Source organism: Tasmannia lanceolata, unplaced genomic scaffold (assembly GCF_043159265.1).
Source record: "Tasmannia lanceolata isolate RefF3 unplaced genomic scaffold, GAP_Taslan_0.1 ptg000020l, whole genome shotgun sequence".
NCBI lineage: Eukaryota > Viridiplantae > Streptophyta > Magnoliopsida > Canellales > Winteraceae > Tasmannia > Tasmannia lanceolata.
The window spans coordinates 17,072,501-17,143,807 of NW_027518697.1; the positions used below are offsets into that span (position 1 = coordinate 17,072,501).

At 39.0% G+C, this 71,307-nt stretch overlaps 5 protein-coding genes and 1 non-coding gene across 9 annotated transcripts; 4 read left to right on the forward strand and 2 right to left on the reverse strand.

The window, feature by feature from the left end:
• Positions 1–6,215: 6,215 nt before the first annotated feature.
• LOC143854308 (pentatricopeptide repeat-containing protein At3g26782, mitochondrial-like) lies at positions 6,216–9,607 on the reverse strand. Of its 2 annotated transcripts, XM_077364192.1 has the most exons (2): positions 8,593–9,607; positions 6,216–8,457 (listed from the first exon to the last, which is right to left on the reverse strand). In XM_077364192.1, the coding sequence occupies exons 1-2, from the start codon at positions 9,434–9,436 to the stop codon at positions 7,259–7,261; spliced, it is 2,043 nt and encodes a 680-aa protein (XP_077220307.1). In that variant the 5' UTR covers positions 9,437–9,607; the 3' UTR covers positions 6,216–7,258. The 2 variants fall into 2 exon arrangements, with proteins under 2 accessions (XP_077220307.1, XP_077220306.1); XM_077364191.1 differs by having other exon boundaries at positions 6,219–9,606.
• A 156-nt stretch (positions 9,608–9,763) lies between these two features.
• TRNAP-UGG (transfer RNA proline (anticodon UGG)) lies at positions 9,764–9,835 on the forward strand. Its single transcript has one exon. It is a non-coding gene; the product is annotated as a tRNA-Pro (tRNA).
• A 2,280-nt stretch (positions 9,836–12,115) lies between these two features.
• Positions 12,116–13,474, forward strand: LOC143853827 (uncharacterized). Its single transcript, XM_077363542.1, has 4 exons — positions 12,116–12,224; positions 12,337–12,665; positions 12,744–13,039; positions 13,132–13,474. The coding sequence occupies exons 1-4, from the start codon at positions 12,116–12,118 to the stop codon at positions 13,472–13,474; spliced, it is 1,077 nt and encodes a 358-aa protein (XP_077219657.1).
• Positions 13,475–13,809: 335 nt separating this feature from the next.
• On the forward strand, positions 13,810–14,971 carry LOC143853828 (uncharacterized). Its single transcript, XM_077363544.1, has 2 exons — positions 13,810–14,178; positions 14,267–14,971. The coding sequence occupies exons 1-2, from the start codon at positions 13,810–13,812 to the stop codon at positions 14,969–14,971; spliced, it is 1,074 nt and encodes a 357-aa protein (XP_077219659.1).
• An 8,542-nt stretch (positions 14,972–23,513) lies between these two features.
• Positions 23,514–43,358, forward strand: LOC143854962 (E3 ubiquitin-protein ligase UPL3-like). Its single transcript, XM_077365112.1, has 18 exons — positions 23,514–23,729; positions 24,906–25,884; positions 26,428–26,532; positions 26,650–26,772; positions 27,221–27,388; positions 27,463–27,624; positions 33,587–33,835; positions 33,961–34,082; positions 34,375–35,782; positions 36,370–36,465; positions 36,722–38,257; positions 38,555–38,785; positions 38,882–38,986; positions 41,489–41,569; positions 41,666–41,734; positions 41,846–41,974; positions 42,489–42,608; positions 42,698–43,358. Exons 2-18 carry the CDS (start codon positions 24,979–24,981, stop codon positions 42,761–42,763), a joined length of 5,676 nt encoding a protein of 1,891 aa, XP_077221227.1. The 5' UTR covers positions 23,514–23,729; positions 24,906–24,978; the 3' UTR covers positions 42,764–43,358.
• A 3,532-nt stretch (positions 43,359–46,890) lies between these two features.
• Positions 46,891–51,653, reverse strand: LOC143854293 (uncharacterized). Of its 3 annotated transcripts, none has more exons than XM_077364170.1 (5): positions 51,518–51,653; positions 50,547–50,685; positions 50,311–50,392; positions 50,092–50,208; positions 46,891–47,231 (listed from the first exon to the last, which is right to left on the reverse strand). In XM_077364170.1, exons 2-5 carry the CDS (start codon positions 50,663–50,665, stop codon positions 47,157–47,159), a joined length of 393 nt encoding a protein of 130 aa, XP_077220285.1. In that variant the 5' UTR covers positions 50,666–50,685; positions 51,518–51,653; the 3' UTR covers positions 46,891–47,156. The 3 variants fall into 3 exon arrangements, with proteins under 3 accessions (XP_077220285.1, XP_077220284.1, XP_077220286.1); XM_077364169.1 differs by having other exon boundaries at positions 50,547–50,698; XM_077364171.1 differs by lacking the exon at positions 46,891–47,231 and adding an exon at positions 47,542–47,703 and having other exon boundaries at positions 50,547–50,698.
• Positions 51,654–71,307: the final 19,654 nt, after the last annotated feature.

The window sequence follows — 71,307 nt, forward strand, 5'->3', positions numbered from 1 at the left end:
CGCTTTCTGCCGGCGTACCCCTTTATTTCTGCTGGCGTACACCCTATTTCCGTCGATGTACCCCTTAATATTCCAGCCGCATACTCCTGAATCCGGCGGCGTTCTCAGCCAAAAGAGAGGTGAGAAATAATAAAATATTCAATAACGTCGTCATTTTAAGCCAAAAGAGGCGTATTCAATAACGTTACCGTTATAAACCAAAACAGAAGTGAGGACCAAAAGAGAAGTGAAAAGATAGAAACGAACCCAAAGCCAGAAGAGACGTATTCAATAATGTTACCGTTCCAAGCCAAAAGAGAAGTGAGAAAAGATAATGATTGACTTTGGGTTGTCAGCGTTCTAAAAAGTTTTTCAACACGTGTCAAGCATCATTCTGTCTCTAGTTATTTCCGACGGCCAAGATAGAAACGAACCCAATGTTCTTTCGATTCAAATACGCATTCAAACGAACCAAAAGAAGCCTCGTGAAGCGGGCCAATTTAATAGGCAGTAATGAAAAAGGAAGTTGAATGACGTTTCTGTCGATGTCAGAAGAGTATCAGGGTCTTTTTCCAACCAGATTTTGAAGATTAGCCCCTTTTTTGTTCTTGTTTTAAAAGGTGCCCGAAATCCGTAATTACTCCAAACATCAGCCCGCATTCCGTACTTTTCTCCTATTAAATTGGCCCGCTTCACGAGGCTTCTTTTAGTTCGCTTGAATGCGTATTTGAACCGAAAGAACATTGGGTTCGTTTCTATCTTGGCCGTCGAAAATAACTAGAGACGAATGAATGCTTGACACGTGTTGAAAAACTTTTTGAACGCTGACAACCAAAAGTCAATCATTATCTTTTCTCTCTTCTCTTTTGGCTTATAACGGTAACGTTGTTGAATACGTCTGTTTTGGATTTGGGTTCGTTTCTATCTTTTCATTTCTCTTTTGGTCCTCACTTCTGTTTTGGTTTATAACGGTAACGTTATTGAATACGTCTTTTTTGGCTTAGAACAACGACGTTATTGAATATTTTATTATTTCTCACGTCTCTTTTGGCTGAGAATGCCACCGGATTCAGGAGTATGCCGCCAGAATATTAAGGGGTATGCCGATGGAAATAGGGTGTACGCCAGCGAAAATAAAGGGGTACACCGGTTGAAAGCATAAATAATGGGGTAAGCCGGCGTAAATAATGAGGACCAAAAGAGAAAGGAAAAGATTATAAGCCAAAAGAGAAATAATGGGTACGCCGGCGTAAATAATGGGGTACGCCGGCGAAAATAATGGAGACCAATAGAGAAGGGAAAAGATTCTAAGCCAAAAGAGAAATAATAGGTATGCCGGCGGAAATAATGGAGTACGCGGGCGGAAAGCATAAATAATGGGGTAAGCCGACGTAAATAATGAGGACCAAAAGAGAAGGGAAAAGATTCTAAGCCGAAAGAGAAATAATGGGTACGCCGGCGAAAATAGGGTGTACGCCGATGAAATTCATGGGTACGCCGGCGTAAATAATGGAGAGCAACAGAGAAGGGAAAAGATTCTAAGTCAAAAGAGAAATAATGTGTACGCCGGCGGAAATAAAGGGGTACGCCGGCGGAAAGCTTAAATAATGGGGTAAGCCGGCGTAAATAATGAGGACCAAAAGAGAAGAGAAAAGATTCTAAGCCAAAAGAGAAATAATGGGTACGCAGGCGTAAATAATGGAGACCAACAGAGAAGGGAAAAGATTCTAAGCCAAAAGAGATGTATTCAATAACGTTATCGTTCTAAGCCAAAAGAGAAGTGAGAAAAGATAACGTTGCTCACTAAAGTATTCAATAACGTTAGCGTTCCAAAAAGTTTAAGTTTTCCAACACCTGTTAAGCATCCATCTATCTCTAGTTATTTCCGACGGCCAAGATAGAAACGAACCAAGGCTCTTTTGGTTCAAATACCCATTCAAAGGAACCAAAAGAATTCTTGTGAAGCGTGCCAATTTAATAGGCAGTAATGAAAAAGGAGGACTCTGTCGATGTCAGAAGGGTATTAGGCTCTTAGGGTCTTTTGACCACCCAATTGTGAAGATTAGGCTGTGTTTCGTTCTTGTTTTAAAAGGTACCCGTAATCCGTAATTTCCCCAAACATTAGCCTTCATTCCGTACTTTTCTCTTAATGGAATGTCAAGCCTAGTAGTCTATTCATGGCCCACATTGACTTTGAAATTGTATATTACTCACAAAGAAAATGATATCCGCACTCTTTTCATGAATGGCACTCCTCTTCATTTTTTACACTTTAAGCGATATGGTGGCCCACCTGTCAACCAACAAGGGCAGAGAGAGAAAAAACTCTTCCCCTTGATTTTTATCCAGGTCAAACCCAATTTTTTTTACTTTCCCCTTGATAAAAATAAGGGGTTAATATTTTCTCTCTCTCCGCCCTTTATATGTAAAGGGCGGCCACCATATAATTTCTCGCTAAACTGACAGGCACCCTTGCAGAAACTGATTACAAGAGCGCCACTATTGGATCCACGTCATGCTGGCATGTAGTGGATCCAATAGTGGCGAATTTGAGGGATGCTAAACTGATAGGTGTCCTTGTAGAATCCGGTTACAAGGGCGCCTATACGTCCAATAGGCGTCCTTGTAACCGGATTCTACAAGGGCGCCGGTTAGTTTTCTCAACAAATTTTACACACATTTTTTCACTTGAAAAAATTGTGAAAAAATCGGTGTAACATTTGTTTTACACCCATTTTTATGTTGAAAGAAACAAAGCCTAAGATCTGTTTGGTTGCCCAATATCTCCAGTTTTGTATGGGTTTTTGTGCCACATTAGCTAAAAAATGCTATTTAGTTGCGAGTATAGTTCTAACTTCTAATGTACCAAATGACTACTTCACTTCTCCTCGTCTCCTTATCTAAGTAATGTGTCATACCAGCAAACTACTACCAAAATCCAATAAAAAAAGCACTAGTTTGTAGAATCTTGGGATTGATGTTTTCTTCACTATACGGGATTGACAACCAAATACTACTTCACCACGACTCTACGAGGTAACTATGAGGAGACTACTTGACTTGTGTCCTCCATAGATGTTGTTGGCCATCATAAATCCGGCCATTGCTTTTGCTGTCACTCCTTTAAGATGTCTTTGAGACATGGATTTTTGCATGCCTAATCTTGCAAATGACATCTCCATTCAGCATTAGATGCAGACATGTCGGTTCGCCCGTGAACGCCTATGGGATCAACAATCCTTATCACCATGATCACATGACATGTGTGCCCTATTTTCATTCCTCAAGATAAAGACTGAGAGAAAGGCCGGTAATATGGTAGGGCTGCTTCGAGGGAACCCAAACCTCAGGTTATTTTCAAGGGTGTGAAAAGATATGGATCAACATGATGTTTCCTTCTTCATTCAATAGTTTAAATAGACCTTTTTTATGACCGTCCAACTTCACCTGGAATACTAAACTAACTAAGACTCCTTGACCAATAAAATAACTCCTGAGATTCCACCACCAATAAAATAGGAAACTGCAGCATCAATAGATAAGTTCTAATCAAACCGCTGGCTAGATAATCCTATTCCAATTAATTTACTCAAGAGCCCAGCACTCAAAAACTAACTTACTACAACCCTTCAACCCTTTGAGTGAAATGTGGCAAAATGAAGGAAAATCCATAGACCTACCCATCATCTCCACCCCGTAGGAACTACGAGATCACCCCAAGGACGCCATGACATGTAACATTCCTTCCCCTTAAAATTCGGTATTGTCCTCAAGACCAAAATTGAGAAATTGCTTCATCCTGGTCGATTGCCCTATCGCCAACTTCTTCTTCATAACAAGCCTCTATTAAAAACATCTTCTTACATCGATGCCCAGAACAAATTTCTCATTACACATTTTCAAAAAACAAATTTCTAATTACAATTATAGCATAGCCCCTGAGCTCGTCTCTCTTACAACTCAGCAGGTGTCATCCGTCGAACCAGAAGCGTAGGACCGTTGTTGGTTATGATGGGGTTCGTCATGTCTGACGTTGGAATAGCGCGTTGCAATAAATTGCAGGCCTCATATAGGCGGTCCAACCCAATCGTGGGTCTATTTACCTGAACATCAGTTCTAATAGAATCTTGCAACCCACTAACAAAACAACTAACCTGACGAGCTTGAAGAAGATGTCCGACCTTCGTAAGTAACTTCTCAAACTGAGTTTGGTAATCTCGTACCGATCTAGTTTGTTGTAAATTAGTGAATTCTCTGGTAAAATCGTAACATTGGTTTAAACCAAAACGTGAGTGGAGTCCATCTTTGAGTTCATCCCAAGTGATTGTAGTCATCTCTTGTTTTAGCAATTGGTACCATAATTGCGTGTCACTCTCACTGTGGAAGGATGCCAGTGATACGCGTTCTCTGCTTCTAGGGACCCATGAAATTGGAAGAATTGTTACTCTGCATAGCCAATTGGTTGGGTCTTCTCCCCTATGGAAACGTGGGAAGTTCAGCTTCACCAGCTTAGGCGTATACGAACCCGTTGAGCCGATTGGATGAGAAATGCTGTTGCCAGTGTTTCGCCCTCCATTAACTCAAGGTGGAGTATGAGAATTCTCTCCAAACTCCCTAGCAGATCGATGGCGACTTGGTCCACACGAGCATTCAATTTTTCAAACATCTCCGCCATCCGGCTCATCATCTCTTGTTGGCTAGTAGAAAGTGACTCCATAGCTTGCTCTAACCGCTCCACACGTTGGTCCATGCCTATGCCTGAGCTCTAATACCACTTTGGTACAAACTGTTGCTACTCCCTTGCACTAACTTATATTGAAGTCTGGAGAACAATGAGAGAAAGGCAGGAAATATGGTAGGGCTGCTTCGAGGGAACCCAAACCTCCAGCTTCGAGGGAACCCAAACCTCCAGTTATGTTCACTGTTGCGAAAAGATAGGGATCAACACGGTGTTTCCTTCTTCTTCTTCTTCTTTTTTTTCTTTTAAAAAAATAAAATAACATGGTGTTTCCTTCTTCATTCAATAGTTTAAATAGACTTTTACATGACCGTCCAACTCCACCTGGAATCCTACCTTGACCAATAAAATAACTCCTAAGACCTCACAACCAATAAAATAGGAAACTTCTCATTAGTAGAAAAGTTCTAATCTTACTGCTAGCTAGACAAGCCTAATCCAACTAATTTATTCAAGAGCCCAACACTCATAAACTAACTGACACAATGACATAGGTGTAGAATTTTATGGAGTATTGCTAGGAAGACATAGTAGGTTCACCCTTAGGCTCTGTTCACTTGTTTTCCTGGGAAAGGAAAAGAAAAGGTTTCCCTGGAATTTGACGTGGCATTAGGAAAAGAAATCCAGGGAAACTGTGTAGAAAAAGGTTTCCCGCACCTGTTCACGTGCGCAGGAACTGTGCAGGAAAAGGTTTCCCGAGAAACTGCTTGCTCACCTTTTTTCACTAGTTTTCTCGGGAAAGCAAATCCGACCAACATAGTGGGATTTGGTTTCCCACACTTGTGAGAAAAGAGACATTTCCACATCATTTTTGGAAATTTCCACGTCATTATTTGACATTTTCCACCTAAGCTTTTTACTTTCTCAAGAAAGCAAGTGAACACCAGAATTCTGTCTTGTCAAGGGAAAAAGAGGATGTTTTCCAGGGATTTGCTTTCCCGGGAACGCAAGTGAACAGAACCTTAGTTTATCATTGCTAGGAAAACATAGGTGTACCAATGCCGTGTTTTTCAGACTTGAAAGTTTTTTCCATAGAACATTAGTCTATCAAGTGGTGGGAGAAGGGCAAGGAGGGAGGGAGAGGGAGCGGATTGAGAGGAAATGAGTGACGAGAGGGTGACAAGTGACTGATAAAACAGGGGAAATTAAAGAAAAACTCTATCCAAAATAGAGTTATCCCTATTTTTTCAGCCACTACGCACCATCTCCTCACTCATGCCTTCTCCCACTGTCCCTACCCCTCTCCCAATACTTCGAAAAGTAATATTCCATGAAAAAAAATTCATGGTTGCTAAACATGACCTACAACCACTTTGAAAGCCACTTAAGAAGAGAGTAAGAAAACTATTTATATCTATTATTTGCATACAAATCTTATATGCAAGTAAAACTATATGCACAGAAGATTATATGAGTTTGTGAATATATAGTTTAACATGAATCCCCTTTGTATAATACTATATTGAACTACTTATATTCCTTTACACACACCACAAATTGACGCCTCCATAACTTAATCCCAATATTGCAGCTTTACAATTTAGAAAATCATAGTAATCTCATGATTGTGTGGCTACTGGCTCATAGGACAGTAGTGGTTTTATTTCTTACTTCAACATAAAAATAAGAATAACACAAAGAAAGAGCAGCCACTTACAGTCATAATCTGCATGTTCCATTGATTTGTACCAATGTGAGGGTATAAATAAAACCCATGATGTTTGTCATTGGAGATGGCAGGGAATCCAATCACTCCTAGCAAGGAAGAAGCATTAGCAGTTTATAGTCAAAACTTTGTTTTAAAGATAATTTTTTTTGTTATGACTTTTCCTACCTCTAAATAATAAGATTTAGTGGACTTCTCGTAACATCATGGGCGGCGAACCACCCACTTCACCAGACCATTCAATCAATAGGAGCGACTGGCAGTGTGTACAAAGGGCAGGGACATAGTCAACACGAGCGAATGACTAGCACTTATTAGGAATTATGATATGTGCAAGTTAATCTTGTATATGGGGTTAGTTATTATCTAGTTATTATGTAGTGGCTATGTGTTTTAGAGTTATGGGGTTAGTTATTGGTGATGTGTCTTGTAAGTGGGTAGATGGACTTGTGATGTGGCATTCTCTTTTACTTGTATTTATTTAGTTATAATTGAATGAAAGGAGAGGAAGAAAAGAATTCTATAGCAAATGAAACTTTGTAGGAGAGTCATGGTTCCTCTCAATTTGAGCCATTAGGAGGTCCGGTTGCCTCGAATCAACCTCTTCTCCCCTCATTTCTATTTTCTTTTTGTTTATTTCCGTTCCGGCCGATTAGGCCGTAACAAATTCCTTGTTGAAGACAAACAATTTGCAATGATCGATCCCATCACGATGAAATTTCAAAGATAACCTGGTCCTGTCGGCACATTAGTGTAGCACTCGCGGGGCCAAAACATCTAAGGGCATCACTGACTTCTTATCGCCTCAAACTTCCATGGCCTAAACAGTCATAGTCCCTATGGTAGTTAGAACTTAGTCCAAGACACATTTATGATCACCAATAATCTTTGCAAGAACAAGATCCATTCTTAAAATGGTGAAATCGAATTATATCTCTCACGATAATTTCACGACCAACAATTTTTGATATGCACTTTATCGCACTGTGACAATCCCCACATATTCGGAGGTTCTTGGTAACTCTGATTAGGATGCCTGGAGGAGAATTGATCAGCCCAAAAGCAACAGCAAGCCTCTCACTGTGCCCACACAATGACATCCTCTTCTCTTCTTCATCAATATCATGTAACACAAAATCAGTATTTGCCAAGTAACCAAACTCCCGCATTCGCTCTTCCAATTTCTCTAATGCCCGATAAATCAATTTCGATTGAGGATGCTCCTTATCACCTGAAACAAAAACATGTAAAACTTTGTCCATCTCAATCCAACTATAAGCAGTGTTTTTAATCACACCCTTCTCTTTCATTAGCTCTCTCACTTTCTGAACCCCTGCCCAGTTCCTTGATGATGCATATATGTTAGACATTAACACATAATACCCTGCCTTTTGAGGCTTCAACTCGAAAAGCCTTTCCGCCGCTAATTCACCCAATTCAATATTATTATGGATTCTACAAGCACCGAGCAAGGCACCCCACACATCAGCCTCGGGAGCAATAGCCATTTCCTCGATTAGCTCATAGGCTTCATCCAACCTACCAGCACGACCAAGGAGATCAACCATACAAGCATAATGTTCAGTCTTGGCTGGGATTCCATATCTTTTAGTCATTGAATCAAAGTAATAGAGACCTTCATTTATCATCCCCGAGTGACTACAAGCAGATAACAATGTAACGAAGGTCACATGGTCTGGTTTCGCATCCGAATTCTCCATTTGTTTGAAAAGAGACAGTGCTCCTAGGCCATGCCCATTCACCCCGAACCCGGCAATCATCGAGTTCCAAGAGACTACTGGTTTTCGAGGCAATCCATAGAATGCTTGATTTGCGTCCTTCAAGGCCCCACATTTACAATACATGTCAATAAGAGCACACGCAGAAAAATCATCCATTTCATACCCACACAAGATCAAAAGGCTATGGATTGCTCGCCCCATGTCAAGAGCAGACAATTGCGCACAAGCAGGAAGGATGCTAGTAAAGCTTACCTCATTGGGCCTAGGGCCTTCAATCAGCATCTTTTTGAAGAGCCCCAAAGCTTCATTATCATCTCCTCTCTGTTGGTAACCTGCAATCATAGAAGTCCAAGAAAATATATCTCTTTCAGGCATTTCCTCAAACAATTGACATGCAAGGTCCATCCGACCGCACCTTGCATAAAACCCAATGACTGAATTGTTCACTAAAAGATCCAAACCCAGACCCAATTTTCGCGCCAATTCAAGAACCAAAACCCCTCTCTCCAAATCACGCAGCTCGCCACAAGCCTTAAGCACACTCCCAAATGTAAAACAATCCAACCAAACCTCAACCTGCAACCCCTCCATTTGAGAAAACACAAACAAAGCCTCTTGCCACAACCCATTCTCTACTAACCCCGAAATCATCGAATTCCAAGACACCACATCTCTCTCAGGCATTTTATCAAAAACCTTCCTTGCATCCTCCATAAACCCACATTTCGCATACATAGAAATCAAAGCATTATCTACAAACACCATTCTCCGAAAACCTGTCTTGAAAACCAAGACATGTGTCTTTCTCCCCTCCAAAAAATCGCCCAAATCCCCACAAGCCTTCAAAACACAAGGGAAAGTGAAATCATCGGGCAGGATTTTCGACCTCCTTAACCCGTGAAAAAGACCCAATGCCTCTATAGAGAATCCGCTCTTCGAGTAGGCTCGGATCATGGCGTTCCATAGATAAATGTCTGGTTCAGGAATCTCGTCGAACACTTGGCGGGCACCGGAGATACTGCCGCAATTACTGTGCATTCGGATTATCCGAGCTGAGAGAGTGGAATTGGGAAAGGGGGTGTTTTGGAGAATGGCATGGTGGGTTTTAGTGGCTTGTTTGAGAGATTTGGTTTTTGCTGCTAAATCTAACAGGGCTGATAGAATTTGAGAAGGAACTTGGGATTTTAGGTGATTGAGATTGTTGAGTAGGGAGAGAGCTTGGTCGAGATTTTCTTGCTTGCAGAGGGTAGAGATGAGGGCGAGAACATGGCGGGAATTGTGGGGATTGTTTGAACGCGTTTTGAATTTCATGTGGGGGGGAAGGAGCTTCCAACGGATACATCTTTTGATTTGATTCTCAACGCGCGCCACACAATCTATTTATTGTGGGGAATGATTCATTGTTAATTAGTGGGCTCACCTTTGATTGATCTGAACCGTTCATCTGACATGATTGATCTAGACGGTAAATTCGCACCCTTGTAGGATGATTCGCACCCCAGTAAGTGAGTTGACGTCACAAAGCGTGCACCCATTAACGTGAATTGACGTCACAAAGCGTCAGATTCAGACTTTAACTTTAATCATCTTATTAAGATATGAATTTATTAATATACTAGTTAAACTTAAACATGTAAAGGGCGTTTGGTCTAGTGGTATGATTCTTGCTTTGGGTGCAAGAGGTCGCGAGTTCGATTCTCGCAACGCCCCTTTTATTTTTTCTGCCCATCTTCTTATGTTTTTAGCACTTTCTTTTTATGCTATTTTTTTTTTTACATTTTACTTCTTTTCTTTTTTTTTCCCAGCCATCTTCTTATGTTTTTAGCACTTTCTTTTTATTCTTTTTATTTTTAGCAATCTTCTCATTCTTTTAGCACTTTTTTGGGAAAAATACACTTAGACCCGGTGTGGTTTCTGACACATTCAACTTAACCCCTAATGTTTAAAAAGTTACAAGTAGACCCCTGTGATTTCAATTTGTGTAAGGTAGACCCCCTCAGTTGACGGTTCGTCAACAGATTGAAGGGTTAGGATGATCCTATGGAGTTGATTTTTTGGGCACACCCTATCTATGTCAGGGCCCATTAAATGAACGCTTTGGATCATCCAAACAATGTGGGCCCACTATGTTTTTGGTAGTGTTTGGATTCGGGCATGGGGTTTGGAGGGGTGTATGGGATTTCATTAGCATTGATAGTGTTTCAAAAGAGGGGGCCTACCTCATACAAATTGAAACCACAGGGGTCTAAGTGTATTTTTTCTTTATTTTTATTCTTTTTATTTTTTTCTAGCCCATCTTTTTTTTTAATTTTTTCTAGCCATCTTCTTATGTTTTTAGCACTTTCTTTTTACTCTTGTTATTTTTTTATAGCCCATCTTCTTTTTAAAATTTTCCTAGCCATCTTCTTCTGTTTTTAGCACTTTCTTTTTATTCTTTTTATTTTTTTTCTAGCCCATCTTCTTCTGTTTTTAGCACTTTCCTTTTATTCTTTTTTTTTTCTAGCCATCTTCCTCAGTTTTTAGCACTTTTTAAATGGATTTGCCATCTTCCTCTGTTATTAGCACTTTTTTATATCTAAGGCTTTGTTTGGTTGCATAGAAATGTGGCATTGGGGTGGGATTTTATTTCCAAATGAAGTTCCACGCCACCGTTTGGATGTGTGTTTTTTTTTAAAAACTCTGTTTGACCACTGGGGTTGTTGGATGCTTGTCGGTCTATGTGGCCTTCTCCACCACGCCGAATGGCAAACCCAGCAATGAGAGTTTTTTTTTAGAAAAGGGATGGGAACGGGATTTCGAATGACTCAAGATTCCTTCTTACTGCCCGAGGCATTTCCAAGAGGACGTGAGGGCAGAAAAAATAAAAATAACAGAGGAGACCATTCATGGCCACAACCACCATTCTCTCTTCCTCAAGCTCCTCTTCGTTCCCCTCTCCACTGAAGTTACGAGCAGAAAGCGGAAGGCTAGTCCGGTAAGTTCGTTTTTTCATTTTTTTTTTTTTGCCCCTTTGAATCGAAGCTTTCTAATGTTAGCTCTATTTGAGGGCTTTCTTGCATTATGAAGTGTTGGGTTCTCTATTTGGGGTTTTTTGTTGTTGTCTGGAACCCTACCTATAAAAAAAAGGACGAAACCCTTGCTGTAACTTGGTTTGCATGTGTGATATTCGACCGGTTTATTTTTTTTTGGGGGTTTTATTGTTCGATGTATCTGAAACCCTAGTGAGAAAAATCAGTTTGCTTTGTGGGGTTTTTTGGTCGAAATGGCGAAGTCGTGCCCGCTCTTCTCGGGTTTTTCCGCATATTAAACCCTACAATGGCGAAATGCATTTATTTATTTGGGGTTTTCTGCTATTTGTTAGTCTATTTTTCTGCATTTCTTCCCCTCTTCCAGTACTATTTGAATGGAGTTTTGGGGTAATCATTTCTTCTCTTTTTACATTTTTCTTCTCATCCAACTTCTCTACTAGGTGGTTGCTTCATTATTACTGTTTCAATCTCTGAACTTGTTAACTTGCCCATCAAAAATAAAAAACTTGTTAACTGATGACTATTTTTGTAGATCGTTTATGTCCATTCCTTGTATTATGTAAATAATTTTTTTTTCTCTTTATTTGATAAGACTTTTTCTTCATATCCCCTCTGTTTGGCTTGTGGTGAAATGAAATTTTTTATTTGGGCTTTAATGGTATTGTTTACTAGATTTTTTTTCGCATTTCCTCAACCGTAATAAGGAAATCAGTTTGGTTTGTGCTATTAGGGCTCTTCTGATGCGAATGTGCACATGAATTGCATTGTTAACATGTTTTTTTATATTTTTAATCAATGAATCCAACACACGGGAAGCTGTGGTTTTGTGATTTTTTGCAACTGTTACATGACACGGTTATGTCGGGTTCGAATTTTGACTCATGAAATGGTTACTAACACGGCACTAATTTTGACGGAATTATTTATGTTAGACTTGATCCAACTGCGATAAGACATCAGGATGGAGGACAATGACTGGGAAATAGATGCTGATGTCTATACCGAGGGAAGTGGAGGCAGTGACGATGAAGATGATTTGGTTGACGAAGTGGCCTCAGTTGTTTGTGTTGGTGCGTGTTTATTTTTAATGACGGTAATGGGCGAAGAAGGGCTTTTCATAGAAAGGGGTGGGTCCTTACCAGAACCACTATCTCACTGATCGCAGTTTCGTGAACTTAGTAGAGAGCGATGAGCAATGTCATAATCTCCTTAGGATGAACGTCAAATGCTTTAGACGATTCGTGAATATTTTTAAGGAGAGCGGCACCCTAAAGGACACTATCCACTGCAATGTTGACGAACAGGTTGCGATTTTCCTGCACATAGTTGCACACAACCTGAGGAACCGTTGCATGAAAGTGTATTGTGGAAGGTCTGGAGAAACCATAAGTCGTTACTTCAATAAGGTTCTCCGTGCCATTCTGTCTATGGTAGACCAATTTATAATACCACCTTCTTCGGAGACACCTACGCAGATTGCGGAAAATCCAAGATGGTACCCTTATTTTAAGGTAACCTCCTTCCGTTAAAATTATCTTTAATTTCTAGTGTAACACATAACACTAACACCGTCACTTGTAATTGTTTAGGACTGCATCGGCGCGATAGATGGGACACACATCCCTGCAAAAGTACCGGCCAAAATGAAGAAGCGATTTATTGGTCGTAAGGGCCACCCAACGCAGAATGTACTCGCCGCGTGCAACTTTGACATGAAATTCACATTTGTTGTCGCGGGATGGGAAGGGTCTGCGTCGGACTCTAGGATCTTAGGGGACGCCATCGCTGATGACTTTGGAATTACCCGTCACCTTGGGAAGTTCTACCTTGCAGAGGCAGGCTTCCCGTTACTAAGCAATTTTATCACTCCTTACCATGTTACAAGGTACCATCTAAGTGAACAGAGAGGTCGCGCACCCCGGACAAAGAAGAGCTTTTCAATTACAGGCATTCCTCAACCCGAAATGTTATTGATAGTGCTTTTGGTGTTCTGAAAAAGCGTTTCTCCATCCTAACATGCGAACAAATGTATGCCTATGGAAGGCAAGTTGACATTGTTATGGCATGTTGTGCTGCGCGCAACTTCCTACGAGGGGTGATGCCGAATGATGTGCATATTGCTGAGGTTGATAGGGAAGTAGCTGAAGAAGAAGGTAGACGTGCCCGCCGCCGCCGCCGAGAAGCTCCCGATGAAGATAATTCAGAGGCAGAATGTGAAAGTGCACCACGATTGGGCCGAACCGCCGATGCTAGGGAAGGAAATCGAATTTGGGAGCAGATCTGTAGTGACATGTGGAATGATTACCGCGCAGCCCACTGATGTCGAACTGTTTATTTTGTTTTGAAATTTGGATTGTGTAGTTAATTTGATACTCTTAAGTGAAGTATTGTTATGGTCCTGCAAACACTAAACTGTTGTGGTTGTCTAAGTTTTATCTTATTACTTATGGTACTATAAACTGTTGTGGTTCTCTAAGTTTTATCTTATTACTTATGGTACTGTAAACTGTTGTAGTTGTCTAAGTTTTATCTTATTACTTATGGTACTGTAATGGGATTTCATGCATGTTTGTTTTTATTGTTCCAGTGAAAGGTTTTATGTGTTTCTTTGAGGTAATATGAATGTTGTTATGGATTATGATATAATATTGTTACATGAGGCAGGGAATGGAAACATCGGCTGATGATGGGAAGGAAAAATATGCGGCTGATGAAGGGAAGGGAAAAAATGTGTCTTGGACATTTGAGATGGACTTGGTGTTATTACAGGCCCTTAGGCATGAGGCCATAGAGGGGGGCAAAATTCCCAATGGCTTCAAGAAGAGTGTGTATAAGTATGCACTACTTGAAGTTAATCAGGCATGCGGTACCGATTTGACGTTTGAACAAGTGAGAAACCATGTTAAGACAATGAAAGCCAACTACAGAATTGTGGCTGAGATGCTTGCCACAAGTGGCTTTGGATGGGATGAAGAGAAAAAGAAAATCGTAGTTACAAGGGAGGTTGCCATGGAGTACTTGAAGGTATTAATTATAAGCATATCCATGGTTTTTTAAGTTATATAATGCAAACCGCTAGCTTTCAACTGATCTGCTTTTGTTTTATTCCTAGTCTTATCCTAACAGGAAGAGGTACTTCAGTCAGCGTCATGATTTTTATGAGGAGATGGTTGAAATATTTGGAGATGAATATGCACATAGAACCTACAAAAAAATAAATAAGAATGTTACGCGGCCTTCTGAGGAGGAGGCCTACGTCGTCAACGTGGCCAATGAGAAGAGTGAATACATTGAACACACTTCATCTCAATTTGATTTTATTGATACTGGGTCTCAGTACGACGACATGCCGAGTTATATTCTGACCGAAGAAATGCCTGAGGTACCTTCCCCTCGTAGGACTTCACCACCTGAGGTCGGGCAGCGGTCGCAGCGCACTCTGACACATACTCCAATGGAAACAAGTGCTGCTGCAGGTGGAAGTCAATCTGTTGCTTCTTCTAAGAAGAAGAAGAGAGGTGTGTCTGACATGAAGGAGTGTGTACTGGATTTCACTCAAAGCGTGAAGGACATGGCTTCCGCCCTTCATGCTAGGAATGAGAGGGCTGATATCCAATGCCAGAAGGTGATGGAAGCATTACAGGAGATAGAGTGCCTTGACCGTGATAACATTTGTGACGTTTACGACTACTTGGTTGTAAACGGAAAAGAGGGTCGTGGGTTTCTGAACCGCTCGAAGGACATGCGTGTATTGTTTGTCAACAAGTTCCTTCATCGTCGCTCTACTGTCCGCCATTCCTCCGACTATGGTCTCTGATGCTGCTATTATCAGTAGTTGTTGTTTATCATGCTTTGTTTGTTTGGATATGTTGCGTTCCTCGCAGTCGTGGGTACTATGCCATCGAACTTATTTCTGCATTATGTGGATTTGCTTGTTATTTGATGTACGCCCCTAACCTTCTTCGTGTTTGGGGCTCGTAGGTACTATGCCATGGAACATGTTTATGTATTATGTGGATTTGCACTCGTAGGTACTATGCATGAAACTTGTTTATGTATTATGTGGATTTGCTTCTGATTTGCTGTACGCCCCATTCCATTTTGTGTTTGGGGCTCCATTTATTTGTTGTGTACCATTGAACTCGTACGTTCTTGATGCGGATTTGCTTCTCATTGCCAGGGGAACCCACTGTCATAGTTTCCATTTTCACATGAGTTGCCTTCTCAAAATTTATTCATTATAAGAAAAAGGAATTTTGTGTTATCAGTTACTCTCTTTTCTTCTTTAATGCGAATGGGATTATGTCTTATGGGTAAGAGAACATAGAGGAGTAGGAGCAACTTTTTTTATTTTTTACAGGTAGGAAATTGTACCACACAAGGTCATTTTACTAATTCTAACCATAAAAATCCTATTTTCTCATGTGAATTGCCTGTTTCTTCAACGTCTCCTTACAGAAAATATCATGAAATTCATGAAAATGCCCCTCTAATTGATCTAAATTCATTACAACTTGAACCCAAATAAGAAAATCATCAATCAGATTCATGTCTTTGTGTTATGCCTGTTTGGCACATTTGGGAACTTAACATGCCCATATTATTTTTCTAATTTCGGCCCATATCATTAATCAGATTCATGTCTAATTTTGGCCCCTGTCCTGCTTAGCCCCTGTTTTGGGAACTTAACATGCCCATATTATTTTTCTTTACATTAAGGCCTTGAGTGTGACAATAAGTAATGAAGCCCTCATCATGTAGTAACCTATCCGTTCTTTGGATTCCTTCAAGAATGGCATGTATGTGTGTTAGTTTTGGACTTTGCAGGCTGTCATTTTATTTTTCTACAGACTTAACCATGTTTTTTAGTGGTTTTTTTCGTCTTATTTTTTCACAATTTAGATTCCATTTCAAAGAGCCCAACCTGATTATCAATTTAATGGATGGTTGGCATTGGATCTGAGGGAATGTGTTTCTACCTTGACAAAATGCTTGGATCTGCTGTTTTGATACATGTGCCTTAAAGGCTTTAAATTTTGTTTGACTGAAGGTCTGGAATGTTGTAAATTGGACTGAAATTTTCAAGGTATTCGAGGCAACCGAGAGCTATCATAGAGAAATAAAAGTCCGCTCATAAACTGTTTTGAAAATTCTTAGTTTTGGCACTGTTGTCACAAGAAGATACATATATTGCATTTGTGGAGTGGAATTAGTACAGAAATCCTGTGGTTGTGAACAACCTCCCCCCATTTCGGCCTACGCTAGCATCAGAATCCTTCCTTAATTAGGTGTCATCAACCACAACCATCAGACTAGACCATCTAATTCAATAGCTAAAAAGTAGTAGTACTTCAATGTTCTGTGTGCTCTGGATGAAGAAAATGTGAGTAATGCTAGCATAGTGCCATGTAGCTCTCTGGCTTTGAAAAGGTGTTGGTTATTCCTTAGAATCATTTATACTTGGTCCAATAATTCCTTATAGACCTGAACACTATGGTGTAGTGTGAAGACATTTTGTTTCTACTTGATCCAACATTCATCTTCATGGCTGCACTTCAACTAATGTAGTAGTACTTCAATGTTCTATATGCATTTTTGCAGGTTAATGGCGAAAAACAAGTTCTATATGGTTTTTAAGGGAAGGCAGGTAGGCATTTATGACAGTTGGCAACACTGTCATGTTCAAGTTAACGGGTTTAGTGGAGCGTGCTTTCGTTCCTATAAGAGTAGAGAGGAGGCAGAAGCTGACTTTAATGCATTTTTCCATGGCATTAGTAGCCCTACCAAAGATATAAAAGAAGATACGAACATTCATGCGGATTTCCAAGCCTCAACAAGTTCTGTTGTGACCAGTTCCTCTTACACTTAGGTTGAACTGTGTTGTTTGTTACAGAAGGATCAGTTACAGTGGAGGAATATCACCTTTGAATGACAGCTTTGCTCTTGCATCAGCTAGTTGTAGTATGTTTTATTCTCTGATATTAGGTGTTGTATTGTGTTCACTTGTGTAAACTTTATGATCCTAGTTACGGATCTTATTTTGCATTGTGGGTTTTAGCTTTACTAGTTGTTATTTTTTTTTATCTTGGAATGGTAAATACTCTTGGGTTTGTATGGAAATCACTTGCAGTTGAATTTGTGTGCTTTTCTCTGTTCCATCTATTACTATATAATCTAAGTGCAGATGGTATTATTGAATTTCAGTTGCATCAGCTGGGTGATGTTTGTACTTTTTCTGATCTTGGCGTGGTTTCCTGAACATGTGGTATTATTGAATTTCAGTTGCGTTGGTGTGGTTTCTGAACATGTGAACATGTAAACTTTATTCTCTATTTCACGGATGTTATTTTCCAGGTAGACTTTCTTATGTAGTACTTGTAAATGTGGTTTAGGAATGCTAAATTTCCATGGCGTTACTCTCTCTCACTTTTTAGATGATTTTTTTGTTGATTTGTGCTATAAAGTCACTTTCTATTAGGTTGATTTGTGCTATATAAAGTTGGTCAAATATTGTATTTGGTTGAATATTGAGACCAACCAAATGAAGCTCACTGCAATATGCTTAAATAGTTTTCTGATTCTGTAAGAAGAATGAGTCATTGATATGAATCATCAATTGAAGAGATACAGGTGTATCAAATGTTATTGAGATCAACCAAAGGAAGCCCACTGCACTCCACAACTTAAGTAGTTCGTACCCCATGGGGACAACAAAATATGTTATTGAGATCAACCAAAAAAAATGCATCTACATGTAGGACAACAAACACGGGACAAGAGGCCTCATCCAAACGGTGTGAGGAATTTGATCAAAGAGGGAAAATAATAAGATTGGTTGTGGACAACAAACAGGGGCTTCCCCAGGACCCAGGAAACATCATAAAAAATTTTAGATGGGAGGGCTAGGTTCATCCTATACAAATGAATTATTGGGCAAGCCCATTTGCTGAAAATAAACATAACATTGAAAAGTTATTGTTGTCCTCTCTAAAATGTCCATTTCATGGGCCAGGATGATCGAAACCGTCCATTTGATGGGCCAAAGCGTAAATAGGTTGTCGCCAAAAATCCATTTTCATAGGATGATCCTAGCCGTCCGATACATTTTTAATACGTTTCCAACTTTCCATAATATGTTGTTCATTTATAGATGGGAGGGCTAGGATTGTCCTATACAAATGAATTATTGGGCATAACATACAACCTATTTATGGTGTGGCCCATCAACTAGACGGCCTGGATCATCCTGTAGTGTGGCCGATATTTTTTTCAAATAACCAAGCCCAAGCACTGAAAATAAACATAACATTGAATAGCCTCCCACCTATATTCAACCAACCAAATGCAACTTTTACAACTTCTCCTCAAAGCTCCTCTACAAATTCCGTCAACCAAATGCCACTTTTAGAACTTTCCCACACCTCTCATCAACATATTCTTGCAACCAAATGCAGGAATTTCTGTCATTTCCAGCAAACTTCCACCTTTTGCCTTTACAACCAAACACCACTTTTCAAATATGCCAGCTTTCTCCTTTTTGACCGACATCCCACCCAAATTCAGTTTGACTTTTAATTCCACCCAAACCCCTGCACCCAAAAGCAACCAAACAGAGCCTAAGGCATTTCGTGTCTCACTTTTGAGGGAGAGAACAACCCCATAGGCTTACTTTTATTCACATGTTGTCTTAAGCTCTGAAATGTCTTTCTGCAGAATTGCCTAGAAATCCCCTTTTTATTAGCATCCTGTCCCTGTCAGTAGTAAGGCAACTTCCTGTTTTTTAGGGAAATGATAAATGCGCCCCTTTTTCATTACTTGGGACACCCGGTGCAGTGTACGATGGCAATAAAGTCCCTTCAATCCTTGCCATGTGATGTACAACGGCTTTTTTGCGGTCATCGATAAAGTGCACCTAGGTGTCCGAGTAATGAAAAGGGGCCCATTTATCATTTCCCGTTTTTAGCACTTTTTAATGGGCACCCTTTCAATAGTTATGCACCGTCCTCCGTTTTAGCATTTTTTAAAAGGGATTTCCTAGGCCATTTTGCGCCTCACTTTTGCAGGAGAGAATAACCCCCACAGGCTCAATTTTGGAAGATGGCTTTCCGCGAATTTGCCCAGCAAATATCCTTTTTAATGGCATCCTTTCAAAAGTGAGGCACTTCCAATTTTCCCTATGTCGATGGAGACCAGTTTTCGTGTTGGGACTCTAATAAGAGAAGGGGTCCATGGAATCATTGAAGGCACATCTCCACATCCATTGAAGGTACAAACTCAAGCAGGAGTTTCAGACTTTCAACAACTTGAAGATCTCCCACATTTGGAGAGAAGCAAATGGCGCTGCTTACTACCTTTCCAAAACCAGCTGTCCATGTAAGAGAGTAAACATCCCAATTTCTGCTACGCCCCCTTCACTGTCAACGATTTTGTATTGTGATGCTTCTGGTAAGCCCTATATTCGTTTGTAATTCCTTTTGCTCATATTAATGAATTCTGGTCAGGGTCTGCCTAACCCCAAATTACCTACCAAAAAAAACAGAGAAGTGGTCTAATACAAGGTTGCCCATTGATTGATAATTAGTCCATCTTGGTTGATTTGGATTGCATGTGGTGAGCCCATATTTATTGAGAAACAAAGCCTCAACCTTGAGCTACAGGCCCAAACCCTCCGTAGAATTATTTATGTGGAGAGATTAATACCATTATTACTGTCCAATGCATATAAATTCCTATTAGGGTCTGTTTGATTGCATGATAGGTTTTCATGGATAAAACCTTATCCTGGGTTGGATTTTTCTAAGGCTATTATGAATAAGTTCTATACATGTGAATTTGATCCCTTCAAAAAAAAAAAAAAAATGTACGTATAATCACACCTTTCAGTAGGAATCACACTTATTCTTTGCTTTTTGATGATAAAATGCTTTGTTGGGAATAGATAGATAATTGTACGAAAATAATGGATAACTTTTATCTTGAAATACTACTTTTCTAAGATAATCTATCCTACAATCAAACAACCCATTTGGCTTGTCTGGTTTGTAGGAAAGGTAGTAAGGAACTGTGACTTTTTGTGTGTGTGTGTGTTTGTGTTTTGGGTGGGGGCGTGGCCAGGGGAAGCTTTTTAGCTATCTGGTTCAATAAACATGAGAGGGGGTAACTTTTCCAAATAGAAAAGGAACTTGAGCACTTAGAGTACTAGTGATATGAGATAGCTTTGCCGAGGCCTACCCATATAGTAATGAGTTATATACTTGTCGTGCCTAATGGCTACACAATAATGGACTTCACATGTATACTAATTAGTGATTTACAAGGGCTAAGGAGGGTCGACTGATGAAAAAGATGAAAAAAAATCAATAGGGTCCACATATATAATAAATGGGTTATTTATTAGTGGGGCTTACTAACCAAGTGTTTACTAACCACTAGCTAATGAAACAATGAATCCCAAGTGTTTACTAACCACTATTCGAGCTAAGATGGAGGGCCAAGGGTCTAATCGCCAAAGAATGGGCCCCACATCAATGTATACTGGTCAGTGATCTATAACTAGACCAAGATGGGAGATGGAAGATGGATGGTCTAACGATAAAAAAACCCATTGAGGTCCACATGTATAATGATGAAGTATATACTATTGGGCAAACATAGAGGGCCTAATGGCCAAATAACAATATACCTCACATGTATACTAATCAGTGATCTACTAGTGGTGCTAAGATTTTACCACAAAGAACAAAAACCAACTAAGCTGACCTATAAAGTACGGGATTTGTTAGGGACTTTCACATTAAAGGCATTTCAGGGCTTGCTGCTGCATGAGATAGCAGCCACCTCAGATGAATTAAGTGAATAAGACAAATTTACTGAAAAGTGAGCCAGTGTGGCTGCTCTCTTATGCAACAACTAGTCACGAAATGTCTTTCTATGAAAGTCCCTAACGAATCCCATAAACTAATATGTGGTCTACTAGTTGATCCCGCATATAATAATGATTAATCTACTAGTGGTGCTAAATAGAGGGCTAGTGGGGGAAAAACAAGGGCCAACAATGTATACTAATGAGTGATCTAATAGTGGGTCTCACATGGTGGGCCCAATAGCCAAGAAAATCAGTGGATCACCTATGTATAAGAAGTAATAGTATACCATACAAGGCCAAGTAGAAACCACTCATGGTTTGCAGTTTCGTATATTACTTGGCATTATTTTCTATATTTAGCAAGGGAACTGCCTGGGTCCATTGCAAAAGGCTTTTCGTGGCGGGTTTGTCACACGTCAAATCAGTCCCCCACCCAGGGGCGTAGGCACATATAGTATGAGGGGGGCCATGACCCCACCCGCACCCAAAAGAGTTGCAAAATCCCTTTCATGCTTCATGGCATGTACATGCATGCTTGGTTAGTTTAATGGCGTGCCCCCCCCCCCCCCCCCCAAATGACCAATGGAGGCCGGTGTAAATTAGTTCGGCCCCTCCAAGTGTAAATTCTTGGCTCCACCCTTGTCCATAACCAACCAAACATGTTCTTCATGTTTGTCAATAATAACATAAGTATTTGCACCACACATGTTTTAAAGAAACCATAGAATTTCACACCTCAATATGGTAATAAGTCTGGACACTATACAATAATGACTTGCATAATCATCAATTGATGCGATTCCTGAGCATGCATGTGGCCTCTATAGATCTCATACATACCTAATTTTGGTAAATAATACTCTATTTCAAAATACCTCATTTTAAGAGTGTACCGATTCTCATTATGAACATAATTCCAGTCATAATTACTTTTGATCGTCAAGAGTAACACAAATCAACAATTAAAAGCAAATTGTCAACATCTAACATATGCCGGATAATCACATGGAGGCCAGCACGATGACTATGGCCCTGCTCGTTTAAGATTATGGCAACCGATTGTGACTCCAAAACTAATGATGGACTCAAAATTATGTTTCATGTTAAATCCAATAATTGGTTTTGGAGTCACAATTGGTTGTCATAACCTTAAACGAACAGACCCAACTGATTGTGAGTGTTAAACTGATTATTAGACTCACATTTAGACATAATTTTGAGTCCAATAATCGACTTGGCACTCACAATCGGTTGTCACAATGTTAAGGCCTTTTTTGCTTAAGATTATGGCAAACGATTGTGAGTGCTAAACCTGTTATTGGACTCAAAATTATGTTTAAATTTGAGTCCAATAATAGGTTTGGCACACACAATCGGTTGCCAGAATATTAGGCCCTGTTCGTTTGGGATTATGACAACCAATTGTGCGTGCCAAACCGATTATTGGATTCAAAAATATGTTTAAATTTGAATCCAATAATCAGTGTGGCACTCACAATTAGTTCTTAAAAGAACATGACCTCAAACAAACAGGACCTAAGGCATTTCTTGACCATGAAGTTTCATTTCTCATGATTCAATCCCCAACCCTAGATGGCTAAAGTGTTGGGGTCCAATCTTTTGCTACTATGAGGTATTTAGTACATTTCCATTCCACTCTGATCTTTCACAGTTTCCTTTTCATAAAGTTAGAAAAATAAACAAGAGATTAAGATAATGCCTAAGCAAACCTACTAAAAATCTGCGCCCTATATATCACACACTCTCTATATCTTTTTTATAGAAATAAATCGATGATTTACTTAATAACTAAGGAAATCTACTAATCATATAACCCCTCTTTATCTCACACATTGGATGCGTTTGAATTCTCGGAATAAGGAATTGGAATCAGCATCCCCGTTCCAATGTTGCTGGAATCAGAATACCACCTTTTGGGTGAGAAACAAATGGTAACAAGAAAACATGGTTTTAAATTTTGACTAAATTTTCAGATTTTCGGATTTCGGTCAAGACTGAAACCGAAATCCACAATACACAAAACGTTACATAATTTCAACCGAAATTTCGTCCGATATTTAAGGAATTTCAACCAAAAAATCTCAATTTTGTAGTAAGTAAAATATTATTTTAAATGATTTCATCGGATTTCGGTTTCGGTTTCAGTGAGGACTGAAACGCATTCCGAAACCGAAATTTGAAACCACGTATAAAACTACTCAATCTATTCCACCTTTTGCTTTTGTATTCTCTTCATACACCGAATCGGGCAGAATCAGAATAAGATGCCAATTCCGATTCCTGATTGGGGCAATCCAAATCTTCTTGAATTGTTATTATCTAATAAAATCTACCATTATTTAAAAAAAAAAAAAGGAAAAAAGAAGAAGAAGATTTGGGGCAATCCAAAAGAATTTCAATGTCCTTGGGTGTGGACATGTAACAAAACAAAAGTAAGCCAACTTAGAATTCTAGGTAGTAGGGGAGGGTCGGCTATAAGCCTATAACAACTAGGAAAACGTAGTTTAAGAAGGGTGAAAGGGGAGAGTCCTCACCGCCTGCAAAGCTTGAGAGATTCTTTCTAGGGTTCCTTATGAAAAATACAATTCACTCACGTCTCTCTGTTCTTTCACTCTCTCTATATAAATCTCTCCTTCACCCTCACTAAATTATTCTCTACGCATTCCTTACATCCTCTCAAGAAGAAAAGGTAAAAAAAAAAAACGAAATCTCTCTGTACTTTTCACACCCGAAACTGAGAGTCAAAACAAGGTAGAAAACTAGAAAGCACAATTTTTCTTATATTCCTTCATGAAAAAGGGAAAAAAATCCTCTTTTTTTTTATATATCTGATGTGAATTTTATTCTTATTATCCTAGGGTTTGTGTTCTTCTTTGTTTTTTTTTTTTTTTTTTTGTTTGAATTGGAATAAGAAAAGTGGTAATTTTATTTTTTCTTAATCTTCTGAACATTAGAGAGAGGTCGGATTATTGAATTTCTAGGGTTTTATTTTCTTTTTTCACAGTCTGCGTTTTGATAAGCTAGGGTTTGTGTTCTTCTTGTTTTTTGTTTGAATTGGAATCAGAAAAGAGGTAATTTTATTTTTCTTCTACTTCTGAACATTAGAGAGTGGTCGGATTATTGAATTTCTAGGGTTTTATTTTTCTTTTCGCAGTCTGCGTTTTGATAATCTAGGGTTTGTGTTCTTCTTCTTGTTTGTTTGAATTGGAATCAGAAAAGAGGTAATTTTATTATTCTTCTTCTTCTTCTGAACATTAGAGAGTGGTCGGATTATTGAATTTCTAGGGTTTTGTTCTCTTTTTTTTGTAATATGGGTTCTGTCAAGGTAGGTTTTTTTTCCCCCTTCTTCTTGTCTGTTTGAATTGGAATCAGGGAAGTGGAATGCTGATAAGCTAGTTTTTTTTTTTTTTTTTGTTATTCTTATTGTTTGTTTGAATTGGAATCAGGGAAGAGGAATGATGATAAGCTAGTTTTTTTTTTTGTTCTTCTTCTTGTTTGTTTGAATTGGAATCAGGGATGATTAATGCTGATGAGCTAGGGTTTTTGTTCTTCTTCTTGTTTGTTTGAATTGGATTTAGGGAAGAGGAATGCTGATAAGCTAGGGTTTTTTTGTTCTTTTTTTTTTATTTGAATTGGAATAAGGGAAGATGAATGCTGATGAGCTAGGTTTTTTTTTGTTATTCTTTTTGTTTGTTTGAATTGGAATCGGGGAAGATGAATGCTGATAAGCTAGGAAGAGGAGTGCTGATGAGCTAGGGTTTTTCTTCTTATTTTTGTTTGTTTGAATCGAAATCAGGGAAGAGAATGCTGATAAGCTACAGTTTTTTTTTTGGTTCTTGTTCTTGTTTGTTTGAATTGGAATTAGGGAAGAGGAATGCTGGAATTCATCGGATCAGAAGGAGTTTGATCGTCCTCTTCCAGACCGGAAGAGGCTTTGTATGGAAACGAGGAGTCGAAAGCGGGCGGAGGCCTCCTCAGCAGCCCTTTCTTCTCAGAACACCAACGCCCCTCAGCTCCGCTCCAGTAAGAGAGCCCGAATCTCCATCTCATCCCCCTCTGCCGGCCTACCCGTCATCTCCGGCGTCTCCACACGTTCCCGACAGAATTCCGCCTCAGCAATTGCCATGGATTCCACCACAGATTCATCTGCGTCCGCCTCCCGCCGCCAATCTCGTCGGAGTAAGAATCAGGGTTCTGATAGGGAGAAGGAATCGGATAAAGGGAAAGAGAAAGAGCCTGAAATTAGGGTTAGGGATCGGAAAGAGCCTGAAATTAGGGTTAGGGACAGGAAAGAGCCTGAAATTAGGGTTAGGGATAGGGATGCCGAAAGGAATTTGGGGCCGAGTATTGATGGCGGGGCTGACGATGATAATGACAGTGAGGACGGCATTGGAGTTCTCCACCAGAATTTGACATCTGCTAGCAGCGCGCTTCAAGGTCTTCTTCGGAAGCTTGGGGCGGGGCTGGATGATCTGATGCCATCTTCAACAGCGGCAGCTACGGCATCGTCGCACCAGAATGGGCGGCTCAAGAAGATCTTATCAGAGTTGAGAGCTGATGGGGAGGAAGGGCGTCAAATTGAGGCCCTGACAGAGCTTTCTGAGATGCTTTCAATTGGGACGGAGGATTCGCTGAGCACGTTCTCCATTGACTCATTTGTGCCTATTCTTGTTGGGTTACTCAATCATGAAAGCAATGCCGATATCATGTTGCTTGCTGCTAGAGCACTCACTCACCTTTGCGATGTACTGCCGTCGTCCTGCTCAGCCGTCGTGCATTATGGTGCCGTCTCATGCTTCTGCGCCCGGCTGCTCACCATCGAATACATGGACTTGGCAGAACAGGTGCCTCCTCTCTCTATCTTTTCCATTTTGGGTTAATTTTACTATCAGTTTTCTCGCTCATAGTAATAGCAAGCGCGCTTTTTGATATTATATGTCATTTGGAAAATTCAAAATCAGCAATTCCTCCGTTCCTTGTCATTTTACATGCTGTTTAGTTGCTATATTCGTGTTTATGTGTTAAAGACTCTGCTAGTTACAGTTTGGGTTAATGCTTTTTTTAAAAATAAAAAAAATGACAGTGTGGGTTAATGTTATTATCAATTATCTTGCTCGTTGTAATTGCAAGCTCGATTTTTTATATTACTTGTCAATTGGAAAATTCAAAATCACCAGTTCCTCATCATTTTACATTCTGTTTAATTGCTATATCCGTGTTTACATATTAAAGACATAGCCACTTGAGGGAGGTCCTTCATACCCTATAATGTAAACTTATTGTCTGCAATGCCTCTTCTTGTTAATATCTAACCTCCATTTGTGATGGTATGATTCATTTAAGGCACACTTTCTCTTGCTTACCTTATTTTATATATGCCCATGCAGTCTCTCCAAGCTCTGAAGAAGATATCCGAAGAACACCCAACTGCCTGTTTGCGTGCTGGTGCACTTATGGCGGTGCTATCCTATCTTGATTTTTTTCCGACTGGAGTTCAGGAAATGCCTTGCTCTAAAACTTTTATGCATTCAGTTGATAGCTTTATTGTCATTTGGAAATCAGTTATTTTTCCTATGGTCTGATGAGTTTTCTTTTATTTTGATGGCATTGTTCAGAGAGTGGCATTGTCCACCGCTGCAAATATGTGTAAGAAACTCCCAGCTGATGCAGCTGACTTCGTGATGGAGGCTGTTCCTTTGCTTACTAACCTTCTTCAATATCATGATTCAAAGGTAAGATGAATCCATTTCAGGTTGAATCTACAGACGCTCCTTATTCCTATGTCACAAATATCTCCGATATTTTCAAAATATCACATTTTTGTCGCGACATTTTGATAAAATGGCAAAATCCCGAATTAATCTCGAGATTTTAAATATATAGCGATATTTTCATTTTTATCATAAAATGTCGCGATAATATGACAATATTATCCTCATATTTTTAAGATGTTTTTTATTTTATTTTATTTCTTATCTTTAATATTTTTATATATTTTTAAATAATTTTATTTTTATTGTTTTTTCCTTTTATATCCCGAGATTTTCCTTTCCGAGAAATTCCTGAGAACAATATTTGTGACATAGCCTTTCTCTGTCTATCCTATTACAGTTTGCTCTCACTCCTACACACTTTTGTTTCATAAAAGTTCGACCCTTGTCATTTGGTATTAATTCACAGGTGTTAGACCATGCTTCCGTTTGCTTGACTCGTATAGCGGAGGCGTTTGCATCATCTCCTGAAAAATTAGATGAGCTATGTAATCATGGTTTGATTGCGCAAGCTGCCAGCCTTATTACCATTAGTAATTCAGGAGGCCAGGCATCCCTCAGCACACCTACATACACGGTAAATTCAAATGCATGAATTCATATTCCATTCTTCTTTTGAATGCCTTGATTGTGACTTCTTAAGCCATGCAGGGTTTAATCCGTCTTTTATCGACATGTGCAAGTGGATCTCCTTTAGGAGCCAAGACCCTCCTCCTCGTTGGAATCAGTGGCATTCTCAAAGACATTCTATCAGGCCCTGGTCTAGTTGCAAACATCTCCGTTTCTCCTGCTTTAACCAGACCCGCAGAGCAGGTACATGATGTTTCCTATCTTTTTGTCTTTTTTTTACATATTTTATAATGTATGGGTCATTTTAGCATTAAGACTAATCGTTGTGACCTATTTACCACATGGTGAGAGTTGTTCATATTCTGTATACCAATTGTGTGTCTGTGATCTGACTCTATTCTCATCATTATCTTCATGCTTTGTGCATCGCATACAAGTAAATCATGTATTTGGAATAGGTTCGAAGTGGACTCCCCCGTTTAATGATCTTCGTTGGCTTTGAAGTGGCCCCTTGGCTTCCGTTAATGAGCATAGAGAAATGCACGGCAGAGGTGCAGATCCACTTTCTCTACTTTAAGCCCACAGCCTCTCTTTTGTAGTGTCCTCATTAGCACCTCGCATAAATTTTCTCGAGGTCAAGTTTAATTAGCATACCGTGAGCCCTGGTGATTTTAACAGAGCCAGTGACTTCATTAGCCACCAGACCCACCACAATACCACCATCAAGAATTTGTCTACATTCCACAAAATCGGTTTGGCTGGAGCAACTAATGATGGCAGAAACCTTTGATTCTATTCTCCTTATGAACACTGATTGCAAGCCATAATGCTTCTGATCTATGCATATAGAAAATCTCTTCCTGGTCATTGATTCTGACCCACTCATTTCTTAGCCTTCTCCGAACTACATTACCACTTCAGAAAGGAAGCAATTTCTTCCCCTTGATCAATCTTGGTCTTTATTTTTTGCTTTCTTTCAGACAAGTTCTTTAAGTGAGCTTTATTCCAATTATGAAAATCTAGCTTTTTGAGCCTTGAACTTTTGAAAAAGACGAACCCTCGGGCTACCAGGGAAATTATTGATAAGCCCGCCATTCACTTACAAAATGTCTGAACTCGGGATGGGACAACCAAATTTGCATAAATTGGAAGGGAGCAGTCGCCTCAAATCATCCTTAGCATTGAGTGAAATAGAGCATGATTGGAGATAGGACACATGAGAACTCATCGACAAAAAAACTATCCAATGGACATAAGATTGTGTCAGCTTTACAACTAGACCGAGTGTATTCGCCCCATTGGAGCGACAAATCCTCTAAGTCGTGTGCAGCAATGAAGTCAACAAATTTTGACATTGTTGGAGAGAAAGTGGTAGCGAACAGTTTCTCTTCTAAGCCACCTGAGCGAGTTAAATTCCCTCTCTAGGGAGCTACCTATTAGCGAGGTAAGCCCAAAACCGTAGAGCTTCTCATCGAGTCATCACACTGGGCATTTGCAAGTCCCAACTTTCATTAACCAAGAGAAGGAATCAGCACTCAATTGTGCATGGTTTTAAATTTCAGCCGAAGTACCGAAATTTTGGCCGAAATACCGAAATTTCAGCCGACATACTGAAATTTCGGATTTCAGACGGCCAGGACTGACACCAAAAGTACATAAATCCCGCATACTTTTGCCGAAATTTACAAGATTTCCACTGAAATTTTAAAAACTTCCACCGAAATTTTAAGATTTCCACTAAAAGGGCGACCCAATGGCTCAGTGCACTAGACTCCCACCAATTGCGGGGTCTGGGGAGGGCTAGATGTACGCAGCCTTACCCTTGCTATGCAGAGAGGCTGTTTCCGTGACTCGAACCCATGACCACCAGGTCACAAAGGAGCAACATTACCGTCGCGCTGAAATTTCCACTGAAATTGCTGAAATTACTGAAATTTTTAAGATTTCCACGGAAATTGCCGAAATTACTGAAATTTCCACTGAAATCTTGTAAAATACAGAAATTGTTTTTCCGAATTTTATATGATTTTGGCCGAAATTTTGGTCGAAACAAGAAATTTTCAGTTTCGGTTGTGGCCGAAACCAACACCATTGAAATCCTTGATTGTGCTGCTATGGAGTATCTGTCCCTATCCCTATGGATCCAACTACCATGGTTTTTTTTTTGGGAAAAGTTTTTTATGGGTGATTAAAAATGTTGTGTCTCCATGCTTGTACCATGAAAATTCACATCATTCCATGGTAAGAAAGCATGCAGAAGCATGATTAATGTTGACTACCATGGTTTTAAATTTCCACGAAAACCAATACAAAACAACCGAAATGTTTTTGTTTTTATCCTCACCTAAACTTATACTGAAACCGAATTGCATACCAAAACCAAAACCGGAAGCTACCAGTGGTATGCTATATAGGTCTGTGTTATATAATTATGTTTATATAAATTAGATGTAACGACTGGTGTGTATAATATGTATAAATATTTATATGAATTACATGTGAAATGTGCTACACAGTGAATTATCAGGCATCTACCATAGTGGATGTTACTCAATGTTCGATGTTCTTAAACCACTATGTGTGATTTTTTTTTGCTTATGTGACGATTTTTAGTGAGTATTTGTGCTTATTCTAGTACTGCCTAGAATTTCATCTTAAATGCCCATCCTTTGAATATTTCAGTCAAAATTTCCATATGAAACTGACAGTTTCCATAGCACATATCGAGACTGAAATTTGGGTGCAATAGGAGCGTGTTTAGAGGGCATGGGAGAATTCTTCGACAATAAACTATCTAGTCTGAAGTCGTAAAAAAACAAACCAAAGGACATAAGATTGGGCCAGCTTTACCACTAGATCAAGTGTATTTGCCCCACTGGAGGGGCAAATCCATCAAGTCGTGGTCGGCAATGAAGGCGACAAATCTTGACGTAGTTGGAGAGAAAGTGGTAGAAAACAGTTTCTCTTCTAGCCACCTGAGCGAGTTAAAATCCCTCTCAAGGTGATTTACCTCTCAGGGTGGTAAGCTCAAACCATCGAGCATCTCATTGAGTCATCACACAGGACATTCACAACTATCATTAGCCAAGAGAAGGAATTAATACTCAAGTGTGATGATATGGAGTATGTCCCAATGGATTTGACTACCATAGTTTTAAATTTTCAAGAAAAACGATTTGAAACGGCCGAGATGTTTTCATTTTCATCTCATCGAAACATATACCGAAATTGAAATGCATACCGAAACCAAAACGGAAGTGTATTAGTGGTATACTACATCAGTATGTGTTGTATAATTATATTTATTATATGTAACGTGTGATGTATGTATTATGTATAAGGGAAGTGAGATATCCACCCCTTTTTTTAACTTGGGACAACCAGCTGCAGTGTATCTATGACTGCAGAGGGGCTGATGTACTTCACGTGGGAAGGATTCAACGGACCTGATTGCCACGCACACTGCAGCTGCCTGTCCCATGTAAGAAAAGGGGCGCATTTATCAGTTGCCCATGTATAATTATTTATATGAATTACATGTGAAATTTGGTACGTACTGAATTATCAGACGTGCACAAAAGTGTATGTCATTAGATGTTCGATGGTCTTAAACCATTATGGGTGATTTCTTTTGCTTATGAGATGATTTTTAATGTGTATTTGTGCTTATTCTATTACTCCCTGGAATTTCATCTTAGATGTCCAACATCTTCATATGTTTCCGTGATTTTACAGGATTTCTGCTAAAATTTCCATATGGAATAAACATGTTTCCATAACGCATATTGAAACTAAATTTTGATACTTTGCTGATTACCAGACAATATGGGTCCAAATCAGCTAAGTACGCCAAAGAGGTAGCAAGAAGGGATGATTGCTGCCTAGGTGTCTTCCCAAAAAGAATGAATTACGAGTGTTATCGATTGTAACAGACCCAATTTTATTTTTCATTAGAAGGATAAGGTTTGGTTTTGCAGACCTGATAATATCTCTTTTTTGCAATAGTATCTTCCTTCAGAGGCACACAAACTCATAACAATTGATTTATCTTTGTAAACAAACCAACCCCCCCTCCCCTTTCTTTCTCTTTCTCTACCTCCCTCAAACCATCACCACACACACGCAGAGAAGACGGTTTAGATTTGGACCTAAACTCATAGTTAATGGAAGACTCAAGCTTGACCAGCTCTCTACAACTTATTTTTTGGATGTTTCTGCAACCACATGACTTTAACATCATTTTAATACCCTAGATCTGCTTTAACAGAGCCAAGGACTTCATTAGCCACACAAGAGAGTAAAAATTGAAATCTTTATTCATTCCATCATTTTATCGTAGCATCCATAAAGGAAAAGTGCCCAATGGCTACTTATGTAGAAGGAAAACACTTCCAAAACAGGATTCCATTTGGAAAATAAAGAAGAAAGTGAATTGACCAATGATTTGGTATTTTCCGCAGTATTTTTTGTATTTCGTGGAGATTCGAGCTCACTTCCTTGTCTTCTTGCACATGCATCACATTGGTTTTACAAAATGGATTTATGTTTTCCTAGCAGGCCTTTATATATAAAAAAAGAACTAAAAAGTTATAAAATGCTAAACAAAAACCTAATATTTTTAGACTAAAATACCCTCTAATGACGTAAAGTCTCTCACCGCACTTGAAATTTTCGGAATGCATGTGGGGCCTATTTAAAACGTTCATAACTCAAAACTTATAGAACTTATGCGATTTTAATGGAAAATGACTACCACCCCCTTGAACTTATGTGATTTTGATGGAAAATGACTACCACCCCCTTTAACTTAAGAAAGCTTAAATAAAACTCTTAAAACTTAATAAAACTCTTTTAACATTAATGATAGACCCCATCTTCTTAACTCTTGATTCTCCATGATTTCTTGGATGGCTCCTCATCCGAACCATAGTTTCAAAACTCCCCCACGTCATCATGGACTCCCTTTTACCTTGGCCGCGTTCTTGTTTGAGTCCGCATTTTCCGTACACAGTCAATCAAAACTCCTTTGACTCTTTCGAGTTATGACCGCGGCAACCATGTACTCAGCCGTGTCAACCAATTACTCAACCACATCGTGGCGAGTCATTTTTTTTGAGGAATATCGTGCCGAGTCAATTACGATTTGATTTGGCTGTATTTCGACCCCCATCTGCATTTTGAAATATTGATAAGAACCCTAAGATCTAACTGTGAACAACAATGTAAGTAGGACCTATGAAACTCCAATGGACAGTCCAACTTGAAATGGATCGTGACCTAGACTCATAATGTAGGATCCAAAAAGCACCTTGAAACGGATCCGACCGATAAGGGATCCGAGCGGATAGTGACCAAGACATAGGCGGATATGATCCGAAGTGGATCCGTTGACACCCCTAGATTTTCTGTTCTGTTTCCATAAATTCTCTGATTATGGATTTGGGTAGGAAAACAAGAACTAGACTTTTGCCTAGACACCCCTAGATTTTCTGTTCTGTTTCCATAAATTCTCTGATTATGGATTTTGGTAGGAAAACAAGAACTAGACTTTTGCCTGTGTAAATCAACACATTTTTTTTTTTTGGTAGGTAAGCTGGGATTGAACCTCCGGCCCCAAGGTTGAAGAACAAAGCCTTGATCAGTTTGAGCTAGAGGCTCAACCCCAACATAAAAGTTATTATGGAGGGGAAAAAAATCTTATGGACTGTCCTTGTACTGATGATTCTAAAATCTGCTAAAATCTTGGTTACGCATTGGAGGTGGTGTTGTTCCTTCTGCTTGGAGTGTGGACAAACAACAAAGAGTTGTTTGGTTTGACATTCATAGAACCATCTACATGGAACCCAAATGCTTGCTATCTGATATTTAGGGCATTTTATTATGTGATTCACCCACCACCATGTTTCTTAGAATGCCAGAGAATGTGTGAAACACTCTTCTTATAAAAATATTTCCCCGGAATGCTTCTCAGCATGTTTTGAATGAAGTACTTATAGTTCCTTTTTCCTGTGCAAACTATTTTGAATATTTTTATTCTTAATCTTAGTATATTTTATGCATGGAGAATATGTTAAGGACTTTAATGAATTTTAATCGCAATCTGAAAAACAATCAAGGCGAGCGCTAGTGTTGGTAGGCATGAACCTCTCAGATTCTTACATATCATTTGGTTCTGAATTTTTCTAATTTCCATTCCATAAATTAGATTTTTGAGATTGTGAACCTTGCGGATGAGCTTCTTCCCCCACTGCCACAAGGAATCATTTTGCTTCCGACCTGCTCTAATTTTCTAGTGAAAGGGTCAGCTGTGAAGAAATATCCTGCCAGCAGCTCCAGCAACCAAGAGGACACTAATGGAATTATAGCCGAAGTCTCAGCCCGGGAGAAATTATTGCACGATCAACCTGAAATTCTACTGCAATTTGGAATGGACCTTCTTCCTGTTCTCATACAGGTTAGTGCTTTCAATGCAGTTGGTATCTGCCGCCTATGTTTTTTTTTTTTGAATGGTGCTATCTGCGACCTATTTTCTCCAATCAATTAATCATGGCACCCTTTTTTATTATTCTTGTGAAAAAGATCTATGGATCCAGTGTGAACGGCCCAGTTCGCCTTAAATGCCTCTCTGTTATTGGCAAGTTGATGTACTTTAGCACCGCTGATATGATCCAGTCTTTGCTTGCTGTAACCAACATATCAAGGTACCGGACACCATTTTTGCTTTGACATTTTTTTTTCTGGGAAATGTTATCCGCACAACCATATTTTGATATTTGCACAAACCCAGCTCTCTTTTCTTCTTTAATTGACTTGTAAGAGCTTTTCGGGAAATGTAATAACGTTTTGACAGCTCTTTAAATACTGAAAGACTAGATGGTTTGTGAAAATATCAAAATATGGTTGTGCTGATATCATTTCCCATTTTTTCTATGCTGTAAGATTATAATGGTCAAAAAGTTCAATTCCAAAATGTTTATGGTTGTTCATTTCCAGTTTCTTAGCGGGTGTATTATCATGGAAGGACCCACAAGTCTTGATTCCCGCTATTCAGATTACAGAGATTCTTATGGAGAAACTTCCTGGATCTTTCTCAAAGATGTTTGTAAGAGAAGGCGTGGTTCATGCACTAGATGCACTTATATTGCCAGATTCTTCTAATACTGTTCCGGCTCAAGCATTATCTGTAGAAAAGGATAAAAAATCTTATCCTGGAACAACAACACGTTCTCGGCGATCTCGAAAACATACTGTTTGTTCAAGCACAGATGGAAATTCTTTGGAAGAACCAAAAAGCTCTACTCCTGGAAGTATTGGGTCGCCCCCGACTCCATTGGAAGTGCCAGTTGTTAATTCTAGTCTTCGTGCTGCAGTCAGTGCCCGTGCCAAAACTTTCAGAGATAAATATTTCCCAGCTGATCGTGAGGTTGGAGTGACAGATGATATTCTACACTTGAAAGATCTTTGCTTGAAGCTGAATTCCAGTGTTGAGGATCCCAAGACTAAAGTGAAGGCCAAGTCCAAAGCCTCTGGACTTCACCTGACTAGTTCTTCTGCTAACAACGAGGAGCACTTGGTCAGAGTTTTATCCGAGATGCTATCAGAGCTAGGCAAAGGCGATGGGGTATCCACATTTGAGTTTATTGGTAGTGGAGTTGTTGCAGCTTTGCTAAATTACTTTTCTTGTGGAACTTTTTCCAAGGAAAGGATCTCGGAGGCTAACTTGCTCAAGCTTCGCCAACAGGCACTTCGAAAATTTAAATTATTTATTACTGTTGCCCTTCCTGCCAGTGTTAAGGAAGGTCATGGAGCTCCAATGACTATCTTAGTTCAGAAGCTTCAAAATGCTTTATCCTCCTTGGAACGGTTTCCAGTTGTACTGAGCCATTCACCTAGGTCATCTAGCGGAAATGCACGTCTCTCATCAGGAATAAGTTCATTATCACAGTTATTAAAATTGCGGTTATGTAGGGCACAAAGTGACCGGTCTCTCCGTGATTATTCTTCTAATGTTGTACTCATTGATCCTTTGGCAAGTTTAGCAGCTGTTGAAAAATATCTTTGGCCAAGAGTTCAACGAGGGGATTCCGGGCAAAAGCCCTTAACTTCTCCTGGAAATTCTGAACCCGGGACAACACCTGCACCATCTACATCCGCTCCTGCCTCTTCTGTTCGTCGTCATTCTACTAGGTCTAGGTCTAGGTCGTCAGTAACAATAGGCGGTGCAGTACGAAAGGATCATAATGAAGGGCAAGCAAGCTCAGCTAAGGGGAAGGGTAAAGCTGTTCTGAAATCTGATACTGATGAGGCAAGAGGACCTCAAACAAGAAATGCTGCACGTAGGAGAGCTGCTTCAGATATAGGTGCACAAATGAAACCTGCACATGATGATTCTAGCTCTGAGGTATGTTTTTTTTTTTTTTAAAATAGTAGCTCTTAGGTATGCTTACTTTAGCAACTGCTGTTTTTCACTTTAAATGGTGATCTTACTTATTGAAGTATTCTCGTGCATGCCAATAAGTTTTTGGGCTCAAATTATGTTCTATGTTTGGATTTTTCACATAGCCTTTTGGATGGCCTTGCTGATTCAAACTGGTTGTCTGTCAAGTTAGAATTAATTTATTTGTTAATCTGTTTTTACACCATTTATCCTGTCAATATGAGGCTTGGTCAAGGGAGATGACTGGTGCTGATGAAATGTGGTGCACCTCATTTCTGGTATCCTAAAAATTATCTACTGTTCTTGTTGCATTTCGGTCAGAATGCATGTTTTTCGCCATTCTTATACATGTCTTGACTGTCTCAAACTGCTATTTTGTATTCTTCTCTTACAGGCTCGGCGTATGTTTTAAATTGTACTTATCTTTGATTTGATGCTTTTTATTATTGATCCATGTTTTTCCTGTGATCAATTATAACCTTATTTTCTTACAATGCCGGGCCCTATTTTGTGCACCATCATACAAACTTTACTGTGTCTGTGTTCTGTAGGATGAGGAGTTGGACATCTCTCCTGTTGAGGTTGATGATGCATTATTGATTGAAGAGGATGATATCTCAGAGGATGAAGATGACGACCATGACGAAGTATGCTGTCTAACATTTGTTTTCTTCCATTTCAAAAAAAAAAAAAAACAGTTTGTTTTCTTTTGTTGTTTGCTTGCTTTAAATTGCGGAGAGTGAAACATTTTCTGTACCTTTAGAATATTCATGCCTTGTAACTTGGACTATGCTTATTAATCTTCACTTAATTAACATGGATTTATTCAATATATTAGTTCTTTCCTGGTAAATCTCATTGAATTTTTCCCTGATGGATACTGTGTTTTTCATTCTTCTTCAGGTGCTAAGAGATGACTCTGTTTACGTACCGGAAAAGGTACATGATGTTAAACTGGGAGATTCAACTGATGATGGTACAAGTGATAGCCAGACAAATCCTTCTGGTTCTAGTATCAAAGTTGCCTCAGTTGGAGGCATGGAGTCTGCTGAATTTAGAAGTGGGATCTCTATTGGTTCAAATGGTGCAATGTCATTTGCTGCTGCAGCAATGGCTGGGCTTGCGTCTGCAAGTGGTAGAGGTATTAGGGGTGGTAGGGATCAACATGGGCTTCATTCAAATGGGCCTCCAAAATTAATATTTTCATCTGGTGGGAAACAGCTTAACAGGCATTTAACTATATATCAAGCGATCCAACGCCAGCTTGCACTCGATGAAGACGATGATGAAAGGTATAATGGCTTGGATTCTCTGTCTAATGATGGTAGCAGGCTCTCCGGTAATATTTATACTATCACATATCAAAAGGCAGACAACCAAGTTGATAGGACTTCGGCCGGAGTTTCTACTTCTACTCCTCTACCAAAATTCGCCAAAGTCAGCTCCGCTTCCATTTCCACTGTCGACAATTCATGGAAACAAACCTCACTTCTGGATAGCATCTTGCTAGGGGAGCTTCCCTGTGATATGGACAAATCTAGTCCTACTTACAACATTTTGGCCCTACTGCGAGTATTAGATGGTCTTAATCAGTTATCACCTCGCTTAAGAGCGCATGCAATATCGGATGATTTTTCAGAGGGGAAGATTTCTAGTCTAGATGAACTTACTGCCACAACTGGCTCCAAAGTTCCTCCCGAAGAATTTATCAATACCAAGCTCACCCCCAAATTGGCACGGCAAATCCAGGATGTTCTAGCATTGTGTAGTGGGAGTCTCCCTTTATGGTGTTCCCAGTTGACCAAAGCCTGCCCGTTCCTGTTTCCTTTTGAGACGAGGAGACAATATTTTTACTCAACTGCCTTTGGATTATCTCGCGCATTGCATAGAATTCAGCAGCAACAGGGTGCCGATAGTCATGGCTCGACAAATGAAAGAGAGGTCCGTGTTGGCAGGTTACAACGGCAGAAGGTCCGTGTTTCCAGAAACCGTATATTGGATTCTGCGGCAAAAGTGATGGAGATGTATTCTAGCCAGAAGGCTGTTCTTGAAGTAGAATATTTTGGTGAGGTTGGCACAGGATTGGGACCCACTCTGGAGTTTTATACTCTTCTAAGTCATGGCTTGCAAAAGGTTGGACTGGAAATGTGGAGGTCTAATTCTTCATTAAAGATGGCTGAGATGGAAATTGACGGCGGTGAACAGAAAAACAGAAAAAATGTTTATCTTTCTGATGGAAGCAGAGATTTCATACAAGCTCCTCTTGGTTTGTTTCCTCGTCCGTGGCCACCTAATGCAGATGCTTCTGATGGTAGCCAATTTTCTAAAGTAATTGAATATTTCCGGCTAGTTGGACAAGTGATGGCAAAAGCTCTTCAAGATGGACGGCTTTTAGACCTTCCACTGTCAACAGCATTTTATAAGCTCGTTCTGGGTCAAGTAAGATATCTACAGACTCTTATACTTTTTGCAGTCTTTTAGTTGGTGATGTTCCATTTACTTTTAAAGTTTTTTGTATCCCTTTAATGATATCAGCACAACCATATTTGGATATTTTCACTACCCTATCTTGTCTTTTAGTGTTTAAAGAGCTGTCAAAAGGTGATTACATTTCCCAAAAAGCTCTCACAAGCCAATTAAATAAGAAAAGACATCGGGGTTTGTGCAAATATCAAAATATGGTTTGGCTGATAACATTTTCCATCTTAAAAATGTGACTGTCCTAATTATCTGCAGGAGCTTAATTTGCATGATATTCTTTCATTTGACTCCGAGTTTGGGAGGATTTTGCAAGAAATGCAAGTTCTTGCTTGCCGGAAACAATATCTGGAGTCAATGGGTGGTGTTGATCGGAAGGCAATCGGTGATATGCGTTTCCGTGGTGCTCCTATTGAAGATCTCTGTCTAGATTTTACACTTCCGGGATATCCGGATTACTTCCTAAAACAAGTGGGGGAAAGCACAATGGTATTCTTCTAGACAAACCTTGAACGGTATGGTGTATTTTTGGTTTGGTGCCTTTATGTTGGGAGTTTCCAGATGCATTGAGGTTTTCTTGTGCAGGTTGATGTGTATAATTTGGAGGACTACGTTTCTTTGGTGGTTGATGCGACTGTGAAGACTGGAATTATGCAACAAATGGAAGCATTTAGAGCTGGGTTCAACCAGGTATAATTATGTATTTGTTTATTATATATATATATATATATATATATTATATGATTTTTCTAACTTATTTTTAGTTTTTTAAAGCATAATTTTGAATTAAAATTATAGCCCACTTCTTGTAAATATTTAGTTTTAAATGATGTCTTCATGCCTGCAGAAGCATATTGAGATAATGCATGCTGAAAATTGTTATCAGCAAGGACTTTGCCGATTTTTTAGTCTGCCAATCCATGTAAAAGGTTTTGGCATTTTGAAATGAGTAGGGAAAATAACAGGAGGAAAGAAGTAACTAAGGCAATGGATTTTGTGAAAAGGAATCTCAGAAAAAAGGGCGGCCCAGTGCACGAGGCTCCCGCCGTTGCGGGGTCTGGGGAGGGCTAGATGTACTTAAAATGGAATCTCAATTAATAATATATTTATTTTGGGGGGCTAAGTTTGAATTCAATTGTTAGAGTACTTAAAATGCAACACCTACTTAAGTTAGGAAAAAGTCCAAAACTGAGAAATATCATGTTAAGGATATGTTCAATATGTTTGACCATATGTTCTAGTCGCTTTCAATGATTTGAAATTAAGAACAAACTTTAGAACATTTGTTTATGGATTTGGGGAGCCTATGGACCCTTCATTTAAGCATTGAACCATGTAGAAGAATATGATAGGTCCCACACTAGATGAAGGGAAGAGTTCCTAACTCAACTCAACTCAACTCAACTAAGCCTTTGTCCCAAACTAGTTGGGGTCGGCTATGAAGCGGTCACTAATCAGATAATTGCAATATGACCATTCACTAACACATAATTACAGCATGGCCATTATTGATGATAGGCTACATGACTTCTCTCAATTTCCATAGTCACTTCTTAATAAGAGATTTGTTGCTCATGTAAAGCAAGCCAATCCTTAACCCACTACACATTTTAAGCCTACAAATATCCTCCCATTTCACAAGGATACTTCTTTCTTTTACATTCCTCCTTAGCTTCCCAAAGAAAGTCCCTTTGGAGATTTTCAATTTTCTTCCTAACAACAACCAAATTTTTTATGGAGAGGTATAAAGTCAAGAGATCCTTTAATATATATATAAAGTCAAGAGATTTAACAGAGCCGACTTAATGAGTGTGAGTCGCACATGAAAGGACAAACAACACTTCTTCCAATAGACTAGCTTCTTCTCTATGCATTCCACGACCGGGTCCCTTGGAGTCTTGGAGGGGATACCAATCCAAGAGGGAGCCTCCTTTTTTTTTCCCTGAAAAGTGCCATTTTTTTCAAAACACCATTAACAGAGTTACATCATCGGGGACAACATGTCCCCAAGAGGGAGCCAATTTTACAGCCAATGGAAACCTTTGGCTCACTCTCCTGATTTTTGCTTGTGTTGATATCCACAATAAGGCTCGTATTGGTATTTTTCTTTAAAACTCAAACACTTCTTCAAACTATTAAAGAATTAACCTTAGGCTTTTTATGTGAGTCTCAAAAGCCACACCTTTCCATCCTCACAGGAAGCCTACTAAGGGCCGCCTCCACCAAAGTAAAGAGGAAGGGTCATAAAGGGGCCACCTTGCCTCAAGCTAGGAGAAATCTTGAATAACCCCACCTCTTGAAGATATATGGAAGTGAGGAGAGTAAATACAACCTCGCACTAATTTTATCCAAATGGCCTCCAAGGCCCATTTTTCTTAGAAGATCGATGGAAAATCCCAATCCATGTAGTCATATGCCTTTCATATCTATTTTACAAACGGTACCCTGTCTACAATTTTTTTCCTCAAGACACTCATTGGCAATGTGAAATACTCAAAGCACTCCCCTTAGCCTCTTCCCGGATCTTCACAGAGATTTTTTAGATGCTGTCCTCTAACATAATATGCTTAAAATATTTAATTGTGATGTCACAAAAGTGGCACCACATTCCACGCTTACCATCTTCAAAAAAAATTCTTTAGGACATTCCAAATATCATTCTTGTTCATATCCGTCTTTTCTTAAAAGAACACCATGATGAATCCGTCTGACCCCACTGGTTTATATCTATTTAGTGAGAGAACTGCTCACATAATTTCTTCCTCAAAAGCTCTTTCACGATTACAAGCACTTTCCTCCGGGATAGAAGGAAAACCCCCGTAAGCTTTGAACTCCTATGCGTATCTTTGAGTAATGCTTCTTCTTTTTTTCTTTTTTTTTTATAGAATGGTTTGAGTAATGCTTCTTGTAGAACTCTAAAATAGCATCTTTGACAACCTCACCCCTTCCCCCTTTTTTTATCTTCCACAAGTGACCCATTAACCATCAAGCACTTGGAGTTATAAGTGAATCCCGTCTCAGTCCATGGGGTTTAAAAACATTTCTGAGGGCCTATGTGCTGGTCTGCTTAAGTGTTCTGTAATCATTCTATAGATATATGTCGACTTTGAACTGTTCTTGCATATTTCTCTGCTGGGCATCTCTATATGTTGAGATTGAAAGTTTTATGGCTCCTACGAAAAAAATGTTCAGGTCTTTGACATCACGTCTCTGCAAATATTCTCTCCACACGAACTGGACTACTTACTCTGTGGCCGCAGAGAGATGTGGGAGGTAAGTTTTTACCATATTATGTTCTTATACTATGATTTTACCACGTGGCTCGCCTATTGGGTGCATTTTCAAATAATCCCTGCTATCTCTTTACAGGCTGATACACTGGTGGATCATATAAAATTTGATCATGGATACACTGCTAAGAGCCCCGCAATTGTTAATGTATGTGTCCACTCCCCAAATCTGGAGAGTCAGATTTTCATTCAGGAGTTTATATTCATTTTTCTCATCGTCTAAATTTGAAATTCTGCTTTCTTGTTACTGATGCTTTAGTTACTGGAGATAATGGGAGAGTTCAACCCAGAGCAACAACGTGCTTTCTGCCAGTTTGTAACTGGTGCACCTAGGCTTCCCTCTGGTGGTTTGGCTGCGCTAAATCCAAAACTGACCATTGTCAGGAAGGTATTATGTGGACGACTCATCTAGACTGACATTGAGGGTTTATGTTTCCTGTAGCTTTTATTTGGTGTAAGCCCGCATAGTCCAGTATTTTTCAAAAAGTACTGTACAGCTTACACCATGGGATGATCCAAGCCATCCATTTGATGGGCCACAACGTAAATAGGATGTGCCTTAAAAATCATTTCCATAGGATGATCCCAACCCTCCATCTATATAGGTTTTCATAGGCAGTTCCTCTACAGATCAGAGGGCTAGGATAATCTTATGGAAATGATTTTTTGGGCACAGCTTATTTACATTGTGGCCCATCAAATGGGCAGTTTGGATCATCCCATGGTGTAAGCCGTACAGTACTTTTTGAAAAATACTGGACTATATGGGCTTACACCAATATAAAATCTCATGTTTTCTGTACCATCATTTTTACTTTTCCACAAAGCATAGCTCTCAGTGGGCTGTCTGGCATATTAATATTTTTCTGTGTTGATACCTCAATTTTTTCATCGGGCCACAGCATTCCTCGACTACGAACACAGCATCAAATGGAACTGGGCCGTCTGAATTGGCTGACGATGATTTGCCAAGTGTTATGACCTGTGCTAATTATCTCAAGCTTCCTCCCTATTCAACCAAGGTCTAATCCCGTCCTTTTTATTAATAATTTGAGACCTTTAATATGTTTTTCATGATCCTGCTTACAAAGCCCTATTTTACTATTTTCAGGAAATTATGTACAAGAAACTACTTTATGCCATCAGCGAAGGTCAGGGATCATTTGACTTGTCCTAAGTCAGAGTATTGTGACTAACCAATCCTTTAACATATTGCGGTACGTCGGGTCATTCCAGTTCATGCTTTTAGTTCTGCTGTCAAAAGTTGCATCTTTCCAGTCTACTCTTCAAACGGTTTCTTACCGGTGCCCACCTCAAGTGGAGTCATTGAGGTCAATTCTTCTATTTTGTTTTCTTCCTTGAAAGCCATGGCACTTCTTGGGTTGGAAGGAATTCTCGATGTGTCGTTCTTCCTGTAAATTCTCAGTCATCTTGCAGCGTGACCCGCCCCGAAATTATTCTTTTCTTTTCATGATCCCTTTTTAATTATTCAATAATGTTTGTTTCTCGCTTTCAGTTGAATACAAGTTATTATTTTCTCTCACTCAGTCAAATATATATGATACTGAAGGTTAGTTTAACTTGACTTGCTACTTGTTTAAGAAGCTTCAAAATAGGGGAAATCAGAGATCTCTGCTAATGCCTGTAAAGAAATGCTGAAACTCTTTTCCAGTTTTTATGAATCTCTCCAAGCTTACTGGCAGAGCTTGAAATTGTAATTGACAGACTCAGATAGAAAGGGGGAATATAATCCTTAAATTAATTTTGTGTTAGTTTCATAATGTGCATTAAACTTCTTTTTTTCCCATTTGGTCTACTTTTATGATACTATTTGGTGAGGCAAATGTTTGGAAAATTTTCATGAATTTATTTTTAACATTTATATTTATTATGGTAAATGACATTAGCACAACCATTTTTTGATATTTGCACCAATCCATCTCATCTTTTATTATTCAAATAGCTGTCAAAGGTTATTATTAAAGCCCTAAAAGCTAACACAAGCCAATTAAAAAAAGAAAAGACTAGCTAGGTTGGTGCAATTGTTAAAACATGGTTGTGCTGATATAATTTTCCATCTTGTTTTGATAATGGTACTCCTTGCTTAGTTAGACAATTTGGACAAATACAAGTGTAAAATAAAGAAAATGAGTGCCATTATTGAAACAAGAGAATGCAGATATCTTTTACTACTCTATTATATGTAGCTTTAGAAAATGTTCCTTCTCTTGGTTGTCAATTTTGATCGGAAGACATTCAAATCAAAGTTATTTCATATGTCTTTTAAATTCGAACGTTTCAATGTAGCTCTGTTTCCAATGTTTCTTCTAGAAAAGGAAACTCAGGTGTAAAAATCTATCAGAATGGGCAAAATCTTAAAAAGAAAAAAAAAACAATGTGATGGTATCTTTTGCTGAATTTTAGTTAAATTACAGACGATTTTTGGAGTTTTTTTAAATTATGACTGAAACATTTGGAGGAGATTTCTATTCCAAATTCCACAATGTGATGGGAATGGAACAGAATTGACAACTAAGGATCCTATCCAACAATGTGAGACATACAAACCCAGTTCTCTTACCAGGTTGATGCAACCAAATTAGGCACCCCAAGTCTATAAACAGATTGTGCAATAATCAACCCCCAAATCCACATTATCATATTAGCCTATCCTACTCCCTCCTAAACGAAGTTTTAGTAATTTTCCAGAGTGCCCTTCTAATTGTAGCTCTTAACATGGAGGAGAGAGAGCTTCTCTCTCTCTCTCTCTCTCACTTTACCTTTTGTGCTTCCATCAAAGTTTAACTTAATTGGATTCAGCGGCGGAGGAACCCAAAGGGCTTATCCATTTTGTCATTTAGATAATTCATTAAAATGCTAAGTTATTAATTTGTGATTAAAATTACTAGTTCATGGAACCATGCAATTATCAGTTTTAGAGTTCGATAACTCTAAAGATGTTCATAAAATAAATTAGGGAGTTGATATTTCCGCTCCCCTTTTAGACCAATCCACTCCAACTTGGAGTGGATTGGTCTAAAAGGGGAGCGGAAATATCAACTCCCCTGTGCTTTGGATATTTCCACTCCACTTTTAGACCAATCCACTCCGAGTTGGAGTGGATTAGTCTAAAAGTAAGAAATGAAAATGTATGGCATGAGTAAAGCCTAAAACTTCTATGCATTAAATGTACATATAGGCCATGTTTGGCAGCCATGAAAGTTTTTTCCATAGAATATCTTTTTAGCAAAGTAGTGGGAGAAGAGAAAGGAGGGTGGCAGAAGGGAATTGAAAGGGCACAAGTGAGAAGATATGAAGTGGCAGAAAAATAAGGAAAAATAAAACTCTGTTTGAATAGAGTATTGTTTTTCTGTCACTTCATATCATCTCCTCACTCATGCCCTCTCAATTCTCTCCCTTTCCGCCTCTCCCTTCTCCTCTCTCAACACTCGGTAAGCTAGTATTCAATGAAAAAAAAAATCATGCTTACCAAACATGGCCTATGGGTTGCCATCTTCACTCAATATTCTTTAAAGAGAAATATTAGTAGACATTAAGGGGCCGTTTGGATAACCGGATTTTAGAATCAGGGATTCCTTCAAAATTGTAGCTAAAAGACGAGAAGAAGGTGAGCAGCCGTCGTTTTTTACTCGGTCTTGACTTCTCGCCCTTCTTTCTGTCAGCAAGAGAGAAGCAATCCTCCCATATTTCCAGATTTTAGAAATCTCAGGATGCCGGAGAGATTTTAAAACCTGAATTTCTTACTTAAAATCCAAGAAACGCTGTCAGGACAGCATACAACAGCTTGATCATTAACCCTCTTTTACACTGTTTTCAAACTAAAAACCTGGATTCTAAAATCCGCTTATCCAAACGGGCCCTAAGGGGCCGTATCCATACGCAGATTTTAGAATCTTGGATTTCCTCAAAATTGTAGATGGGAGACGAGAGAAGAAAGAGACCGGCTGTCATTTTCTGATTTCTCGCCCTTCTTTCCGACAGCAAGAGAGCAGGTAATCGTCCTATGTTTCCAGGTTTTAGAAATCTCAGGATGCGGAAGAGATTTCTAGAACCTGCATTTCCTACTTAAAATCCAAAAAACGCTAGTATACAGCAGCTTGATCATGAACACTATTTTACACTATTGTTAGTCTCTTGAAGGTTTCCTTTGTGGCAACTTCCTTCACCTGTCTCTCTCTCTTAAAACATGATCATGACGATGATTGATGTAGTTTGTACCTAAACCTCAAATCCAAATTAAAATACAAATGCATGAGGTATCCAAACGGGCCTTATAGGATTTAATAGCAGTTAAATAGTATAGATAGCTAAATTTACAAAAGTAATTTTATAATGTTCTAAGAGGAAATGATAGATGCAAGGGCCCTCTTCATGCAAGGCTAAAGAAGGGTCCTTGAATAAATCCACGTCATTAGGTGCAACCGGATTCAGTTCCTCAACTGACTTTAAAAATGAAGTGGATCTATTCAAGGGCCCTTCTCTGGCCCTTGCATAAAGAGGGCCCTTGCATCTATCATTCCTCATGTTTTAAATAGCATGTGGGCATGCATGACAGCCCATGCACGATAATTTAATTTTAATATTTTTTTTGTAGAGCCAATCTCATTTACCTTGTTGTTTGTTGATCTCACTTGTGTAGTTTTTCTCTTGTTCTGGTTTTGAGGTATTGAGTGAATAGCCAAATAATTGAAAATTCTTGAAATTGGTGCTTCATTTTAAACTATAAAAATTCCAAAAAAAAATTTAAAAAAAAATGAATTTCTCAAATTAGATACGAATTCTCTGAATTAAATGGGAATTTCATGAACAAATCATCAATTTCTCATATGTTATTTGTAAATCTCATGAGAAACTCAAAATTATTGAAAAGGGTAATATAGTGAAAGTAAATAACAAACATGCATTTAAACATCCTTTTATGCTTATTTGCAAAAAACAGAGCTTTTTGTGGTCTTATTTAGAAACAAAGTGTCTACCTAGTAAACATGCATTGCGTGCATCCATAGGGATTAGTCCCGCCCTATAAATGAGGTGGGGATACCCTACGTCATAAAAAAAAAAATCAATAAAAAGACATTTATATTTTTTTACTAATTTTTCCTAAATATTCCTCAAATTTGGGAACATTTCTCAAACATGATACTCTGCTAAAGAGTTTGATTCATGAAATGGTGCAAGTGTTCATCTGGGTGAGTAGGCAGTTGAAAGTCCTTTTGCCTCTCGATTCCTTTCCTTCTCTTGATTAATAAAGATATAATAAAAAAAGATCCCACCATCCACACATTTGATATCTTCCCAGTCAAATTTACTTAAAACATTTGGGACACAAGAATACAAGAAGCTTATCAGCAAATTGGATCAAACTTGGCAAAAGGAATACAGTGTGTTTTCTCTTATCAACACTGAATCACAAATAGATTACATCTATGATGATGGGATTTCTTAACTTCATAGAGTTTGTTTTTAATTGAGGCATTGAATGATTCGAAAATTAAATAAATCACCATGAATATTTCCATAGGTCAGGTGGGGGGAGCTGGTACTTACCCTTACAAGCCACTGTCATTGAGTTGAGAGCCACTGCCGTCGAGTTGTCCATGAGAAAGAAGGTGTGCCATGTATTGCTGGAACAATGAAGGCAACAAATTCTATAAAATTACATGCGATTATGAAGAATATTCAGAAGACAAATAGAAAAAACAAAAATGAAAGATCAAAAAGCATAGATAAGGATTCAAACATCTGTACATGAACATGCAATCCATAACTACTTGGGAATATTCAACCCTTGTTGCTATGTTGCACAGGTACGAGTGCTAGTGTCGAAATCTGAGAAGGTTACTGAGCTCCGAATTCGAAAACTTAGAAAAAGGATTCATGTTTTTGGCAATATATTTTAATCAATTTTAAGAATACAGAAAAATCTTCCACACCTTCAACCAAATCATTTTCTTCATTTATATAAGAAAATTGTTCCAAAGAATGTTGTTGGGATAGATATTCAACTTGACCTCTACCAAATCATAGTCAAGATCTTCAACAATTGTTGATCTCTACCAGCTCAACACGATAGATCTCGAAGGCCTAACTGAGGCTCTAATGCCAAAGGATGCAGCACGGAAGCGGTGATCGATCATGCAACGACAAGAAAAACAAGAAAAATCAAGAAAAGATAAATCTAGCTTAACTATCATTCAAATTAGATAAAAGCTCTATATGGAAAGCCTAGATAAAATATAACACCACATAAAATCCCATACAATCCTAGAATGTGCCCACTTTTATAATGGTAGCACCTAGAAATTAGACTCCTAAGTCACTCAGGAAATAACCAAGAAAATAAAGAAAAATAAAATAAAAACATGGTATAAATAAATTTCGTTGTTGTTATACCGCCGCTTTCCAACGATTGATGGCCTGATCTTTCGATCGATGGTTTGGACTTTTGATCGATAATGTCTTAAAAGGTTGAAAAAAGTGGCTTCCTCTTGACTGGTTTCTTCTCGGTGTGATCCAAATCTTCTATGCATTCTTGTAGAATTTGTTTAGCATCACAACCTTTGTGAGTGATGCTACAATGAAAATCCGCACTCTAAACACCACATTTTGACCCAGCCTGAGGTCGGGTCTGGGGGAGAGAGTGCAATAGTTTTTCACTCTGGATTTCACCATTGTATACCATATGCAAATTATCTTTCCATTGCCACTTGATTGTTAATATAATGAAAGAGTGAACTAGGACAAATTTTATTGTGACCAAATGGGTTTGCGTAAAAAGAACGAAATTGCTAGTCAAATAGGCAATTTCATACGTTCTTCACTCGCAAGATGACTTCATGATTCAAATAAAAGCTCATCAATGTTTCTGGTAGTTACAATCAATAGTAACTTACTGGGTAAAAGGATGCTCTGTCTTACAGTAAAGATGTTACATTTTACCAGGAAATGACCTTGATCATGAGCTTCTTTTGTACTCAAAGCTCTCACAAGACAGGTAGTTGGAAGCAACTGTTACTCCCCACCCCAATAAACTATGAAGTTTCGAATATCATTATCTTCAACAGGAGTCATTGTCTCGTTTTTAGACTGCCATGGGTTTACAAAACAACATCTTGAGTCAGCATTCTCCCTGCTCAAAACTCATCTTAGATGGATGCCCCTCCAATGCTTGTCCGAGAAATGAGAACCAAAGTAGTCCTTAAGGATTCATTGGATTAATTACGAAGCCAATGAAATTGGAAGCAGGAGCACGATAAGCTATTTTAACACATGGAGCATCAAAGAATTGTACTATTCCAAAATAGAAATAGCACCTACGTAGAAGATATGTGCAACAAGTACTGTTTTTGGTGTACTCTTCCCCCCATCTCTCATTAGAATTATCATTAAATTGGAGTAGAAAGAGAGCTATCGAGACCATGTGTTGCTATTGATTGCCCAAATATACATTCCTGAATATTCAAATTCATCCTCCGGTAGCATAGTTTTCCTGCCTATCTAGGTTTAGGACTAAGAAGTTCAACTAAAAGTTCCCCTACTATGCAACTAGACCTTAAAGAGGTTAGGATTCAGAACCATGAATCAGGTCCCATGCAAAAATTCTCTTCTACCTACAAACCCACTCATTTACCACATCAAGAAGCACTTCTAGATCATCCTTGTGTTGCCTACTCTTCCATATCCTCACTATGTGCGAGAGAACAAGCTCCATTTATTTAGCCTCTAAGCCTCATCCTTGTATCAGCTTCTCCTTCCATTTTAAGCAACATTGCCAAATTCATTTAACCCTAGTGCTTCGAATTGGGCAAATCATATTAATTTTCAGTTCGCCAAGAGTCGGTTTCTGATTCACCTGAGTTTTGCAAACAGGATTCATAAGTTCATTACCATCACTCTAAAATATGTTTGCTAGTTTAGAGCTTCAAGTGTAAATTAGCCAAAATCTACCTTTTTATTTGAAGCTCATACAAACTAAATTTGCAGATATATTGAATATTTGGGATCAGTGACACTTGAAAATGATGAAGAGTTGCTTTGGCAATTGCTATACAAATCCAACTATGAATTGATTTTGTGATTTTAAGAAACAAAGTTCGTTGACTTGGAAAAACGCTACAAATTGAATGAACCGAGTATGCAAACATAGAAAATCAATGACATGGACAGAACAAAACAATAGCAAATGGAGCATAGCATATTAGGATTACTAGGCAAACTGCAACCCATAAAGTACAAAGGAGGAACCAAGCCCAAGTGACTAAACCATAAACCTAAAAACTACTTTTTATTCATGGGGAGGCCATAACTTATATCACCAGTGAAATATCAATCCACTGTAATAGCTCTAAGAAAAAAAATAATCAATCCTATATGCTCTTTGCTACACATTGTTAAGAAATAGAAAAACCCAAACATTTTCTCTGTTAAAATAACTTATTAATATGAAAATGGACAATTTGATAGAATCCAAATACTTGAACTTACAGAATGGTATGCATAAGGTGGCTTTCCTTGGCGCACATACTGCTTTGCCATTATGGAAAATTCAATTGGACCCCATTCCTCCTCCTCAAAGCAATAAGCAAGGGCAGCTTTATATAACTGCCAATAGATGGAAATTTAACATTGGCCCCAAAAGAAAGATCCAAGTAAGGCATAAGATGCCTACACAAACTACAATTATATCATATTTTATTTTCAGACCTTTGCAGTGTCAGTAAGTAGCTCCGTGCCAGCCGGATAAGATGCATAGAACTGGTCAGCTCGAGAAATCCCAGCTCTAGTTCTGCAAGATAAGTGATCGAAGGAATTGAAAAACATTGAAAGAATTATGAAAGCGTTAAAAAAAACAGATTTTCTGATATAGGAATCAATTGTAAAGTAAGTTGTGTGGGAAGAAGGGCTAATCTCAGAGAGTGTTGTCTAGAGAGAGAACTCACGTGTTGCTTGTATATGCATAGCTTAGGACGGAAACAAAGCAGTAAAACCCAGCATAAGACACCATTCTTCTAAATTTCTGAATCCTCAGAATAGCTTTCCATTCATCGTACAACCTCATTGTCGATGAATTTGAATCTCCTGAAGGATCAACCTTTTAAAAGAATCGTAAAAGAATCACAGCAAACAGCTAATTACGATATAGAATAATCAGAGTATTACAGGTGCTAAAGTATAAAAGATAAGTAACGCCTTTCTCCAACAGCTTAAGCTTTTGAAGAAGTTGGTTTGTTAACTTGGTATCAGAGCCAAAGGTCTCGAGTTCAAACCTCCCGGATAGCAAAAAAATCCAGATGCAATGGTCGGCCCAAAGTGGGACCACATGTGCCACGTGTTTGCCAAGTGGGCCACACGTGCGGGGGAGAGTTAAAGTATAAAAGATAAATAACTCCTTTCTCCAAGGGCTTAAGCTTTTGGAGAAGTTGGTTAGTTAACAACAGGCAATCAGTAGCCCCATAACAGAGTTAAACTAGAAAATGGTCATTTGCGCAATTTCATAGGCAAAAGTCCATTGTAATGATAAAGTCAATTTCATAGTTTACGATGGATTCAATAGTATCATTAGCCATTTGTGGCAACAGATACACATGGCAGGCAAATGAGAGAGGTCTTTCAAACCCAAATACAAACAGGTGGCATGCGAATGAAGGGTTTTCAAACCCACAGCAGACATGTGCACTTGCTCACTTTTCCCTTTCACATTAGCATTAAGAAGATAATTCTTTGAATCATTTACAAAACGAAAAAGAAACCCTCCCGACAAAAACCCTAACATATGTTCTAAATTGAAACCACAAACCTACTTCATTGCCAAAAAAAAAACGAAAATACCCTCCCAACACAAACCCTAAAATAGGTTCTAAATCGGAAGAAAAAAAAATGAAAAAAAGGGTTTGAGAGAGAGAGAGAGTACCTTCGCGGGAAATCGAGAGGTCACAGTAGAAGATGACGAGTTGAGAGGGTTAGGGTTTTTCCAGGGAAAAAAATGATAATTTCTTCCCCACCCCCCTTGGAGGCTATTTCCACCCCATGACGGCCCAAGTCAGACGTAAGTCACTTAACCCATATGAACAGTTGGTGGGCCCAACAATTAATTTTGTTTAACCTGTGAGCAAGGTAGGCCCCACATAGGATGATCCAAACCATCCATTCGATGGCCCACATCGTAAATATGTTGCACCCCAAAATATCATTTCCAAAGGATGATCCTAGCCCTCCGATCTAAAGAGAAACTGCAAGCTATAGAAACCTCTATAGATTGGAGGGTTGCGATCATCCCATGGAAATATTTTTGGGGCACAACCTATTTACATTGTGGCCCATCAAATGGATGGTTTGGATAATCATATGGTTCAGGTCGTACAGTAACATTAAGGCCCAATTGTAGGCCCCACTTATACTTTTCAAACTGAAGTGTATGGTCCACACAATAGGATGATCCAAGCCGTCCATTTGATGGGCCGCAACGTAAATAGGTTGTGCCTCCAAAATCATTCCCACAGGATGATCGTAACCCTCCGATCTATAAGGTTTCCATAATTTGCAGTTTCTCTTTAGATCGGAGGGTTGCGATCATCTGTGGAAATGATTTTTTGGGATAAAACCTATTTATGTTGTGGCCCATCAAATGGACGGCTTGGATCATCCTATGGTGTTTGCTGTACGGTTCGTTTTGAAAAACATGGGTGGGGCCTACCTTGCTCATAGATTTAAACAAATTAATTGTTGGGCCCACCAACCGTTGATGGTGGGAGACCGGCTGTAGAGTGGGGGTGGGGGGAATATCACTGCCCCTTTTGTTTTCCTCAACATCTATTCATTCTCTGTTTCCATGGGATGATCGCAACCCTCCTATCTATAGAGGTTTCCATAACTTGCATTATTTTCTCTTTAGATCGGAGGGCTAGGATCATCCCTTGGAAATGAATATTTTTTGGTGCAACCTATTTACGTTGTGGGCCATCAAATGGATGGTTTGGATCATTTTATGGTGGGGCCTACAGTGCTTGATGTGGTATTGTATAGCTGCAGAGTAGAGGGGGGTGATTTTATCCTAGAATGTGAGAGAAAGAGTGACTGCTTAGCCGGTAGGAGACATTTTTATAGTTAGTGGGCCGAGGGATATCAGCGCCCGGAAAAAAAAAACGATAATTTCTTTTCTTTTTCACCAAAATGAAAACAAGTGAATAGGCCCACACAGAAAATTTAGTCCCCTGCACTTCTCACCTCCTTTAAACTCTTATTCTGATAATGACACCCCTTCCATGAAAAAGCTTCATTGTAATGAACTAATGATTCGCGACCGATATTTGAACAGCCGTGATATGATAACTGCACGAACTCCACTTGTCTTTTGTTTTTTAATTCACTACTGTGCTTTTTCAGAATTGTATTAGTCTTTCTGCGCTTGTTAAATAATAAAAGACATGGTGAGTTTGCCCTATTAGCGAAAATATGGTAGTGAGAAATATCAAATAGCCTAAGGGGCTGTTTGGATACGTGGATTTTAGAATTCGGGATTTCTTACAAGAAAAGAAGCGGACTAGTCGTCGTTTTTTACTCGTTATTGACTTCTTGTCCTTCTTTCCATCAACAAGAGAGTAGCATATCCTCCCATATTTTCAGGTTTTAGAAATCTCAGGATGTAGGGGAGATTTTAGAAACCTGATTTTCTCACTTAAAATTCAAGAAACGCTGTCAGGACAGCATACATGATTTTCTCACTTAAAATTCAAGAAACGCTGTCATGACAGCATACAACAGCTTGATCATGAACCCTCTTTTACACTGTTTTCAAACTAAAAACCTGAATTCTAAAATCCGTGTATCCAAACAGCCCCTAAATGTATATACAATATATCAAGGCTACTGATTTTGGCACTACCATACAATATATAATTGCAGTTCCAAAAAGGGAAATGATATTTACGCCCCTTTCATCACCAGGGACACCCATTTGATAGTGTACTTTGCAATGAAAGCCACTGGATTTTTTTGATATAAAGTACATCATCTTCCTTTTTGCCATTGATACACTGACGTTGGGTGTCCCTGGTGATCAAAAGGGGTGTAAATATCACTCCCCTTTCAAAAACTCTCACAAGACAATAAAAACACAAAAGACAAGCTAAGTTTGTGCAATTATTAAAATATGGTAGTGCCAATATCATTAGCCTGTATATACAGTCCTTTATTTTTTATAAAGACTCTCTTTATCTTATCACGATTGATAGATTTTTGGTAAGCTCAACAAAAAGAAAAATTATCCTTAGGAACAACCTTAATGATCAACATTTGGTCCCACATTGGGAGATGTCTATGTAGTGCGGACTATTGATCTTTTAGACAATTATGACGCGACCCACCTGGTCCCATGCTGGACAAACTTCCCATTCGTAACACTATGAAAATCATGTTTTAGCTTCCCTTGTAAGAACCCTATAAGCAAGGTATATGCGGCCAATGATAATGAGTTGGATCAATAGAAACGTGTTGAATTCATCCCTCGTGCCTCCATTCCACAAGTCATTCTCTTCTTACAATCTATTTTTACGTTACTTTTGATTGAGGAATTCATCATCATCTATATCCACTATAAATTTTATCTCTCTCTCTCCCCAATTAGGAAACAATAAAAGGAAGTCTCAATGAGTGGAGAGTCCCAGGTTGAGAGGGAAACAGGGCAACTCTGGACACTTTTTGGGTGTCATGCACTGAAATTGCTCTTTATTTAAAAATTAAATTATGTTGTAAATAAGAATCTAAGTCCTCTTTGTTATAAAGAGATCCTAACTCTCTATTTATCCATATAAGACAAGGACTGATAACTTTAGGGAAGTGATATATCCGCCCTTTTGATTGCTTGGGACACCAAGCTACAGTGTATTAATGACTGCAGCGGGGCTGATGTACTTCAATTCAGAAGGATTCAGTGGGGCTGATTGCCATCATGTACACTGCTGCTGGGTGTCCCAAGTAGTCAAAAGGGACGTATATATCACTTCCCAAACTTTAGGATATAAAAATTTGTCTTGGAAGGAACATGAATTATGTGGGAATTGTTTTCGTACAATTATATTGAATATATGCAATAAATTGTGAAGATCTATTGGGAAACTCATCTCAACTAAGGGAAATGCTAAAGAGACATTTATAGCCATGGGTATCCCAATCAGATTGAACGGAATGAGATTTTCTCATTCTGAATATGCAAAATAATAATTTCGATCAAATCACATATCACACTAGACTAGGCTTTCTAATTCCTTAAAGATTCATGTTGTAAGTAGGAAGATGTTTTAAATACCACACGAGTCTCTTGACATGCCAGTTTGACGTATTCCATTTGATATCTTCATACATGAGAATTAACAAATTTGACTCCGCATTGTTCACAAAATTTTGGTTGTTCTTCATTTTTTTCATGTCTGACCACTTGACAATTTTCACAAATAATAACCGAAGAAAAGACTTACTTTTTATTGTGATGGTAATTATTTAGGGTGTGTTTGGCGTACCGTTTGAAATAGCGTTTGAAACGCCGTTTTGCAAAACGGCATTTTCATGTTTGGTTGGCCAGATCAAAATGGCGTTTTAAATGGCAAATGGAGGTACTGGGTGTTTGGTTGCAAATGCCCCAAAATGGAGTTTTAGTGGTAAAATGACCAAAAAGGGCATTGTTTGGTTGCCTCAATGTAACTCAACTACTCTCTCATTAGGCCCAATATTAAAAGGTCATTAGGATCTCATTCAAACACAATTAAAATTAAACATCATTGCCATAAATAGTTATACTATTGTTCACAAAAAATAAATTTAAAAAGTGGCACAATGAGAAATTTAAATAGCACATAATTCATCACAAATGCGGTCCCAAACCGAACCCATGAAAGCATCATCATGTAAAAAAGGGTTTTGGTGAGGGCAAACATGTAAAAACCCACAGCCCAAAAACTCCGTTCAAAACGACGTTTTGCAAACGGACCTCCCCTCCTCCGTTTGCAAAACGCCGTTTTGAGGGTTCAAAATGGTGTTTCAAATGGCGTTTCAAATGGTGGTTGCGCACCCAAACACTCCCAAACCGCCGTTTGGCCCCAAAACGGTGTTTCAAACGCCAAACGGTGTTTTAAACGGTACGCCAAACACGCACTCAGTAGAAAAAAGTATTGGAATCGCAACAAGCCTTTGAACTTATATTATTATTATTATTATTATTATTAGGGAATTGCTAGCATCCATCGCAGAAGGCTTTTAGCGGCTGGTCTGTCGCACATCAGACCAGCCACCCGAGAATGGAAACAAACGCAGTTGTCTCCATTCACGAGGTGGCTGGTTTGAAGTGTGATAGACCAGCCGTGAAAAACCTTTTGCGATGGACCTTAGCAAATCCCTTATTATTGTTATTAGTAGGGCTGCAAACGAGCTGAGCCGAGCTGAACATTGGGCTGTTACTGCTCGGCTCGTGACGAGCTTTTTTTTTGGGCTCGTGTTCGGCTCGCCCAAATTCCACAAAGTTCGGCTCGGCTGAGCTCGTTTAGTAAACGAAACGAGCTCGAGCCGAGCTTTTAATGAGCCGAGCCTAAAAAATCAAATAAATACCATTAAGTAATATATATATATATATATATATATATATATATATATATATATAGAGGAAACTTTTGGTGAGCTTAAGCACCCAATCACATGGTTCCCACATTTTCTGTGGTGATCCAAACCATTCATTTGCAAGGCCTTATCATAGATAGGGTGTGTACCAAAAATCAGCTCCATAGGATCATCCTAACCCCTCCATTTGTGGAGGACAAAAATGGACAGATTTGTGGACAAATAATGTCTGTCCATTTTGACCACCACAAATGGATGGGTTAGGATGATCCTATGGAGCTGATTTTTGGTACACATCCTATCTATGATAGGGCCTTGCAAATGAATGGTTTGGATCACCACAGAAAATGTGGGACCCATGTGATTGGGGCGCTTAAGCTCACCATAAGTTTGGTGAGCTTAAGCTCACCAACACTTTCCTCTCTCTCTCTCTCTCTCTATATATATATATATATATATATATATAATATATATATATATATATATAGAGAGAGAGAGAGAGAGAGAGAGAGAGGAAAGTGAAGCTACACCGCCGGTGTAGCTAACTTAGCTACACCGCCGGTGTAGCTAACTTAGCTACACCGCCGGCTTAAAATACAATGGGCCCACATTGTTTTGGTGATCCAAATCATTCATTTAATTGGCCCTCACATAGATAGGGTGTCCACCAAAAATCAGCTTCATAGGATCATCCCAACCCTACGATTTGTGGAGGCAAAAATGAACGTGTAAAAACCTTCACAAATTTGTCCATTTTTGCCTCCACAGTTTGAAGGGTTGGGATGATTCTATGGAGCTGATTTTTGGTGGACACCCTATCTATGTGAGGGCCAATCAAATGAATGGTTTGGATCACCAAAACAATGTGGGCCCATTGTATTTTAAGCCGGCGGTGTAGCTAAGTTAGCTACACCGGCGGTGTAGCTTCACTTTCCTCATATATATATATATATATATATATATATATATATATATATATATATATATATATATATAACGAACATAATCCAAGCTTTAAAGCTTGGCTCGGCTTTATGAACCGAGCCTAAAAAGCTCACGAGCTTTTCTGAGCCGAACCATACAAAGCTCAAGTTCGGCTCGTTTATTTGACGAGCCTAATTTTCGGCTCGGGTTCGGCTCGTTTAGTAAACGAATGAGCCCGAGCCGAGCTTTAATGAGCCGAACCCTAACATGTTCGTGATCCGGCTCGGTTCATTTGCAGCCCTAATTATTAGGTAGATGATCAATAAATTTGCACCCCCTGTAGGATAATTTGCACCCCTTATAACGTGAATCTTTTAAGGCTCTTTTATGCAAATCACATTACAAGGCCAAGGGGTGCGAATTATGCTACAGGGTGTGAATTTATCATCACCTATTGTTATTATTATTATTATTATTGGCAGCTGATTTTTGCACTAACATAAATCTTGATAATGACACTACTCATTTTATTTTGCACCTTTTTAGGTAGCGTTTCAACGGCTGCTATGTTGCTCACACAAATGTTATCGGGAATTTGCTAGCTTTCACACAAAGCATTTAGTGGTTGGGACCTGTGTAGCTGCTCTCACATGCAAACAGGGGCGGACCCACATATTCCGTGAGGGGGGCCATGGCCCCCCAATGACTTCCAAAATCCATTTTCTAACTAAAAGCCAAAAAGGTTTTTATCGGCGTTCATGAACACCGCTTAAAGCAGGAACACATATACCGAACGGTAATAGAAAACGGCCCTTCAAAATGAAGTGTAAGTTAGTCTGGCCCCCCCAAGTGTAAATTCCTGGCTCCGCCCCTGCATGCAAATGCAACAGTCCATCACGAAATGCCTAGCAAATTCCATGTTATAAACATTCAATCAAAAAATGCGAACAAATTAAGTAGTGCCATTATCAAAATATGGTAGCCTGATGTCACTCACTGCTCTTTTCCTCTCCGACAAGCCGGCAAATATATCGCCATCATACTTCGTTACTTCCATGGGACCTCAGATTTCATTTTCTCTCTCATAAAAAGCATCGCCGTCCCTGTCGACATAATTTTCCTTTTCCAGGAAAATGTGTTGCTGTCAACTCTCCCCGTTCCAAATAAAGAAGTAGGGGTGGCAACAGGGTGGGGCGGGGCCCGTTGTTGCATACCTTTCCGGTCACTGCCTGGGAAAAAATTCCCCGGCTGGGGGGATGTGGGGGAATGTCGTCCCCGTGCCCGTGGGGAAAATCTAATCCCCTTCCCCGCCTGCACACTATGGGGAAAAGTTTTTAATGAAATTTTTTATTGAAAAAATCTACTAAAAATACATTTGAGAAAGATATTAGGGCCCGTTTGAATGCCCAGAAGATTTTGATTTGGATTTCTCAGCCCTTTCTGTGTTGTGATTTGGATCCGGATCAAGTCCTTGGATTTCCAAATCAGCGACTGATAGTGAAAAAAATCAGATTTCCAAATATGCTGCGGAAATAAGTAATTGGAAATCCACTGATCTGGCAGTATCCTTCATCCTATTTGCTCCTCAACCTCTCCCCCCAGTAGGAAATACTTCCATCTCTCTATGTCTCCCTCAACATGAGCTTGCGGATCTATTCATTTTGTATTCAAAACTCAATTCCACATCCAAATACAAAATATGAGGCATCCAAATGGGCCCTTACGGAAAAGTTTGGAATACCTGACGAAATTTGTTCTATGATAAGTGCGGGCTACCCAAATTAGAAGCAGCAAACCCAAGTTTATTAGCGGAAAATTCAATTTTGTATAGGGATTACAGGGAGGGGCGGGGCCAGAGCAATCCCCATCCCCGCCCCGCCCTCGCTTCGGGGAATTTTTGTTAGTCCCCATCCCTGCTTAAATAGGGGAATCCCCGCCCCTTTCAGGGTAGGGCAGGGTGGATCCCCTTTTTCGCAGGTTTAATTGCCAGCCCTATAAAGAAGTCCTTCCTTAGCCATAAAAAGAAAGAAAGAAAAGAAGTCCTTCCTGCATAAATTTCACCATGTATTATCTTATTATTAAGGGTTCTGATAGCAAAAATGAAGAGTGATGATAAATTCGCACCCCTGTAGGATAATTCACACCCCTTTTAAGGAGGATAAGTGTCAGATTTTACCGCACCCCTTTTAAGGAGGATAAGTGGCACATTTTACCGCTTTTTAACATTAATTCATGCTAAAGGGGTGCAAATTATCTCACCAGGAAAAGCCAACAACAAATTAGAAGTAGTCAGATCAAAAGAACAAGGGAGTGAATATCATTCTCTCTGGATACAAAGAAATAACTGGAGGTAATTATATTAACCGTGAATAGTATATGGAAATGATTTCAGCACTCCAATGTTTTCATAAACATGCGCTCACTTGTTTGTCGTGTAGTATTTAAAGGGCTTTAAGAGCTTTTTGAGAACCCTAATCTCCTCTGACATCCCTTTAAATACTGTTTGAGGAATTAGGTCGAGCAAGAGTTTGTTTGAAGCATTACACCCAAGGTATCTAGTTTGGAATACCAAGTTTGTTGCCTCCAGCCCCTATATATAGAGATACACTAGAGTTAATGATTGGTTAATGAACTCTAGCCCATGTAGGCCCACTACACCGGTCCATTATCTTATTGGGCTTATATTAGAACATACATGGGTTATATCATATACTCAACAATCTCCTCCAATGTTCTACATATAGCACAATCCAATAGATAGATAATGTGATGTTCAAACAAAATATTGAATCATCCATAGCACCATATCAAAAAAATCTGTAACCCAACTGAAAATAAGAATACTTTTTAGACTAATCAAGAGTTTTAGAAATAATCTAAACTCAAACAAAAGCAGTTTTACATATAAGCGAACTATTTATTCAACTGAAAAGAATATAATAGTCCCCATTGTTCTATAAGGATTCACTTATCAAGCAAATCATCCTCATCAAAATCCAGATTGAGGCAAGCTCCTCCATTTTATCCAATTCTTGTAAATTGCCAAATATGAATTTCATTAAAAATGAAAACAAGACCTAAATAGTTTCTTTTGCAAAGAACCATTCGATTTGGAATGTTACAGACATCATATCCAAATTGAGTTAAGTTGTATCCTCAAGTTTGGAATGAAAGAATCTTTCTCAAGAAGGACATGTCATCAAATGTGGAATGACATAAAGACAACTGTAAACATCATTAAAACATATCAAGTACTTATCTTGGCCAAAAGGGGGAGATTCAAAAATTTTAAAATAACATGGATGTAGGTTAAGACATGTCTACACAGTCTTTAACCCCATCCCTCCCCCACAGTTTTGAATATTCAATCTTTATTCAGTCCTTTCGTAAAAGCATCGGCCATATTATCCTTCGATCTAACATAAACCAAAGTGATAATTCCTTGTTCTATAAGATAATTCAACGTGGCATGTTTCAGCCTGACATGTCTCTTCTTATCATTAAAAAGTGAGTTCTTCACAATCGTAATTAGAGCTTGATTATCAAAGAACAAACTTAAAGAATTTTAATCTTTAAACGGGTCAATGGAATGTCCAGGATCAGATCTCTTATACACTCTGCTTCATCTCCTGTAGAAGCTAGAGCATAAAGTTCTGATTCCATAGATGACAGAGCAATACAAGTTTGTATCTTTCACTTCCATGCAATAGCGGCTCCACCTAGTGTAAATACATAATCACTGGTAGATTTACTGTCTCCTAATTCTGAGCCCCAAGATGCATCAGAATATCCTTCTAGGATAGGAGAATGACCATTATAATAGAGAGCATATCCTTGAGTACCCTTAAGGTATCTCATCAGCCTCATAAGGGCATCCCAGTGCTCATGGCCACGATAACTAGTGCAACGACTCAGCATGCCAACTGTAAAGGCTATGTCTGGTCTAATGCAACTCATCGCAGACATGAAACTACCAATCAGTTTAGAATAATCCAACTGACTCATGTTGGCTCCTTTATTAGGTCTCAGCTTTTTTGTATAATCAAATAGTATCTCAATCGGTTTACACTCATTGTATCCACATGTAAAAGTAGTTTCTCAATATAATGGGCTTGGCTAAGAGTGATCCCTTGCCTATCAAAACTTACTTTCATACTAAGAATGGTGTCGACCAGACCAAGATCGTTCATGTCGAATTCTTTAGCCAACATTGATTTCATGTCACTCACTACAGAGAGATCGGAACCAAGAAGCAACATATCGTCTACATACAAGCAAATAATTGTAACTTTATTCGACACAGAACGAAAGTAAAGGCATTTATCTGAGTAACTGGTCTAAAAACCAAAGCTCTTTACTACCTTGTCAAAATTTCGATGCCACATTTTAGGTGCTTGTTTAAGACCATACAAAGATTTTTGAAATTACAAACTTTGTGCTCAAAACCTTCCATGATAAACCCTTCAGGTTGGTTCATGTAAATTTTCTCTGTGAGGTCTCCATTAAGGAAATGCGGCTTTACATCCATTTGATGCACAACATACTGCTCAATAGATGCCAAAGCAAGAAGACTTCTTATCGTGGACAAATGACATACCGGTGAGTAGACATCATAGTAGTTTATCCCACTAACTTGAGTATAGCCCTTAGCTATTAAACGTGCTTTATACCGAGCTATTGATCCGTCAGGATTAAGTTTCTTCTTTAAAATCCACTTACAGCCCACAGTCTTAGCCCATTGTGGCAAATTGACTAGCTGCCAAGTTTGATTTTGTAACAGAGAGCTCATGTCATCATCAATGGCTTCTGCCCATAACAAAGAGTCCATATATCTCATCGCTTCTTTATAGGATGATGGATCATTCTCTAAATGGTAGGTTACAAAGTCCTCACCAAAATTCCCGGGTACTATATCTCTTATAGAAACTCTTAAAGGTTCTGATGCAGAAATCAGTGTAGGACGGGTGTCAGAAATATTCTGTTCAGACTCTACATGCGATTCTGGAACCATCTCAGTATCGCCAGGTATGGTCAAACCATGATCTCTAAGAAATTTATTCTTAAAGAATACTGCATCTCTAGATTCTATAACTATATTGGTAGATAGATCCAAAAATCGATCAGCAGCAATATCTTCTGCACCCCTAGATAAATACAAGTGTTGGTTCTAGGTCCTACCTTAGGTCTCCGAGGGTCTTGTATCTTCACATAAGCAATACAGCCCCATGTTTTAAGATTGTCATATCTACAAGGATGTTTATGCCATAACTCATAAGGAGTAGATGTCAACTTAGAGTGTGGTACTCTATTCAGATGTGATTTGCAGTTAAAACTGCTTCTCTCCAATAGCTAGTAGGCATGCCAGCTATGAATAACATAGAGTTTAATATTTCAGTTAATGTCATGTTCTTACATTCAGCTATGCCATTAGATTGAGGCGAGTAAGGAACAGTAGTTTCAAGTATTGTGTCATGAGAGGCACATAATTCCTTGATCTCTGTCAGAGTGTATTCTTCTCCTCTATCACTCCTAAATCTCTTAATTTTCAAGTTTAATTGATTTTCAAGTAGAGCGCATGCTTATCAAAACACTGGAGCTCAGAAATCATTTCCCTTAGTATAAGGTAGAATTAGGAAGCTGATATACTATTGATTCCCGACTTTAACTCCTTCAACCGGCTAAAGTAGAGATGCATTTACAACTAAAAAGTATTTATGGAAATGATGAAAATACCCATGTTACACAGCCCGTATCCCATCTCTATTTGTCGCACAATATCCCCAAAGTCCTTCTGTCTCTGTCCCTCACGTCATCCAGTTGAAGATCTCGGTCTTTGATTTGGGTTTTTGGTTGTGAAATGGACAGCTGAGTGCAGCAACATCACATAAAAAGAGAGGACACGCTTGAATAACTCACTTTTTAGAGTCATGTGTTATAAGATGAGAGGCAAGGGGAGCTTTTACAGAGAACTTGACTGCTTCATGGAAAGCTTTTCAGGCATTTTGAAATATATGAGAGAATTTTTTTTTCTTAGAATAAAAAGGGGGAATATATTTATCTCTCGAACTTCTGAGGAGTGGATCGGGTGGGGATGGTCCTAAAGCAGAAAATAGGAGCTATTAATATCTAGTATATGCATTGAATGAGCTTCTTTCCTTTGTTAACTATTTACTTTCCATAAATAGTGTTGGGTATATAATATAACCCTAATTATGTTCTAATATAAGCCCACATAGATAATGGACCGGTGTAGTGGGCCTACATGGGCTATAGCCCATTAACCTGTTAAAACCCTAGTGTATCTCTCTATATATAGGGGCTCGAGGAAGCGATCTAGGTATTCCAAACTAGATACCTAAGGTGTATTGCTTCAAGCAATCCTTGCTTGACGTAACAAATAGGAGGCCCAAATCACCACCCAAATCCAGTCTATAAGGTCGTTCCACTATTTTACACCATGCATATTTTTTTTTGTTTGCCCCACCAACTCCACCCAAATGAGAGAGGTCGTTCCACTATTTTACACCATGCATGTTTTTTGAGTTTGCCCCACCAACTCCACCGAAATGAGTTTGTTGAGAAAATCGGCCGGGCAAAACAATCCCATCGCGCACAAATTAAACAGAAAAGATAAAGTAACAAAAGCAAGCCATAAGATGAACACCAAGATTTTATGTGGTTCCGCCAAGCCTACTCCACGGGCGAGAAACACGATCTTTCACTATGAGAAAAACAATATACAAGGATTACAATGGATAAATCTCAAACCCACAAATCCGCAATCCTTTCCTTGCTTCTCAACCCAAGATCGTACAGGAATAACCCAAGAGAAACCCACAAGAGAACCCAAGAAAAAATCCCAAGAGAATAACCTAAGAGGTAGCCACTACTTCTTTCCCTTCTCTCTCTCCTCTCTTTCTTTCTCTTCCCTTCTCTCTTACTCTCTTTCTCACTCACGCTCACGAGGCAGCCGACACACCTCAAACCGTGAGCCTCCCACACCGATCATGTTCGTGTGTTTTTCCCTTTACAAAGGTTTCCCAAAATTTCAAAATAAAGGCATTACTATTTTTACCTTATTACTTCCCACCCAAGCCACCCACGGTGGGTGGGAAATAAGGCAACTTTCTAACAATCTCCACCTTGGCTTATTTCCCAGCCACATGAAGATTTTCCATTGATGTTGCTATCGGTCTACTATTTCCGCAAACCACCATTGGCCTTCCAAAGTACCAGCTACACACCCTCGAATCAATCTGGTTCTGACTCCTGATTCGATCAACACGGCCAATGCACATGTGTAGCTGCCAACCCGTCGACTCACCTAGTCAACCTTGGAGGGATCTCGATCAATCCTCCCCAACGCAGGTACTGTCACCTCACAATCATCTGCAACCTGAAAACCTGTCTTTGCACCAACTGTGAAAGAGACCCTACGCGTGCACATGCTACCACTCCGTCTCCAACTACCCATCGAGATCTTGGGAACATTAGTCACCGTGTCCCCGACCAGACGATGCAACCCACCACACTTCTCTCCTTTCATAAAATCATACAGCCCCGTGTGATTTTCATGGCTCCACCTGCAGCTAAAATCCTGCAACATCTGGAGTCCAACCGGCCAAGAGACACTAGATTCCTTCGTATCTTTGGGACATACGCCACACCACCCAAAGTATGAACCACTCCATCGAACATCTTGATCTTCACCATCCCAACTCCCGTGACGTCACAAGTAGACCAGTCAACCAAGGACACCACACCCCCCATTGTCTTCTAGAACGTATCAAAATATTCTCTCCTAGAGCATACATGAACAGAGCACCCTGAATCTAAAATCCACTCACCATGATGAGAAGTGTGATTACTGGTGGAGACTGTGAGAACGTCTCCAAATATTTTGCTATGTTCATCCGTTATCGCCACTGCAATATTCGTAGCACCATTGTCTGCTTGGTCAACTCGCTTTGGACAATCTCGCTCGATATGACCATATTCCTTGCACGGGTAATATTGCACACCCTTTCCGCCAACCCTGGATCTTGACCTGCCTTTTCCTAATCCCCTGTCAGACGACCTTACTCTTTGATTCCCATCATGAACAACCAACCCCGTGCTCTTCACTTCTACCAAGAATAGGTTTCTTTCGCATCTTATTCGATAGGAGCCGCCGTGACTTCCTCTAACTTTATCGTATCCTTACTATACAATAGAGTTGTCACCAGGTTGTTATACGAATCAGGAAGAGAAGTAAGAAGCAAAAGGGCCTTGTCTTCCTTCAACTTTTCGCCAACCTTGTGGAGTTGATCCACAAGCCCATTGAACACCCTGCATCTTCAGCGTGTACAATTGCTGCTTCAGATACAACCGGTTGGCCAAGCTTTTTGACATATAAAGTTTTTCCAACTTCTCCCATAATTTAGGCCGTTCCACTATTTTACACCATGCATGTTTTTTGAGTTTGCCCCACCAACTCCACCCAAATGAGGGGTATGTCCCAGGATCTTTCCACCCAAGCCATGCATAGGGGTGGAAAGATCCACCATTTTACGCCTCATGTTTTGATGGGGTTGGGGCAATTATTTTACACTCATGTATAGATTGGGCGAAGAATGCTACTTCTTGTACTTCTTAAATCCTCCATTGGGAAGATGTTGTGCGCATAGACATAGGAACTTGACTAACTACTTGAATCGATCTCGTGTTCTTGATGCATTTTTCCCTTTAATTTAGGGGACTGATACCCCCGACGGATAAAATCCCCACCCCCCTTTTCTTTAATGTTTACATTCGTTAAGAATTTATCCTCAGCCAGTGAACTATTTTCACAGAAACCGTTAAAGGGGCGCGTTTAGGGAGGGGAGGATATCATTTCCCTTAATTTATCTTTTAGTGTTTTGTTTTCCATCGAGCCTCATTTCATGCCAATGAAAATTTCACACTATAATTCTCACATAATCACAACCTCATTTCATAGGAGAAATGATCGGATAAAAAGAAGGGGTGTGCATATAAATTTCCAATATCCATATAAAACACAACGAATATTACATGGTAGCTTCTCTCCAAACCTTACATAATAAACACAAAACCCCATTCCAGATTAGAAACATCTAAACACAAGGGGGTTCCAATATTACACATATAACACAAAAAAACACAACAAAGAATTATTACAAAACCTTGATTACAGAGTCGATTATCTCCAAATCTTACATAAACACAAAACTCCATTCCAGATTAGTCACTAATCTCATTTCTTGACATTTTATTAGAAATAACTACAGTAATCTTTCTAATATGGAAAATGACAAATTCTCCCCCCCTTTTTTACACCCATCCAGTGTAAAAGAGTAGACATAAATACACAATTAAAAAGAAAGGGGCGAACATATCACTTCCCTTCTAATATTCATAATCATGTGTGCACCTTTTTTAAAAAAACACAAGGTGATCACAAAAAGGAAAATAAAATAAAATAAAAGGAAAAAAGAGAGACAGATCTCTCACCACCTCCTTCATCATCATCAAACAACAAAACCCTACTGATTTATAAAAAGATTGAGAGAGGAATCTCACCGGAGCCGGAGGAGTCGCCGGAGATTATCGGTAGCTCCGGTATCAATGCCGCCAGCTTCCTCATTGCAACAGGTTTTCGGCCTTACAGAAAATTTAGGGAGAGGCAAACTACTGGGAGGAGGAGAGAGTGACAAAATCGATCCAGAAAAAACCTTAAAGTCGTGAAAATCAGAGCTCTGGAGAGAAGAAGGAGAAGTAGGAATAGAAGTATTAATGGATTTCAGAACCTTAGGAACTTTCTTTGGAAGATCGCTCGGATCCGGTCCGAACCTGCTCGATGATACAATCATGATCGGTTCAGGTCCGATCCGGCTCGAAGATGCAATCTTAGACGGAGATCGAAGAGGATCTTTTCCCGAGGGCTTTGATTCTTTGTTTTTTGTGATTCTTCGGCTTGTTTTCTTCTCAGGGGGAGATGTATAGTATCGGTTTTGAGAAGAGGCGGTTTTAGTAAAAGGAAGAGGAAGGAGAGGCGGTTTTTGATGAGAATAGGATGAAGAGAAAGAAGATAGAGAACTAGAAGGTAAGATATTGAAAAGATCGCCATGGATTGGGATTAGATTTTCAGATGGACGAGAAATAAAGGTGTTTATGTTACGTCTAGGGTTTCTGCTATGACTGTAAGCAGAAATAGGCTTTTCTGACATGAAAATGGCCTCCATTTGAGATGTTGAAACAGTAAATCTAGAGACTGATCTTAAATAACACGATCCTAAAGCCAGAGATTTCGTGAAAATTATCGAAATCAAGAAAAAAAGTACTAAATCAAAGATCAAAAAGATCGCTACAGATCTTAAATAACACGATCTTAAAGCCAGAAAATTCGTGAAAATCTCGTTTAGTAAGAAATTCAAGCAGGAGTGAGTGATTTACTGTTAAATCCTATAAATTCAGCAGAAAAAAATGAAAATAAAAAAAGGGATGAGAATCGAGATCTGGATAGTCAAGAACCCTAATTTACAGAGATTTTATATATATATTTTTTTTGGCTTTTTTCTCCTCTGTGAAACTGACCTGAGATTTCTTTTCAGTACTTCTCCTTATATAGAGAAACCCCAACGGCTAGTTTTTTATTTCTTTATTATTATTTTATTATTTTATTATTATTATTTTAATTTCTTCGAATTTACCGACCACGCCGGTCGGCTGCTCCAAACTCCTAGACCAGGCGGCAACCGCCGATGTGATATTGACCGTAGGATTATGACACAAAATGTAACCGTTAGGGGAATATGGACGGTCGATTATATCTTCATAGGGTTAGACCGTGGAGAGAGAATTTGGACTGATCCGAACCATACACGTTGCAAAATTAGGTGGGCGTAGAGGGAGACACGTTTCCAGAGGGAATCATATTAAATCCATAACTCTTTTTCTTTTAGAGATTTATGTTGATGTGACCACGTTCATTTTCTGTTTTTTTGTTTTTATCCAAGAAAATAAATCTATTGATATTGGCACTACAGTGTTTTGATAATTGCACAAACTCAGCTTGTCTATTTATTTTTTAATCGGCTTCTGTGAGCTTTTTGGGAAGTGTACACAATTTGTATCCCACCCCTTATCTCGACCGTCCATTTTATGGCACCAAATAATCATTCTAGCCAGTGAACGGTAGCCTGAAATCAACGGTTTGATACACAGAGAGAGTCCAATTTCCATCCTCAATAAGAAAGTGAACCCTCTAATGGGACCTTCATTGAGTAGCTAGTGATGGGTCCCACAAGATATCAGCATGCTTTGGACCTTTCATCTGGTGCTGCCCATTGTGGGATTATACGTGGAAATAGCTCATCGTAAAAGAAGTATAGTATTTGGATGATCTATTCGTCAGTATACACTTCATGTTTTGACTTGGTAGGGACTAGCATCTCTACCCAAACCTATGCATATGATGGGTCCACACCTGTACAGCCATGATACACTCATGCATGGCATGTGTGGCGACTACTATTTTACACCTCAGGTTTTGATATGATGGGGTCCAACATCCCTACCCAAATCCATGCATAGGGTGGGGGCAACCATTTTACACCATATTTTTATAGGGTGGGTCCCACCAACTCAACTCAAACCCATGCATAAGGTGGAGCCTACTATTTTTCCTAATATTTTGGTGGGTTGGGTCCCACAATCTCCACCCAAGCCCGTGCATAAGGTATATATTGCCGGCCACCGGCTCAAGCAAGCTTTGACCCATCGTAAGTCCTCGATAACACCCACCGTTTGAAGAGTTGGAGTCATATTTATGTAAAATGAATAATTAACCTGCGAGCCCAATCACAATCTTCTGACGAAAGATTCCATAAGCGGGTTTTAGTATTATTATGCTACTTAATTGATTGAATTTATGGTCAATTTTTATAAAAAATTTCATTTCTAATACATTGAGAATAATTTTCTATCATAATCACCAAATAATTAACCCAAATGCCCCATTTTAATTAGTTTAATCATCCCTTCCTCACCCTTACCTACCAACTCCAAATTAAACATAACTAGATAATAAACTCTCCAACCAAAGCCAACATCATTCATGAGATATGTGTTATTATTACTATTGTTAATTATTATTTTTAGGGTAATGATAAATTCGCACCCCCTGCAGTACGCATACGCACCCCTTGTACGCTGATTCGACGTGAACAGTGCCGAAATTGACGTCAAATCACGTTATAAGGGGTGCGTATGCGTACTACAGGGGGTGTGAATTTATCATTGCCCTATTTTTATCGTAAGTTGCCATATATATATTGAAAACACTTCTAAACCGGGATTTGTGGTCTCCGAACGGGATTCCTGTTTTGCCAGCAAACCTCTTCTTTAATTTAAATGAAAAATTAGATTAAAGTAAACTTAAGCAATTCAATTTGGTGAGCAAAATATGAAAATGACTTTGATATCTTGGATGGCCACATGTTTTGAGTAGATATGTTAGATTATATGGGTAGAGAAGTAATCAAATGAAGAAAGCTATTTTTATTTGGGAAATGATATCATCTCCACCACCTTTCCAGCAATTCCACTACCTTTTGTTTGTCGTTTCAAAAAAAATGGCCTCATTTTCAGGTTTGTTTGTCATTTTCTTCATTTTCATGACAAAGAAAAGAGTGGAAATATCATTTCCCCTTTGATTTTAGTTAAACTTAGCCCAATATAGAAGAAAAGGACTATTGGGTCATCATCAACATCATAATCTAATAAATTTTTGAAACGTTTACCTTTGTAGGATAGGTGTATCTCTCCTTTACTCTTCTTACCAACCACAGATATATTAAAAAAATTCTAAAATGGGAAACAAAAACTATTATGATAAATTTTTAAATAAATGCCACATCACTCACCACCCTATGCACACGACAAACACCCGATTGGGGACTCTTTGGGAACATTTGGTGCTCACTCTATTTGTCATTTTGTGCACGTGTCACGAAATAGGAACATGTGTTTTTATTTATTTATTTATTAATCAAATCAGGTTCTAGAGTTTTGGTAGCAGCTTTCTAAGGCATAAACAAGACTCTTTCCTTTCTATTCTGCTCTTTACTTTTAATTTGGGAAGTGATATATTCGCACCCTTTTCTTGCCCAGGACATCCCTCTTTAGTGTATTTTTTACTACTCTTTTTGTCCTACAAGGGGGTGGCCAGGGAAAAAATGGAGCGAATATGTAATTTCCCTTTTGTTTATATGATCGAGTTCTATGGGTGGAGCACTGACCATTTGATAAAACCAGGTCGACATAGACACCTTCCCCAAATTGCAAGTTATCATAACATCATGTCAAAATCACAGGGAAAACACCTTATATATGAGGGAAGATTTGCTCGCCACACACACACACACACACACATATATATATATATATATATATAATGCGTGCAATTATAAAGGATGGCAATATCATTTCTATTACATGTAAATAATAAAAAACATGTTGTCATTATTAGGGGTGCAACTCAGGGTCGGGTGGGTCGGGTTTTGAAGAACCCTACCCTACCCGAGAAATACCTCGGGTCGGGTTGGTTGGGTTTTTTGTTAGAAAACCCACGATTCCCAAACCCGGCCCTACGCATGATAATTCTCGGGTCGGGTCAAGTCGGGTTGGGTTTTTTTCACGTTGACGCGTTGTAGAAAAAAAAAAACAAAATCTTCACTCCAAAAATCTCTAAATTTAGGTAATCGAGTGTATAAATTTAAGAAGTAAACTATATCTCCACATTACAAACATGATCACCTCAATGAAAACAATTATATCTATATATTGAAAAATAATATGCTATGTCACACAAAGATTCTTCCAATTAGAGATCTTTGTGTGACAATGGCGGTAATGTATGTTTAATCGAAATAATCCTTGAAGGGAATAAGACATGTTCTTATAGAGTTCCATATGTGGCTATTCAGCCATCACAACCTTTTACCATGGCTATTCACCATGCCCCTTCCCAATCCTACCGTTCCATCTCAACGGTCATAACGGTTCATTCGGCTACATCTCCCACCCTGCCATTGTCTCACCTGCGCTCAACCTTAGGCGGGATCCACCTAATGATGCCCCTACGCCAAGTCATAAACTGATGTAGCAGAATAT

Excerpts from the sequence above, each read along its gene's own strand:
- LOC143854962 (XM_077365112.1), top strand. The coding sequence starts at position 24,979 with ATGGAAACGAGGAGTCGAAAGCGGGCGGAGGCCTCCTCAGCAGCCCTT. Across the intron at positions 27,625-33,586 it reads TAACCAGACCCGCAGAGCAG|ATTTTTGAGATTGTGAACCT; the intron begins GTACATGATGTT and ends TCCATAAATTAG. Across the intron at positions 36,466-36,721 it reads AAGATGACGACCATGACGAA|GTGCTAAGAGATGACTCTGT; the intron begins GTATGCTGTCTA and ends ATTCTTCTTCAG.
- LOC143853827 (XM_077363542.1), top strand. The coding sequence starts at position 12,116 with ATGGAGGACAATGACTGGGAAATAGATGCTGATGTCTATACCGAGGGA. Across the intron at positions 12,225-12,336 it reads GGCCTCAGTTGTTTGTGTTG|AGAGCGATGAGCAATGTCAT; the intron begins GTGCGTGTTTAT and ends TGAACTTAGTAG. Across the intron at positions 13,040-13,131 it reads ACTCCTTACCATGTTACAAG|TGCTTTTGGTGTTCTGAAAA; the intron begins GTACCATCTAAG and ends TGTTATTGATAG.
- LOC143854308 (XM_077364191.1), bottom strand. The coding sequence starts at position 9,436 with ATGAAATTCAAAACGCGTTCAAACAATCCCCACAATTCCCGCCATGTT.
- LOC143853828 (XM_077363544.1), top strand. The coding sequence starts at position 13,810 with ATGAGGCAGGGAATGGAAACATCGGCTGATGATGGGAAGGAAAAATAT. Across the intron at positions 14,179-14,266 it reads TTGCCATGGAGTACTTGAAG|TCTTATCCTAACAGGAAGAG; the intron begins GTATTAATTATA and ends TTTTATTCCTAG.
- LOC143854293 (XM_077364170.1), bottom strand. The coding sequence starts at position 50,665 with ATGAGGTTGTACGATGAATGGAAAGCTATTCTGAGGATTCAGAAATTT. Across the intron at positions 50,209-50,310 it reads TACTTACTGACACTGCAAAG|TTATATAAAGCTGCCCTTGC; the intron begins GTCTGAAAATAA and ends ATCTATTGGCAG. Across the intron at positions 47,232-50,091 it reads CACCTTATGCATACCATTCT|CAATACATGGCACACCTTCT; the intron begins GTAAGTTCAAGT and ends TCATTGTTCCAG.